Source organism: Hyalella azteca, unplaced genomic scaffold (genome assembly GCF_000764305.2).
Source record: "Hyalella azteca isolate HAZT.00-mixed unplaced genomic scaffold, Hazt_2.0.2 contig2748, whole genome shotgun sequence".
NCBI lineage: Eukaryota > Metazoa > Arthropoda > Malacostraca > Amphipoda > Hyalellidae > Hyalella > Hyalella azteca.
Window position 1 is genome coordinate 212,577 of NW_025933011.1, and position 72,089 is coordinate 284,665.

The following is a 72,089-nucleotide window of genomic DNA, read 5'->3' on the forward strand; positions in this document are numbered from 1 at the left end:
GCATTATCGGATGCCGCCACTCACTTATAAGTGCATCTCTTACTGAAGATGGACGACTTCATAACTTCTTTGTGGTTCAGTAAAGTCGATATCGTCCACTCATATAAGAGGCCATGTAGGGAAAACTCTTGATTTAAATAGTTTTTTATGATATGGGCTTTCGCTTATAAGGTGGCCTCGCTTATAAGGTGTAAAATTACTGTGAAGTGCCGTATAATGAAAAATAAGATGTAAAATTACATGTTTAAGGTGTAAAATTACTGTGGAGTGCCATTTAGCAAAAACTCATGCGCTTACTGGAAAAAAACGAGTAGGAGTTTGACTTACATTTTTTGGGTCATATTTCAAGGTAATATTTTTTAACTATTTATGTCCAATAGGGTAACATGGGGCAGCAAGCTCACTGCGGGTCATGGGCCCATAGAGGGTTTCTCGCCAAGTATGCGGTCGACAGTTTCACTGGGATGAAGTGTACGGATTTACGTTTTGCTAAGTGTTTGCGTTATTAAGTTATTTGTGAATAACTGTTTTAGCCCAGATAAAATTTTTTTTGCTGCTAAATAAAACTGTTTTCGATTACTTTAGATGAAGCTTTTGAAGTTACTGTGAATTATATTTTGAAAGTAATATATAAAGGGAAAATTTTGAGATAAATTTTAGACTAATAGCTTTTAAAATAAAATGTTGACACGATATAAATTGAAATGATACCTAGTGGGGCAACGGGCCCACGCGTGTCACGGGGCAAAGCACCCATGGTGAAGTCTTGTGTTATACATCATTAGATTTGTTTCCATGACATTTTCAAAACTATGACTAGCTTTTTGAATTACAAATTACACTTCATATTGCATGATTTTTTGATTTGTCGCCTTAAGGCAGCAGGTTTAGTTTCTAGATATAGGGATTTATGACCACTTATCGAGTTATTGACGCTTGCCTTGCCAAAAGTTGATTTCAGTCAACACCAATGAGCCAAAAGTTGATAAATTTTTATGGTGTTGGCTGAAATCACGATTAGGTACGAATTTTCTGCACATAATATCTGAATTATGGACGAAACTGGAACGAAGTTTTTTCTGATCAACTAAACATATTTTTTCTAGTCAAGGATACATTTTTTCATGTCAAGGACGAATGTTTTATAGCAAGGATATATTTTTCAAGTCAAGGATATATATTTTCATGTCAATGAAATATTTTTCTTCACGTCAGTGATAGATTTTTTAAGCCAAGAGTATATTTTTTTCAAGTTAATGATATGATTTTTTGAGTTGTTAATAAATGAATGCATGTCATATTTTTATTACATTTTTCTTATTTTTAACTGTAAAGTGTTGTTTTATCATTTTTAAACAAAAAATATACAATTGTGGTAAAGGGACCAAGGGTGGGCGCCTTGCCCCAAGCCCATGGGCCCATTGCCCCAGTGGTGGGGCAATGGGCCCATATTGACACTTTTTACAAAATAGTTTTTCATTAAAAATTGAATAACTCTATAGGCGTCTAATTCACATCATACATTCCTCATTAGTTTTTCCTTTAAACAAAACAAAGAACCACCTCGTATCAATTAAAACTTCATCAAAATTTTAGTTTAAAGAACGGGGGGCGCGCTGCCCCATGTTGCCCTACCGATTTGCTCGCTTTCCTAAGCTTACGAGAAGGAAACGAAAGAAAATAGCTAAAGGTAACTTCTTCAAATTGGTACTCAATTTTAAATTGCACATGCACCATAGCTGCTGTCACTAGATCCAAATTATTTCCGTGATCTAAAGTAATGCGAAAACACTAAATTATAAGCAATCGAGTCACACGATGAAGATTTTCATGACAAGTTACGGTCGCGGTCAATGTTCGGTCCCAGGCTTGCATATGCTTGACCTGCAGAGCTCCGACCCGAGCTGTTAGCACAACTGAACTGACTGCGATTTTTTAGAATGAATTCATCGATGTGACTCGAGTGTTTTCGGCGAAAGAACTGCAAGATAGGATGAGATTTTCGCTTTTTTTTCTGCACAAATTTGCTTATTTCAGTTGGTTCAATATTTGTGCTCAACTGTTACGTAAATAATTTCCAGATCATCTAAATTTGTATCGATATTCGTTTGAAAGGAGAATGTACGTCATATGACAGAATTTGGCACACACACTTAATTTTTTTTCGAAAATTAATTTACAATCCCTGGGAAGAATTTAGAATCGTTTAATAATTCGTTATTTTTCAGACACATTTTTTTGATACGTTCAACAGGGAAAAACACACTGGAAATGTCGGCAATCAGGTCCTGGTGAGTGGCTTCACTAAAACCTGAATTAATACTTCACATTTAACATTATTAGGCATTAATGTTTAATATTCATTCATTAACACTGTTCAAACATTAGAGCTGTTCAAGATTAAAAAAGGCTGTAGAATAGAAATACTAACATTATGGTTACATTCATGTCAGGTAAAATTCGATGCACTACGTTCAGATCAAAATTGAGTAACGGATTTTTGAAAACTTGTTCTAATTCGTTTAATATTGTAAGCACGATATACATTACCGATATACATTACTACATTACATGTACACGATATACAATACATTATAATATACGATATTCATTACGATGTATATTACCATTCTCTTATATATTTTAATGGAGAGAGAACAATTAAAAAAATACAGCCGGCGATGAAACTCGGGTCAATCTTGAATTTCCGAAAATGAAATTCATTCAAACATTTTGAACTATTTACTTCTTCCCAATTCGTTATTATTTTTCAATCAAATTTCAATTAACTTGTCTGAGAATTTCCTGTGAAATTATGTTTAACATATGTATGAATATTATTCTAGCGTAGGATTTTTTACCGTGGGATAACTTTTCCTTTCTCTTGAATTTACACCGCCTCAAAGCAATGGGGAATTCGATAGTTCACAGTTTTATTAAAGGCATAGAAAAACATGGCATTGATAAGTAAGAAATTTCTGTTATATAAAAATTTAGTTAACTTTATAACAGACAGCGTAGAGAACGTGCTAGGCAAAATAAGCCATTCTGCTGACACTGAACCCAAAATCTAAATCGAAACTCAACGTTGTGGTATAAGGGTATATTTTTTTATCTTTAATGAATCTCAAGCCTTTAATTGCAGCAATATTTTATTCTAAACATATTCAAAACTAACAAATTATTCAGGATAACGATGCAATTGCGCGAGGACCTTATGCGCTTGTGATGCCTTACCTCATATTATGCAAGCATTTAGGTGACGACGTCGTAATTTCTTTCTATCTATTAAATAAAAATCATAATATCACAGTGACTATTTGTATCAATGAATCAACATCATTTTGACTTGCATATACAGCATCGTTTTTTATTTGGTTCTGTTTATTTCTCATCATGAATTCTTCAGTTTTTGTGAAATTCGTCTTCAAATGATTCCACCCAGGAAAGATTAACTCAAGAATAAATTAAAAGATTTTTTGTTATCTATCGATTATTTAAGAATTTATTTATTGAAAAATGTTATTAATTATTTTTTAATTACCAGTTGAAATTATTTTAACTCTTTCTCTCATACCATGTCACTTCATTTCAAAATGTTCGTTATGGAGGCAGATTTCTAAAAATTTGGTGGGCATTGCTTACAGTAACTCTGCAAGATTAAATTTGCCAAATTATAATCGCTCATAAGTTCGCCTAATTTTGAAATTACCTTTTGTTGCAGCTATTGTTCTCTCGAATTCCCAATGACCATTTAGCTCGAGCTTGTTTCTTTAGGTACTCGCTTTTACTTCTTGAGAAGGCCTCTTAAACTTCCAAGTCTATTTGAACTAGACTGGCATTTTAACTAAGTCTTCCACTGCTCCCAGGTTCCTCTCCTCCATTTGAAGCTTTTTCTCTTTTTATATTTTAGTCGGTAAAAAAATCGCACTAAACTCTTTCCCTCAGTCTGCCAATTAACTTTTTGTCTTTCGTAGTTTTTCGCTCGTGTTGTTGCACTTGGTTTACGCTCTTGAACTTTGCACGCTGTTTTTAACTCGATAATATTTGAGGTTGATTTCAGGTTCTTTTGTAATATATGAAATAATTTCTAATAGTTAAATATTACATTTTATCGGAATTCTCACACTACGGTTGAATTTAAACAAGCATACAATAGTATTGGACCAACAGCTTTTGGCATTTTTTCACTACCTGACTAAAAAATCTTTTTTAGTCACTAAAATAATCGTTTTTATTCACTACATGACTAAGAAAATTTTAGTCAATTTAGTAACTAATATTTACGTCCTTCTCTGAGTGTAAGCAGCCAGAATAAGCCTATGATAAATTTCATCCAGAGTTTTACTGGATGACGAATATGCTCGTGGAAGTCATTTTTTGATTGTCTATCAGACTTCAGGAAATTTTATTAATATCCCAAATGATCGTATTTGTTGATTTTATTCTGTACATTTATTTTACTTAGAATGGTATAAGAATTATTAAAGTTTTGACAGGAACAAATCAGGGAAATTTACTCTTCCAAACTTTCCCAGTCTCAAGAAACTATGCCTAGAAGATAATCATCTAACATATCACGGAGGCTAAGGATAAGAATGGAATAAAGTGACTTCTTCACTGACTTTGGCAACTTTTTAACGCGCCGCTATAAAAGTAACTGCGATGAAGCTCCAAGTTTTTAGAATAACTCTCGCCCTACGCAATCGCCTTCTCATCCTCACTGAATTATTGCTCAACTAAAGGGGGCGGTCTGACCTCAGCACTTCTCTGGGAACAAAATTAATTGCTGGCTTCTTCACTGAATCTCATTCGTCTGTGATACTGCACGTCCGGAAAGAATTCTTCTAACCGTGAATATTAGCCAAATTAATTGCTAGCTTCTTCACTGAATCTCATTCGTCTGTGATACTGCACGTCCGGAAAAACTCTTTTGACCGTGAATATTGGCAAAATTAATTGCTAGGCTTCGTCACTGAATCTCATTCGTCTGTTATACTGCACGTCCGGAAAGAATTCTTCTGACCGTGAATATTAGCTAAAACAATAGAGTTTTCAGGGCCGAGCCAATTAAGCGACGCTGTAGTATTCCGATGCAAGCTGACCACTATATTTCTGTGCGTTTCAGGGTCTAGTGGACTTTCATAAAAAGTCTTTGGCTGAGCTTTCGGGACGGAACGAAAAAATGGTGTGTGCATATAAAATAAAAAAGAACAAGTAAATATATTTGTTAATAATAAAGTTTTGTTATTTAGGCAAAAGTTCTTGTGCAAAAGACTGATATAATTTCCCACATTGATATGAGAAGGATCAATCAATCATTCACTATAATTGAAGAGAAGATCGTAGACTTATGGGAAAAGAAAATTTATCACGAGAGTATCTTTGTATATTTGGTAACGAAGAATTATTTGAGCATGTAAATATTTGAAGAGTTTGATCCTAACATAACTACGTGTACATAATTTTGAGCTTTTACAAGGTACATCCCGTCACTTATGTGGAGGCAAGCGTGAAAAGGCCACTCGATCGTTTTATGAAGTCCGATATCAACGCCAGTAATGTGGCATACAATTTTATGGTTCACATGGCGACCATAACTAAATTTTATGACTGAATGTCCCAACATAAGAGAGCTTGAGTGGCAGAACTGATTTGCCAAGCTCTTTTTCTAGATCTTTTACTGGAATACAAAAGTTAGAACCAAATAGCTGCCAGAAAAATTCTCTACTTAACTAAATAAAACTAAACAAACAAGCCTAATAATATCAGGAAGTCAGTCCAAGAATTATTCTGCTATGCTCGAAACATCTTATTCAGCCAGTGCTCACATTTCTTCATAATATTGTTATCTCACCTGCTATGTTGTTATGGCTCGAACAAGCATAACAATTGTTTGGCCTGCAAACTTTGCGGGCTGCAAGATCGAATAGCCCCTGAGGAGCTGCCAAGTCAGACTGAACGATGCATCAGGAACATCGCGGTTGTCGACCAGCGCTACGGGGCTTTGAGTATAGAAATATTTAATTTCTGTGCATACATAAGAGCTCTCAAATGAACCACATCAAATGTGAAAAAAAAATTTGTACACTATTGCTGCGGTACCGGCGCAGTGCGCAGTATGCCTGTTCTGTGCATACATAAAAGCTCTCAAATGAACCACATCAAATATGAAAAAAAATTTGTACACTATTGCTGCGGTAGCGATTGGCGCAGTGCGCATTAATTGCTGCTATGCCTCGTTGCTGCCAAGTTACCACGGACGGACGAAATCAGCAGCTGAGCGTTGATGTGGATGTGAAATCGGGGTAATTATTTTTTTTGTACGTAAACATTTGAATTTTTATTTTATGTAAAATAAATTTACAATATTTATGAACAATGTATATCTTCTTGTGGGGTGAAATTATTTCTTCGATCCTATCCACACTGATTACAAGCATAGTAAACTATAATCCTGCGTTTATACACGACATATCGATGAAATATATTAATCTTTTTTGCTTCTATCGGAGCTAATATACTTGCAACTAAATTATGCAGAAAACAATCAACGTCGCTCCAAGTTTAACCCTAGCTAAAAAAATGAATAAATAAAGAAATGGTAAACGGAATACATTGAAATTTGACCTAAATTACCTCAGTAGATTTCAGTCAGCGTTGATTACAAACAGTAAATGAAAACTGAAAAGCTGCACGAATAAATTTGTCATCGCTGAAGGTCTACATGCATCCCCGAAAAAGCTCACTGATAGTATAGAAGTTTATGTCACAATAATTAAACATTAATCATTAATCAACATTAGTGCCAAGAATAGGTATTACCTCTTTAATTATTACATTAGCCTTACCTCGTCCTACTGCGTTTAATTACGGACACAGCAAATTCAACTCGCGCCCCCAGTCTATAACTCATCACATATATGCGCGTAATCAACATATGCACCTCTCCAGCTGTCGGCGTGATGATTCATGAAGATCGTATCTCGATCATGAATGCGTTAATTAAAATTGCGAGGACAATTTTTTGTGTCGTATTGGCATCAAAAAGTCAATTTCAATTGAAACAGTTCTGTACAATTATTTTTGTCCCCATAGAGTTGGGTCGCGTATAGGAATAAAATATTGTACAGGTACAGCAATGACGAATTTTTCTCAGCGGTAATCTTGTTTTTGGACTCACTAGGCCTTGTCTTATAAATGTTCGCTTCTAAGTACCTGGCTGAAATGGGCAACTTGTGGTAGCAATAATAAATTGTAAACAATAATCTTCATAATTTATAAATGTTAATCAAATTCATGTGCTAATATTTTTACGCTGGCTTGTATTTATAGGTACCATTCAGTCTGAAGGAATTTACTTTAAATTTATTCTCGCTTTGAGTCACCGACACGTGGAAGAGCTTCCCTGAAGACAGTGTTGACGATCTGACAATGAACGCGTTCGTGAACAAACTAGAAGAGGTTACAAAGTCCTATATATGTTCAATCATGTAATTGATTGAAATTTTGGAATTTCAAAGACTGTAAATTTTAAGTTTTTTTCTACATACCTATTGATAGGTATGGGCTTGTAAATAGTGAAGTTGGCATTGTGACCTGATGGTGAACGCACCGATTATCTTGGACGCACTCCGACAATCTGTATTTAACGTCATACCTTTTTTGTTTCATTTATTTTTGTTGGAGTGATCACTCTTACTCTTCGTTATGTTTATTTACGTTTAAATACATGCTCGCTCTTACTTTACTTAGGAGGCAGATACAGACTTAATCTTGAGCATTATTGCCCTTACATTTTTATAACTGTGGTAAAACATCTGGGCCTCAGGCTTATTAACCAAAATTGAATATTTTAATATATGTTCCTCCATTAATACGTTAATACTTATCTTTATCACTTGCTTCGAAGTTTGCCTTTTTGAAATTCTGATATTTTCCCTATATATGACCACGTAATTGCCTCTTAAAATTATAAACAGCGGGTCGCAAAAGATTTCAGGGTAGGTTTATGAAGGTTCAATTAATTGAAGTGACACAGTGAATTCAAATTTGCCACAGCCTTTACCTTTTGTTCCCTTAGAATAACCGTTTTCTTCTGGAAGGGACCGTATGGATCATTCAGGCTCGCGGATGGGACTACTTAATTATTTGTTAATATATGTTTGAGGTGTGTTTTCTGATTGATGACTAGTCTATACACGATTGTATTCTTATTGTTGAAGCTTGGAAGCTTACTATGCGTAACCAAATGATTGGTGCTTTCCCATTGCTGAATTTAGCTGTATTGATATAAGCTGCTTGTCTATTTATTTTTATAGTTTTCTTGAGCCGGATATTAGTCTGATACGACTAAGCTGTTTTGTTTCTGTATACGGGAATGCGTACTCGAACTCTTTTCTCAAGTCTACTTGATCTGAGACGTGGTACGCAAAAAAAGTTTAATTTGTACATCGCCTTTGTTTAAAGCCTAACAAAAGGATTCACATAGCAAGACTCGATGATGAATGTTGAATCATAAGCCAATACTTTATTCCCACAAAGAACGCGCCTGGTTTACTTTATAAATTATTCCAGACTAATTTCTGCGGTTAATTTCCAATAGCTTCACTGAACAGAGGAACCAATCTGAAAATTTGACAAAGCATGATTGCGTGTAATTTATTTTTGGCGACAGTCCTTAATGTATAACGACCTAGTTTCCTCATACTTCTTACTTTTTCGCAGTATTGGCTTCGCTGATTTAATGTAAAATTATTCACAAAATCATTTCTTCTTCTTTTCCTGCGCGACCTATTCAATATCATGCAATCAAGCTTCCCAATGGAGAACCCAGTCGAATAATTAAGCAAGGAATTGAATTGCAAGCCATGCTTTTTTTCAAATCACTTTCGTGTTATGTTTAAACATCTTTGAATTTCTGATTGAACACTGAACACTCAATCGAAAAAAAAAACAGAACACATTGAGGAGTAGGATTGAGTAACACGTGGCTTGTCAATCTATCGCTTGCGAGCGTATGAGTTGAATGCATCATAATGCATCATATTATAACAATTTAGCTCTCCGATCTGCACGAAACTCCTACAAACGAGATTTACAACCGAGGTAGTCGTAGCCCATAAGCATACGTTCAATAATTGTCGTCAATTAATGACAAACTATAATTATTAATTAATAATAATGCACTTAAATTGATGGCGTTTCGACGAGGGCTGCGTTATACGATGTTTCTGTATTGTAACTCTGCTCACAATACCTAATGGATACAAAAATAACATAATTGGCATATCTACAAAAACATTTAACTTTTTAACAAACTTGGGACATTAGCGGAATCGATGTGACTACGAGTTAACGCAATAAAGTGGATGCTTATCCAACACAGAATTGAGCAGATGATGTGCGTGAAAAGAGAGCTAAATTTCAAGCCCAAAATTGATTCTCGAAATAGACGTGCGTGGGTTACATGTACGACAATGCATTGGTCTTGTCTCCAGTCGGGCCAATCAATCACAAGAATTTGGCCACACAAGCTGATTTGGAGGAATTTTCGGGATCGCGTTCCTAGTTAGTGCCTTGCCAATTTATATAGCGTCGGGATCTACTGGGTTCCGTGAGTAGCTAGTAGGTAGGAAAGTAAGGATTGCACAAATTTATTTCTAATAATTCGTCTCCTACTACTATTTTTGACGTGATTTAGGGCGTCTGTTCCTGGAAATAATTCTAGGAACGTCGTGAGAAAGATGCAGAAGAAATAAGCTGCTGCAACAATCGGTAGTTTGATTGTTTGTCCACGGCAATTATTGCACTTACTCATGTCATAATTGTTGGAATCCACCGCGTCTCTAGAAAAACGCATCTAATTATTCAATGGAGACACTTCTGATGACATTAAAATACTTAGTTTTGTCTCTAGTAATACGATAATCTGAATTGCACATCAAAGACTTCGAAAAACAAGATCAGCGAGTATCAGAAAATGCTGCGGCTTTATAATAGTGAAAGGCGGAGCAGCAAGTTGAGAATCCGAGTCTTCGGAACACTATGGAAAACAGCAATAATTTTTAGCTTATTATGTATCTTAATTACCATCGTAAGCGTGTCGTTCAATTGAAATATGAAATTTTTAATAAACTATTTATGGAGAATAAAAGTAATTTAAGATGTATAAAATTCTTAAAAGATTGGATATGGACATAGAGATTACTCGAATATTCACATGAATGAAGGATAATTATTTGAAACCCGTTAAAAGTTTTGAAATATTGTCAAAGTGAATGAATATTCATGCGGAATGGTAACAGAATGATTAAACCTCTAAAAACTGTACGTGCCTATAAAGAATTTATGGAGACTGCAGGAAAAAGGAAACAGAATGAATAGGAAATTTGCGGCAAAAGGGAAAAAAAAAGAAATAGGTATGTGTGCAATTTAGAAAATGTTATTGAAGGAAAATTGGGCAGTCTTTTATATAATAAAAAATTCTTTAAAACACGTGAAAATTTTTGGGGAAATTAAAAAATAATGTAGGCTCTAATCAAACGAGCGAGTTCAAATGAAACGCCCATGTAGTTCGTCAACACCCAAGTAGTTTGTCAACGTGCTATAGTCATGCTAGAAGTCAAAAACTTCAGATCGATATGAAAAGTGCCACAAACAAAAAATAAATGAATATGTAAATAAATAAATAAAAATAAACAAAATTATCATTGATGAAATAAATGCTAGTAATTGATGTAAAAAAATACGCTATATACTGTAGGACAAAGCAAGTTTTCATTCCTCAAACATTGTCCATAGAGGCGATTTTTGGTGTCCATATACGGAGAAGGACTCGTGTTGAATATATCTGCAGGTATTTCTCTTGCTAACTCATTATTGTTCAGCCATATTTTCAACCTCGTGTCTCTAGTGTCTAGGCATGAGTGAACCATTCTGTGTTTACTACTACTAACTATCACAGAGAGTGACAGAGTTTTGTATAGACTGACCCAAACTACCCAGGTAAATGTCATAGTGAATGATCAGCTACCCACTCACTATATCACGATTCAAAAATTGCACACCAAATTCCGTCGACCAAGAAAACCTTCACGCTAGTGCGCAAGATTGAAAGCACTTAGAAAAATTACAACTACATATTGATACAACTTATAGAGGAAATTCATCCGGCATGGCAACAGCGGCCAATCTTCATTGGTCCGCAGCGCCCCGTCAGCAGTTACGTAGCCATTAAGTACACGTAGATAGCCTTATTCATTAGCTCGTTGAAACTCGTGGGAGGTGGAACGTGCACTTCTCGTTTCCACTCTCGGGTAAGTTGTAATTATGCTTAGCTCTACCGCCGTTCTTAATTTACTTAGGCCAGATTAGTGTTCGTGATAGTATTTTCCGACCAATCAAACTAGGGTCACTTGTCTGTTCAGCAAAGTATGCTAACCTTGGCTTCTTATCACGTGCTTGCCATTTGAATGCAAATAACCGTAAACCTGTGATTGTTGACCCCCGTGTTCCTTGCTACAGATAGACCTCCTGACTGGCCACCAAGGGGCTACTCATCCACGGAGTGAGACGTACGGCTCCTTCTCCCTATCCAGATCTAGATCCCTATACCTACATCCTCGTCCTCATCTTCCTGCCTTGGCGCTTTAAGCTTAGGAATCAGCCGCTCCACTTGCATCCTGGTGGAACCTTGCATCCTGGTGGAACCTTGCATCCTGGCGGGACAGTGATACCCCGGCGATCTTACGCTGTTCAAGGGCACCAGTAATGCCTTACTTTTTCTGCTTGATTTCTATTGTTTATTAAATGTTAAGTAAGTTAATCGTGTTTCGATTTGCATCCCGTGACGAGGTCTGGTTACGGTAGATTCCTTGGCTGAGCTAACCCTGGACCGTAATTGGAATTTTCCAGCTTCTCTGGACTACGGTTGTAGTAGTGCCTCAGAATTCCTTTACACAACTCATCCTGAACAATTCTGCATTACAGTGAGCAATTCTGATGACAGTCCCATCACAAACAACTCACGTAAGAGTCGTCTGTCTTAAGTTAGGAATCGTAAGGTTAAGTTTGTGATACGTTAAGGCTTCCAGTTTTACCCAAGGCCTATATATATTAGCTGAGGATCTGAGCCACGTGAAGTTATAACAGATATGAGTAACAATCTTAGTGGCTTCGGCGAAACCGTTATTAAAGCTCCTTATTTAATTTTTTATCAGCATGTCTACTTCGTAAAATTCAACTGATATTCACCGAAAAAAAATCATATTAGGAAGCCTTTCAATTCATTATGATTGAAGACCTTACTTATTCGGCCATCTGCTTGATTCTTATCCGAGGAGCTCAATTTGACTCTTTTCTAATTGTTACTTTGTCACAAGACTGCAATTAAAAAACACAAAACTGAATTTATTCCTTGATAAATATTTATCTAAAAATAAACTAAGACCCATCGATGAACTTATCTGTATTTATATAAGCTGAGAGGAGCATTTGTTCAACTAAATCGTTCATGATTGATCACAAAACAATCTGCTTAAGTTACAAATCATTCTGATATGACATATATTTTTCTGACATGACACATTATTCTGACAGGACAAAAATTATAGGACAGAATTGCGGTATTGCTTCCGGCCATCCAAATCGGCGCCTATCATCTTGTAAGAAAAAAAAGTGAAAGTTTCGCCAGCTTTTCTAAATGTCTGTTATTAGGTAAATAATGATTGCAGTGAAAATTCTTTATAAGTAGAGGCACTTACGCTTAGAGCTTATATTTCGTTCCCCGAGTCATATTCTTGTTCCATATAATACTCAGCGTAATTTTAAAAATTTGCGCTTCAGTTTTCTTGGTAATTCCGTCAGCGACGAGGCCCTCCTGTACTTTGTTCATTCACACAACATGAGAAGAGTCATTTACCGGCAAACTCATACAGATGTGTTAGCTAGATTCCACCCGCTGAAAATGCCAACAGTAGGCGTAAGAAAATCTAATATTCCATGTTAAATTAGAATGAAGTGAAAGTAAAATTATTCTAGCTATATTTTTGGAAAACACTCGCAGGCGTGAGATAGGGTTGGCTTTCGCCGTAGGCTTAGACAAATTTACGTGTGACGTGAGCTGGGCAAGGAAATGCGTGGGACTTCTTTGTTCCGTGTAACTTAATTACAAGGACGAGTGTACTCGTGAATACGCGAGAGCGAATAAAAGTTTTTACTTTCTGCCATTCCGACCATCGAAAAATAAATTTTGCTAAATAATTAAAAGATTTACCGTAGCAAGTAACATTCTACACTAACAAGCACTAATATAATATTGTAAAAATTACCAAATCTGTAATAAACTCGAAAATATAACTCTGTGCTGTGCCATTTGGAAAAGATTTTCTTCGTAAACTAACATCAGCGTGCAAATGTACACGCGTTTCAAAAAATTACGAAATACAAGTGGGCGAATTATTGGACCCTCGCAAACTGTAATAACATAATCAACGCTGCACTAACTCATTTTACATACAAATGCAGCCACTAAGACGTCGCCTACAATTATGCGTTGAAATGAGGCAGTGAGTTCTTTCAGACATCCGTTACGATTCTCCGTTTTAAATGCTGCTCGTAAATTGAGTTTCGACCTCGTGGAGTGACTTGAATACATCAAAAGCTTAGATGGATTCAACAGAATCTGAATATAATTGTGATGTTCAATATTAACATACAATATTGGATCGCCTAAATAAGGTTCATTTGTTTATTTATTTGGGCTTCGTTTTAATGACTCCTGGTGATCTCCATTCTTGTACCGTTGTCACTGTATTGGTGATGTATGTACACGCGAGCAGTAATTCTCTTTATTCCATCCCAACTTTATTTTACAACATTCAATATTGTTATTTACACAGACATAATATACTTACTATATATTTGTCCTTCTTTTCCAGTTCCATCGCTTCACTACTCTTCCAGTTCCATCCCTGCATTCCTCTTCCAGTTCCATCCCTTCACTTCTCTTCCAGTTCCATCCCTGCACCAATCTTACAGTTCCATCCCTTCACTTCTCTTCCAGTTCCATCCCTGCACTAATCTTCCAGTTCCATCCCTTCACTTCTCTTCCAGTTCCATCCCTTCACTTCTCTTCCAGTTCCATCCCTGCACTCCTCTTCCAGTTCCATCCCTTAACTTCTCTTCCAGTTCCATCCCTACACTCCTCTTCCAGTTCCATCCCTTCACTTCTCTTCCAGTTTCATCCCTGCACTTCTCTTCCAGTTCCATCCCTGCACTCCTCTTCCAGTTCCATCCCTGTACTTCTCCTCCAGTTCCATCCCTTCACTCCTCTTCCAGTTCCATCCCTTCACTCCTCCTGCAGTTCCATCCCTTCACTCTTTTTCCAGTTCCATCCCTTCACTCTTCCAGTTCCATCCCTTCACTCTTTTTCCAGTTCCATCCCTTCACTCTTCCAGTTCCGTCCCTTCACTCCTCCTCTAGTTCCATCCCTTCACTTCTCTTCCAGTTTCATCCCTTCACTCCGCTTCCAGTTCCATCCCTCCACTCCTCTTCCAGTTCCATCCCTTCACTCCGCTTCCAGTTCCATCCCTTCACTCCGCTTCCAGTTCCATCCCTTCACTCCTCTTCCAGTTCCATCCCTTCACTCCTCTTCCAGTTCCATCCCTTCACTCCTCTTCCAGTTCCATCCCTTCACTTCTCCCTCCGTGTCTCTCTCGAACATTGGGCAAGCAGCGTCCCTGAATTTAATCATTAGCGAAGGGATCGAATTTTGCGTTGCGCCGGTGCATGCTATTGGATCTTGCCCGATATTGGCTTTCATTTTACTTGCTCTCTAATCATAGACTTCAAACAAAACCGAAGAAGGCTCCGGAGGAACAAATTATGCGAGATTACGGCTTACATCAAAGTGAATTACGTTGATTGTCTTATTTTACATTTGACAGATTGTCTATATCGCGTCTCAGTTGCAAAGCCTATGCAAATTAATGGTTTTCTCCAACATTGTTCTGGCAGGCGTAAATAATTTCTCTACTTTTTTAGATATTTTAATCAAACAAATTTCTGGTATTATAAATTTGAGAAATATTGATCACTTGCTCCGTACATATGACTTTATTATTTATATTAAAACTATTTACATTATAATAATTTCATGCGATAAAGAAATGTACGTAAGAACGTTATAAAGAAAATACGCTGGTAAATCGAACGACATCGTTGCTGATCAAATGGAAGGATTTGAATTTTCGTGCTGCGACATACGTTTAGACTCTGAGTTCGAAAATATACTAATAGAAGAGATAATATAAACACAGCAAAATAATTTAAACTTCGAAAGTCGAATTTAAAAAAATATATTGTAGGCCGAATTTCTACGACCCACAAGGATTTTCAAATTCTGTAACGATTGAAACTGAATGAGCTCACCAAACAAGATTACCTTTCAAATTGATAAAACCTATTTATTAAATTAGCGTAAATTTATATTCAATATTTAATACTGATATTAGGGGTTAAGAATTTTTAGCCGAAGAAAATGGAAACATCACGTGAATAAAAAGGAGAAATTCATTCCGTGGCTTCAGATCTAATCAGATAACAATTAGTTCAATCAACTTCCCCGGATTTACTGTCTTCGTGGAAGGTAAAGTTTTGTTTTCAGTTGTTTGTCGCAGATACGCAACTCGTCGCACGCGCTAAAAGCAGTCTCGGTATATTTGCTCTCGTAAGGGAAGCTATAACTCGCTCGCGTCGAGAGCTAATGCATCTTCTTAGCGGAGTCCTCAACTTTGTTCGGTTAAGCAGAGCGCCGTGAACTGAGTGAGCAAATAAAGCCAGCAACGTCTGATGATGTGAGGGATGGGGCGGTGAATCTACTGCGTTACGTGCCAACGTGACGGGAATTAGCGGTAAATCTATAACTATTCGTTGGAGAGTGTAAATAGATTTTTTTGGAGTACAACCATCATGATTTATGCCTCACAACCAGGTACATGGAAGTGAAGCACCATAAAAGGTTCCATACCTGTTTGTTTAATTCACGCATAAGTGAATGAAATGCACTAATGCATTACAGGATGGAAAGAGATGATGGATTCGTGACGTAAAAAAGTGACGTTGTAAATGTGACTCTTGCTTTTAAAAATCTTGAGAAGGCTTGATGGTTGAGGAAACCACCAGTTTAGTTTTTGAACCCATCACTTTAATATTATTTATAATGTAGCAGTTTTTTTTAAATGAAACATTGCACGCATTTCATGCCGGACTATTGAACAGTATCGTTCAAATTGATGTAACTTCTCATCAATTTATCAATCAAGCTTAATCGTATATTAATTTTTAAGATTGAATAGTTTAAATCCGGGCAGAAAGAATAATGAATCAACCCACAATTTTTTGCCACACTGTAATGAAATTAAATAAAAATTCTCGTACACATGACTACTGACAAGTATTTCTATTTTGACTTTTAGCATAGAAAGGATTCGAACAGAAAGGACTCATTTTCATCACAGAAAGGATTCGAATTTCAAAGACTTCATAAGGAAAGTTTTCATAAAACTGGAATGAAATAAAAAACAAAGAAATTCCACGATGCCAGGATCTATTTATATGTACTTTGCTGTTTATCCCCAGGCCTTGTCAAGATTACAAAAAAGAATTGTCATGCGTGCTATAAAATATAACAGAAAGCATATTCCTGACTTGTGTAATTCGCCATCATCCTGCAGAGAATTAAGCTCGAGAATAAACTGAATAAGAATATTTTCAGTTGTGCTGTGAATAAACTGAATAAGAATATTTTCAGTTGTGCTGTGAATAAACTGAATAAGAATATTTTCAGATGTGCTTTGGGCCGCAGCGCTGCGTCTTTGTTGTGTCGTCTGAGTGGAACACAAGGAGTCGCTTAGCCTGCATCAGCTCATGGCTGACATCGCAGCAATTACCCAATCTGAATCATCATAATATTCTCGAATATTTTTTATATTTTAAGCATTATTAGGAAAAATATTACTCAGTACTCACCGCAGGGAGTGACAGAGAGCGCATTTTCTCGTCCGTCCGTGAAGTCACGGACAGACAGACGGACGGACGGACATGACGAGCACAATAGCGCCTTTTTTCTTTAATGAGAAAATGCGCTAGAATCGATCTGAATGATTGGCGATGTTCGAGGGTGCGGTCAAATTACATTTTTAATACATACTATCGTTATTCGTAATTTAATGCTTAGGCGATTTGGAAATATTTTCACTATTTTCACTGGAATAGAATTATTAATCATATCAGAAATTTACTTTGGCGGCCACTCAAGGAGTATTACCGTATTTTGAAATGTATTAGTATATACTGCAGTTTTTTACGCAATAATGCTATAGGTAATACCTCCATATCACCTTCAAGCCAGTATAATATGTTTAGGTAGGCGGAATATTTTCCTAAAATGCAAATTATAGAGTTATCCTTGAGTCCCAACACAAGTTTTTGTTTACAGAGGCCATCAGTGCAGAATAATGTTCTTTGCCGCCAAGCGCCTATACAATAAAGTTTGACCACATCTGTATGGAGGTTCTCTGCGGCTGACTATTCTTTTCTGCATAGAATTTGGTTTACAAGGAATTCTTTTTCGCTGAGAAATTGGGCCGCATTTACAGGCATCCAGAGTTTGAATACGCTCACACGATCGCGATTTTGCAGCATTTATTCTATGGGGCAAAGTTTGATCATTGCAACAAATAGAGAAGTTTATGCACATAGTCGATAGCTGGTCTTTGTGAGCTTAAACAACTTCGGTACCGACTCAGACTTATGAATTTTGGTTGGAATCCGTATTTACATAGACTGATGTTTCAACAAACCGCATGATCATCAACCAGATAATGCAAATGAAACAAAGGAAATGAGAATATACGGGGTTAACTATTATGAGATAATTTAGAGAGCTTATGCAGAATTTCTTACGGTCAATCAACGCTTAATCTAAATGCATTCTATAATTTAAACTCGGGAAATGAGCGCCGACATGTATATCTTAAATTTATCGATTGTTGTAATTTAACTAAAGCATTTTAAACAATAATATATATGTTATTTATCGCACGAACGATAATGACTTTGAAATTTGTAGACATTTTGTTAAGTTGTTGTTAAATTTTTAACAGTCTTATTTCACAATTAAAGTCGCAGCAAGTAAAACTTCCTCTGCATGCGCAATAATTCTAAATTAACCATTAGCATTTCAAGCAGGCTAAAAAAATGCTTAAAGATTTTCTATACCGAAAAATCCCACCTTTCATGAAAATGTTGAGAAAAATGAGTTTGTGAAATTTTGTTGTGAAATCAAAACATTGAGTTTGTGAAATTTTACGGCAATTCGCAAGAAAGAAGTGCATTTAAAATATGCGATTATTTCGATCATTGTTTTGAAAAATAGTGATTTAAATTTTAGGTCATATGACCGAAATTACTAAATCTCAATTAGGCTTCTACTCTAATGCTTAGAAAAGAACAAAAATCTCTTCATCAATAAGGCCTTTCTATTTTAGTCAATTATTTCTATTATATATAATAATTCATGTGCTATCAGGAATTACTGCTACGGCTGTCTTTATGAAACGTGGTCTTGAGAAACACAAATTTATAAAATCAATCTTGAACATTGATCACTTTGATTGTTCTTAGAATGTTCTGCTTTCAGCTCATTTCAAACCATATTTATTATTTGTTTTTAAACATAACAAATATGCGTTTGAAAATTTTTGTAGGTTGTCTCTTGAGTATAATTCTCTCAAAATTGATAAGCACGACTGAATTTTCATCTTTGAAATTCAATTTAAAAGAAGGTACATGTATTCTCGGTGGAGCTTGGATGATATCAAGGATAGAACGAGAAATTCAATTACACACGACGCCAGTGCCTGTTCTTTTGTTTGCTCCGAATAATGCGGAGAAGCTTCGTATGTAGCGAGAGGAATGTAATTCGAATGCAATTCATTTAGCCTAAAATTGAAATTCGAAATGAAAATTCTTATTTAGTCTCTCACGTAATGCCACGAATTTTAAACGTATTCAAAGATTTCTATTAAGGAAGGATTGCAGCTAATTGAAATGGCCTATTGTATATTCGTTTACAATAGGTTAATGGAAGAGATAACGTAGGATTATTTCATTTCACTATACGACTAGCTACATTCTATTAAGCACTTGTGGAATTCCAAATATGTTTCTGATTTATTCTAAAATTTATTGCTATCAAAACTTTTCATTTTATTTTCATCATTCTTCATTTCGCCTTACATCATTAGAGCTTGAAATCAGCATATGTATGGTTTCAAATGGAATAAGCAATGTTTACTGAATTTTTCATTCAATTAAAACCATATTCTTAGAATCTATTCAGCGTCAATTAATAATATAATGACTTGCGTTCATAAATGAAGCCAAACGACCTACCTGGTATGCAATACTGCAGGTGAGCGCTACTACGTTACTAGAGCTGCAATTAAAGCTGCCGACTCTACGGTTAACATAGCCTGCAATTCGTTGAAAAATACATAATAATAAATGGAATTTGTATCATTAATTTCCTGAAATGTTTCCTGAACGGCATTTAAATCTTCATTTAGTTACAAAAAAAAATAAATAGAGAACTTCGCTTTAAATCCGACGCCATGGGTTCATTAAAACAAAGCTTGAATTATTCCGGGCGTGCAAAACGTGCACAGGCTCTCAATTAAGGCCATTGATAATTTAACATGCGCTTCTATAGGCGCCAGGTAATTTTCTTGTCTTTGATTATTTGTTTTGAAGTGAGACGGAAGCAGGAATACTAACTTTTAAATTTTACAATCTCGTTACTCAGTCGAGCAATATATCGGTGAACGATAGGCAACAGAGAGTATATGACTTGCTTGAGTAATCGGTGATAGGTTAATTTCTTCAGATAATGGGAAAAAATACAATCTCAACTAGTTAGACCGTATCAATTTTTAAAGCATTCGAGCCTAATACTAACATTAAAACGTAAAATATCCCGGATTCTTATTTATTCTTTTTGTGCTCAAGCGCAAAATTTTGATTGCCAAAAAGATATAACACTTTATCTACGAACATATATTGGCTGTCGTCCATGCTTTTCGAGTCGGAAGGAAACAGTGCATTGACAAAGAGTTCAGACATTCCAACAGTGTCTGAACTGTATGACTTCAGACATTCTAGTCGTAAATGTAGAAATTCGGAAACATTGAATTTGTCTCACAAAATTTTCGCACGCCGACGTTTGTATGCGATTACAGATCTTATATCAAACCCAACTCATGGCACTGAAAATTCAATTTGTTCAATCCCCAGTTTTGGACTTCATACACTTTTATAGCTCAATCTGAATTATTGTTTGTCTCAAGATGAAAAAATATAAATGTTTGGTGTAAATCATACTTCTCTCAAATAAACTGAAACTCTTTCCCAAGTCTCCGTAATCAAAAAGTTCAAAGGTATAGATTTCGATGCGAAGTATTGCCGCTGCACAAGCATGGAATCTTGTTAAAAACTGAAACTGGATTCAATGGAGGAGAAGAATTTTGATTGGGCGTAAAGTCAAGAGTCACTCGTGCGGATTTTTTTGCCCATACATAGACGTCTCGTTCGAGAAATAAATGGTGCAAGATTTTTTGATGAAAATTTCCCTCATGGATTAGCAAACGTTCGATAGCATGCCTCTTAATAGAGTGCGAAGCGAGAAAGAAGTTGAATAGATGCAAGAAAATCTGCAGTGATTGTGAAAATGTGAAATTTATAGCGTAAAATAGCACAATTTAATTTCATTGAAATTATTACTAAATTGAATTACTGGTAAGCTATCAAATTAACAAAAATATTCGTCGATAAAAGTTTTGACTTGATCTTAGAGCCAGTCATAGCCTTATAGAGGCTTAGACCAATAGCATTACGGTGTACACTCATCTGCAGCAGGAAGGTAGAGGGCTTAGACTAAATTTCGACTTAATCGAAAACCTTTGAGGCTGAACCTACAGCAAACAAGAAAATAAACTAACTCTTGAAGCCTTGTGAAATTCCTCTCCTTAGTAACAATTAATACAACAGCAAGTTTAGTGGTCTAAGGAAACTAACCTTATCCTGTTGGAAAATGAAGCCACATATCGGTGGTTCATGTCAACCGCCATTGTGGCTGCTATGATTTTGAATAGGGTTATCTATACGCATGGCAGGGGAAGGCCAATAATTGGCAACTTAGTCTCCTTTGATGGTTCCAGAAGACAAGAAAGCCACTGCGTGAAGCAATTCTGCGCAGCTGCTGTGGGCAGACGAGCGTTTCTTAGACAGGTCTTGTATATCGGGCCCTGACCTTAGCTTTGATCTGGCCCGGGCAGCCAGATTTAATCAGAAGGCCTCCACTGCGGCTGCGGGCCTCTCTTGAGAAACACACGACAAAACGGCAACGCAAAATTGCGTGCCCAGATTAACGTTGTAAATTTAACTCAGACCATAACTGGAGAATTAGGTCTCGCCAGAAGATTAAGCCCAGCAAAGCAGCTTTCAAAGCAAGCTCCTGTTCATTCTCGATTCTGGGCGCGGAGAAATTTGAGAAGCTCTTACCTGGCGAATGTGATATTATGTCCAGTTAAATTTTTGCTATAATATTTGATTCGGTAACGTAAAAATTTAACTACATTCCAGCGTCTTAAATATCAAGAAATAATCATGAAATCGGAAAAATAGGTGGTCTATTTCTTTCAGTTTGTCTATTTATTCTCAATGATAGATATTAGTCTATTGTGATACCAGCAGCCAATACAAATCAAGAATTGCATGGTGTGAAACGAAGTGCGCGTAGCGAGATTAATGGCATCAAGTTTACCTGAGACCAGCCATTAGTCATTGCAGCTGCAGTGAAACACGTCATACGTCCGCTAGCGCCCCGTATGTCATCTTTATGACGGAGCTTGTTCAGGAACAGAGTTTATTCAATGATGCACGGCTTTCTAGCTCCCGTACATAAAAAGTAGCCATTTTCTACTCGAGTTAACATAAGCATAACAGTACTGATATGGGTGCGTGTGACATTTGTCTTTCGATCTATTTTAAGTTGAAAAGAATTACCAATTTTGTTATCTCATGTTTCAGTGTACTTTTTAACAGTTCATAATTTAATTTGTGACCATAATTTAATTTAATTTCACAGTCGCCAAGTCTAATTTTGATATTTTCCATTATAATGTTTCCAGATTATTCAGAAGATTCTAGAAAGAGGATTAAGTTGATCAAATATATCGCCATAATATTAGAAATCCATCAGCTATTCATTACGAAAATTTAGTCTATACATTTGCTCATTGCTGAATGGGAAATTTTCACATGACGATGCAAAAAGATTTTTTTAATTTTCTCACGCGGCTTATTTACTCTTTAAATAAATAGTTTAGTTTTTTAGTTTTTAGTTATCAATATTTTTTAAATATCAATAGTTTCTATCAATAGTTTTTAAATATCAATAGTTTCTTATTGAAATGTCTAAAGTAATTATGATGGATTCGGCATTTCATACCGTAATCTTAAACTGAATATTTTTATGCCAGTATCCCTTATACATTATTAGCATCGTTAGTGACGGTCGTTCGGTGTAGACAAGGAGTCAAACAAGGAACTCGTTTCTGAAACTCGGATCTGACCGTGCCACATTGTAAGAAAACGGAAAGATCTTCGACCTGAATACAAATCTGCAGTTTGCTTCCATTGACGCCCGGCAGTCGCAGCCGTGCCATGTCGGTCGCCGGAGACGGCAGCGGCAAAAATAAAGACCTCGGTTTGAAGACACTCTGGGAAAGATTGCAATGGCGACAGAAGTTTAAAGAATCGAACATCGCAATTTTCGTGAAGGTTATCGTGTAAATAATAGTGGAATGATACCATTTAGCCGGATGAAAGCGGATAGACTATTAGAATCTACAAAGCAGTGTATTTATATCGCATGAAATGGGAGCGCAGTGTATGCGGTGTTACTTCAACTTGGTTTTGCCCCCTTGCTTTGTTGAAAAAAAAAACACAACAAACGAATTATTTCGACAAAAAATTATGGTTGAATGATGAAATTATCTCAAAAAAGAAATTCTAAATTTTAAAAGTGAAGCTCGAATTTCGTTCAAGCGTGATTATGTAAGGCAAATTAATAGAACAAAATTTATTTTATCGCAAAATTAAATGGGATTATAAGACATCAATATTTGCTTGATGAATAATCATGGTAATTTTCGGCTCATTTTCTGAGTTAAATTTTTATAGTAATTTTTGAATGTATTATTATATTCTTACTAACATTTGATCTGGCAAAATTATCCACAAACTATCAATCGATTATATTCGACATCTAGAATAGATTTGATTGTAGATATACTCTATCATATAGTCCTTACCAGATATATTATACGATTCCATTAAAATATTAGTGTTATGTACATTTTGTAAAATATAGAGGTTATGGAAATTGAATAGAAATCTACGAAAACTATTAAAATGTACATGAACTAATCCTGTTGCATCCTGAAGTAGAATGGATGTTGAAAATCGTGACATGGAAGTGCGTAAATAATGTTTTATTTGTTTTCACTCTGTTTTTCTCACTATCTTTTACTTTAAAATTTTTGCAGATCGAGAATTTTTTCATCATAATTTCAGAAGTCTACGGTCTTGGCAACCAGTATTTAAGTATTACCCCATTCATGTGGTTTGAAAGGGTAATAAAATTCAGGAAAAGTTTGCTAAGAAGCATTTACCCTAAAAATTTTAATTGTATTTGTCTTAAACCCTATGGACTAGCTTAATGGACTGGAGGTCTTCAAAATGTTCTCCACTTAAGAGGTCGACTAAACGTGTATCCAGGAAAATTTCCTGGTGACAATCACAATTAGAGGCAAAAAATATCTTGAATTTTTAAGAGATTATTTGGCGAGAAACATTTTAAAATTACAGGGGTTGCATATCTAATTCCGTATATGGCAGTAAAACTTAAAATTTCATCACAAATTTCTATTTTGCTCAAGTAACTTTTTGTATTATTGCGGATTGGAAATGAGTCATATAAATAGATAAGCTACAACACTTTTCGAACTGCTTTAAATATTTGCTTATCTAATGTAATCGTGACAGTAATAATTTGCTTCCTCTCCACGCTTTTCATTGTCTTTCCACACAGAGTCTATTCAAAGTGATCAATTCATTACATGAGCTTATAAATTCTTTTATTACGGGAGCTAAAAGGATAATTCCTCTTAAGTGACTGTTGCGGGAGGGTAGTTGAAAGGACGAAATTAGAAGAATCTTGGCGTTTAAATATTATTGCGATCAGAACATGAATAAATTTAGACTATTCATAGATTTGCGCGCAATATGCCTCACCAAAGTTGAATAATAATAACAGTAATTATTCACGTATTGATGATGCGACAAAAATTAATTTACTAATTTTCAACATTGACCGGAAGCATCAAATGTTCGAAGTAAGCTCAAATGCGGAAGACAAATATCAGACTAATCGTTGCGCTGGTTGATGCCATCAGGCAGGGAATGACCACCAGAGGCTATTCACCAATGGCCACCAGCGAATTAATGGCCTCTGTGACTGGTGGACCACCGGGAAGATACATAACAATTCAACAGAGTCAATTCCAGGAGCTGGTAATCTGATGCCATCCCACCCACATGATGATCGATAATTAAAAATATACATCATAGTTACAAATTAACGCGTGAATAAATACTATGGCAAAGGAACCTTGTCCCAGTCAAGAGGCTAAAGAGCACGTTCGATAGAGCCTTACCTCTGCAAACGAATATATGTCTAAACAATTGACGAATCATGAAGTCATGGGCACTGGAGAGGCTAGAAATGTAGACAGAGGACCCGATGTCATCCGAAAGTAACACAGTTGTAATGTACCGCATGTATCAAATATTCTCCTTTACTGGCGCCAAAAAATTAAGAACAAGTAATTATTGACAGTAAGTCAATAATTAGGTTTAAGTTAATATCAATTATCATAAAAATAATTACAATTGAAAGTCATTGCTGATTATTAAAATGACGAAATGGAGGTACAAGTAACTCTCATGGAATTAAAAATGGTGAGAGTTTAAGTGATACACAACAGAGATCAAAGAACCGCGACGAGACTATCACCCGACATAACTTTTGTTTCCGCTGTTGCCAACGCGAGGCGCGAAAACTCCAAATTCTTTGAGAAAACTCTCGAGGAAAACTCTGCAAGGTCGCTAAATATTTCTTCATACAATGAAAACGAAGTTCTCCGCTGTATATTTCCATCCAAAATTTGAAGATGACAGCGAGTATGATTTCCATCCATTCTGAACGAAATGATTTTAAGCGTCTTCCTCTTAAGGCGCCGCGTGAAGGGCCCTCAGTGCCCCTCACGAACATTCCACACTTCCCTGGCACACATCCGAGGGCCGTTGACGAGCCTAATGTCACCGTAAGAGTTCCTCTTAATGGCCATAGTTCTAGCTGTGAATAATTGTTTAAACAGTGTACATTTTATACATATTTAGGAGATGGAAAATCAACTCTAAATTACCATTTCGTTTTTCGTTCAGTTATTTAACAGATACATGCATAGCATAACGTGCAAAGCTTTCTGTTATTTAAACCAAAGTGGAGGAGTGGCACGTCAAGGCTGTACTATAAACTCGTGATGACGGATGTGAATGGCTATTCTGTGCCCCCTGATATATTATTTCGAAGTCGTCCATAAATTCGGGGGGTGCAGAGGCAGAAAAGGCGTCCCCTGCAACTCCATAAAATAGGACCAAGGTTGAGATATATACTGTATTGGACCCAATTGCCTGAAATTATTGTGTCTCGCGCTGTGTTCCAACGTCCAATTTATGTTGAGGAATACCGTCCGCTTTTCGGTGTTCGACTGCCGTTTATTTGGTGGCCCTCGATAAGCCGGACATTATTTTAAATGAGACAGTTGTGCACCTGCAGATGAAATACTTTGCTGGCGGCTGGTCCTATATAAATACCATGCGAGGTTCCTCGCAACAACTCACTATTGTTCGGGTCCGAGAAAATTGTTCATTCTTATTTTCCGGTATGTTTCCCTCTTACAAGACTTGAACTTCAATGACGGAAAACTGCCCAAAACCATGGCTGGGAAATCATTTCCCATATGGCTGGGAAAAATAAGAGTAATTTTACAAAGCGTATGCAGAAGACATGTACGCGAAAATCTAAGGACTTTGGAGAGAAGGAATATTCAAAGGAAGGAATGTTTTCGTGTGGGGTTAATTATCTGCCATTCGTTACTCAATTATGGTCAATGTTATTATGCAAGCTTACTATTCTGTATTATATCAAAGTTGAAGTTAATCTAGGATCAAATTGGAGATGAACATTTAGAACTCTACGACAAGAACGTACGAAGAAACATACTCGTACGCATTGTTTACCAACCTAACAAATTGCTCGTTAAATTCCAACCAAAATTATCATCGAAAAATTATTTTTTAAAATATAATGCGAAATTAATATAATTATATGTCAGCAGCTAATGGATATAACCGTAAATATCTGTTGAAATTCCGCATTCAGCGCGTGAGAGGAACAAATTAATTGATGGAGACTAATTTGTAGAGGAAACTTACTAAAATTTTCGTAGAGAAATATCTCGTTCTTGCAGATGATTTCGAAAATGCAATACACCGCATTTTGAACTTAATTAAGGGAGCAGGTCATTTTAAGTGTTGGTAAACAGGTTACAGCTCAAATTAAATAATATTTTGTTTAAGTTTACTCAAGTTATGTAATGTTGTTGTTTATTGCGACCGTCACGCTCGCCGGGGGAGGCTCTGGTGGTGGGCGGGAGATCGGCACCGGAAGAGGGGGGAGATGGGCGAAGGCAGGGAGGGTGGCCAGGAAAGCCGCTGCCTCCACGGGGTTGTCCCACAGTGAGGAAACGCTGAGAGACGTGGGGAAGGCGGGGCTGACGAAGAGATGCTGGACCGACTGGAGGGGATCCCCGCACTCCGGGCAGGCGGAGCTAGGGGAGCGTCCGATCCTGGCGGAATAGGACGCCAGGGAGCTGCAGTATCCCGAGCGGAGATGAATTATCTGCAGGCTGGCAACTGCTGTGCGTGAGGCAACAGGGTACCAGATGGGGGCCGCGTAGTTGAGGATTGGGCGCGTGATGGCTCGGTAGGTGGCAATAATGTCCTCATTGGAGAAGCCCCAGTTGGTACCAGCTAGGGCTTTTAGGATGGGAAGAGAGCCCGTCGCTTTCGTGGCGATGGCTCTTGCATGGGGGGAGAATGTGAAGTGCGTATCCCAGGTGACGCCCAGGATTTTAGGGGTTTTATCCAGGGGGATGACGCCGTTGCAGATAATGGCAGCAGGGTGGAATCAAGATTGGTGGGTGTCTGGTGTGAATAGCGTGACCAAGGATTTGCCAGGGGCCACGCTCAGTTTCTTGGCCGCCGACCAACGTTCCGAAGGAGCGCAGCGAGCTCAGCCTCAGCAGCGTCGAGCCTCGGGGACGACACAAAGATGATCAGATCGTCCGCATATGAGGCAATGTTGGGGGTCGGAACTGGGATATCGGAGATGAAGTGGTTAAAGAGGGCCGGCGAGATGACCGAGCCCTGGGGCACTCCGGAGTGAACAGCCCTGAAAGGCGACTGTGTTCTGAGATAGAGGCAGGACGCCAGCCTACCTCTAAGGTAGCAGCAGCACAGCCATCAGACCAGGTTATGATGTAGGTCCGAGGCCGCGATCATGCTCAGAAGGAGGGGGTGGTCGACGAGGTCGAAGGCCTTCGAGAGGTCGACGGCAGCGGCGATTGTGCGGGCTGGAGGGCGCCGGGAGTTGAAACCCGTCGCGATCTGGTGTGCGAGCGGAAGGAGGGCGGTGACAGTGGAATGTCCCGGCTTGAAACCGTGTTGCGAGGGGACGGTGGTGAGAGATCCCAAGATGTATGGTAGAACCAGGCGCTCAAGAATCTTGGCAGCCGGGCAGAGGAGGGAGATAGGGCGGTATGAGGAGCCCTGGTTTCCGGGTTTGCCCGGTTTGAGAATTGGAATAATTATTGAATTTTTCCAAATGGATGGGATTGAGGCTGTGGAAACAGAGATGTTGAAAATTTGAGTGAGGAACTGGAGGCCACGCGGGCCGAGGTGCTTTAGATGAAGCACCGTGAAGCCATCAGGACCCGAGCGGAAGAGTTGTTGGCAGCTGCAATGGCAAGCTTCATCATGTCTGGGGTAAAAGGGGAGAAGTCCCTGTCGCGGGGATGTTGAGCTCGTATTCGACGAATGAGGCGGCGGGAAAACGAGGCAGTTATGTAATCGAGGCAGTATTTTCGTTGAATGGAAAACTTTACCAACAGTGAATGTCCTAGGAATAATTCATTTTGGTGCGCCAAAATTAAGTGTACGCTCTGTTTTGCATTCTTTTTCGAAGTGGTTAATTCTTATAAATTATTTTCTTTTAACTTTTCATCACCTTCCATTCAATTGTAAATGAAATATCTTGTAGAAACACTGCATTCCTTTTTGATAGTAAATGAAGCATTCAATACATACTGAAAAATGAGGATGCCCAGATGTCAAACTTACATTTCCTCCGTTAGGATTTAAAAAAAGGCAAAATGTATTTAATAACTTCTATCTATGTCGTTCGTGCTAATTGCATTACTATTTCCCAAAATTTCGCATATAAAAAACCGAATTCTGCATTTTTATGCATCCTGATTTGCAATACAATACTTTAGCTTACAGCAACACCATGTTTTTCAGATTTAGAATGTTCCTCAATTAAGCTTTTGTAGGCGCGATATTGAAAACGCGTTTCGTAACTTGAAACGACAGAATCTGCAAATTATTGCACAAGTCTAAAAAGGAAAGAATGTTAAGAAACCAATCGGCAGGAAATTTTCGGAAAGCCAAGCGTTCGAGAGGCTCATTAGTTTTTAGTCGAGTGCAGCCTAAAGGCTGAAGCTGAAAAGAATCGCGCTGGTGAAAGCAAGTTTATCTCCTTTTATGTCAGTGTATTTGCATGCCCCAGCGGCCTATAATTGCCGCTCATTGCATCAATTGTTTTATTTGTTTAAAGTAATGGATATTGGATGGTGTATCCTCAAACAATATAATTGTACTCGTTGTGCTGAATCATGCTTAGTCTCGTTCCTGTCAAAGTAAGATGTCAAAAGTTGCTTATTTGAAATTTGATGGTTGGATTTGCATTAGTATTGCCACTTGCTGCAATTTTATTGTAGACGATAGTTTTCTGTGACTATGATTATGATTATCATCATTATGATTATAATAATCATCCAGATTATGATTTTCATCATAATCTGGAACAGAATCACGATTGCTATCTTTCAAAGTTTAAAAGTTGTTACAAAAAATCCAATATTCTTTTAATTTCAATTGAAGAATCATCTCTACAATGCAGTTTACAGGGTGATCTCGTTTTAGCCTAATATGAATGGGTCAGATCCACAAATAGACAAAATAAATTTGTGTTCACTCTTTTTCTGAATAGGCTAAGCTATGGAATTTTCATTAATGCAAGAAACTATTTCAAAATGCGCCAGACTCATGATATTATCTCAATTAAAACACACTTCTTCTGTCAACAAATATAACGCTTACTACCTACTGCAGAAACACTTCTTCATTGATTAATTATGGTATCAAAATTTCGTATTATGCCTCTCTACGAAATGATCTTAGAGCAAACAGTTAATCAACTCTTGATTAGAAATCCCTTCTTACTACTTACTACTAATATCCTGCGTCACCCACTGACAGTAATTATCAACAGGAAGACACATGAGAACTCGGCAAATCTGAAACTTTTTGTTCGGACTGAGGAGGTGAAGAAATACCACTGATAGCAACGTAAACGAATATACTGAAATCATGTTGGACGAAATTAACGGTTCCTGAAAAACTGAGGGTGTGTTTTTCATTGCATTATTTTGAAAACTTTCATCAGTGAGCCATCGAAGGGATTAATACTATGTAGCCGTCTAAGTCGATGTCGAAAGCAGCAGAGAATATAATAATAATAATAATAATGATAATAATAATAATAATAATAAAAATAATAATAATAATAATAATAATAATAATAATAATGATAATGATAATAATAATAAAATAATCAGAATATCATTTACCAGAGAATGGGATACCTACATTTCCCATGAGATAACTTCGATACCATCGACTCCATAGCACCGATTTGTATTTTTCTGTCAAGCGGTATATTTCTGATGAATTATTAGGAAGTGTTGCATTTGGTGTCTGCGTGCAAAGGCTATGACTTTGGCGATATGAGGCCGAGATGTGGCAATAAACCGTTTGCCGGCGGATGATAATTGTTAGGCCCCAAAGTTTTAGAACAACAGGATTCAATGGCAATACAACGCGTTCAGAAGTGGCAATGTGGCAAGCCGAGGAGGATTGAACCATCAGGCCTGCGTTTCTCAGCTGCGAATTGCGGCTGAGATCGAGGACTGCATCGGAGTGAACAAGTCTTGTATCTACAACCGTCACCGCTACAACCGGATCATCAGTTTAATTTTCGCAGTTTAATTTTTTTGTAAATGAAGCATTTATAAATAGTATGAATGATGAACTACCTGCTCGTATGAATATTGTATGCAGCTATTCATTTTGTCAACACCAATTTTACAATTTGTATTGTGAATGAAAAGAATGTGAATATATGCATGAGTAAAATACGCTGATACTCTGAAAAACTTGCTTCACCCCCGAAAAACTTTCACTTTCGTGGTGAATTTAATTGTTGCAGTCTGCCTCCACCATACGAAATGGAACCAATTGGAACCAATGGAACCAAACAGCCAATTATTATGCTTTGACCGAAATCACCAGCTTCGGCAAGACCAACTGAAGTGGTCCTTGCTCTTACGAGGTACGAAGGACTCGGTGTGTCTCCGTAAAGAGAGGTGTGATCCGTTGACCGCAGTGTTCATAATTCCCGGTATTTTGGACCATGCATTATAAAGTTTGCAGGAAATACTGTGGGGGTCATTGGAGGAAGTTAGGTAAACCTGGATATTGTTTAATCATGTTTCTAAGTGATATTTCAACTACCTTACCAACCACCTAGGCCAGATTAAGCTTAAGCTGTGTTGTCACTCAAACTATTTAAATTTTATGTAAAGCACTATTTGTAGTTCTCTATATGAATGAATGTTCATGATGTGAGGTTATACCAGTTCCAGATAATTATATTTCATATAATTTACAAAAATTCAATTTAGCCACATTACAAATTTGTCATTATATAGTGATTTCGAGAATTTATTTTTCTATGACTATACCTTTTACCCCTAAAATAACGTACGTAGTACCTGAAAAATCTGGTTTAGCTCTGTCATGACGACAGTAAATTCACTGCTACTTATAATACATAAGAGGTTAAAACATAAGTGATGAGAAATAAAAAGTTAATTTTAACGCCAATAAAACTAATTTAGCTTTATTGATTATTCGGACTTGGCACGAATGCACGGAAAATATGACTTATTGATTCGCACCTTCAGTAGGTTTTCACACGACATCAGCTGGTTGAACACTGCTGGCAACGAATTCTTCCTCGCGTAGACTATTTCACTTCTCAGAGCATATCCCGAGTCGTATGTTTAAGAATTTTCATCAGGTAATTATGATGATTAGTTTAAATTATTCACTCAATAAATTTACCGGCCACTTCTGATCATTGATTGACCTCTTCTATACTCATGTTAAATTCGATGCAAGCCTGTCCGGGCCACTTTGTAACTGCGGTGTTGGCGCTGGACGTCCTAGGCCGCGGCAAATGTTTACAAGGATCAGCTAGAGGGAGTTCAGCGCGAGAGATTTACGGCTTACGCTTACAACTCATGGATTAGCACCTCAAGTGGTACGCCAGAGGTGCGACCTATAAGGCCGGGTCCTGTCGAAGAACTTGTTTCAAATGCTGTTCTTCATGGTCTTCCTAAAATTAATGTGCATTCAGTAATGTGGGGTCAATTACAGCAATAAACCTCGTGGACCATCTTGGGTCCTAAATCAAATATAGTCTTTAGTTCTCTTTCGCATTTTGCTTCTCTCTTTGCTTTCGCTCGTCTATACAACCGAATTTCCTCTTCACGCACAGTCATCGCGTCACAGTCGTTATCATTATCAGTTAATCCCTCATGACGGCCATGATGTACAGTATTCATACAAACTTACATGGTATTGAAGCAGCTGCACCATGATTATAATCACAAACCCGGCGGGTGTTATCCACAGGTCAGGAAATATTGAGCACTCTTTGAATTATATATGTTGTCGGGGAGGAAGCCATGACTAGCGTACCCATTGTTTGGGTTAGGGTGGTGTATAATTTACCAGCATCATGCGATTACGTTCCTTGTATTGGCGATACACAATTTAAAATTCCAGTTGATCTATCTAAAAAAATATAACTTAGTACCCACAGCAGTGAGTGACAGAGAGCGCATTTTCTCGTCGACGAAAACTTGAGGTCACGGACAGACGGACGGACAGACAGACGGACATGGCGAGCACAATAGTGAATTTTTTCCATAAATGAGAAAATGCGCTAAAAAGCCGATTTGTTTATGGCGGTGTCCGGTTAAAATGGGTAGCCAAAACCAAATCACGTTGTCTTATAGTTTATTATGAACAAAGCAATGTTACAGCAATCAAGTAGAGGCAAATATACTACAGGGACCAGCACGCAGTCAATGGATAAAAAAAATCGAGATTACCATTTGATGAGAGGGAACGTCTTCAAATTTTACAACATTTTTTTTAGAAAGAAGTACATTAATATTTTCTCAGCCGTCTAATAAATTAAGATGTTGGCCGCTCATTTCTTGAAAAAAGTTATTTTATACAATATTTGCATTATTTTTTTTAGAAATTTCAAAACAGCGTAGAATCTATTGTTAGATTCCCTGATTTTCCGGAAATTACTGAATTGCCAAGTCCCCAACACACATCTTCATCTTTGATACAAGTGGAGTCTATGTACAGAAGTCTTTTGAGGTCGATTATTGATAGGGTATAAAACATATACTATGCTAAATTACAACTACTGCAGAACTGACATATGAAACCTGAGTGATAATTTTAAATAAATATTTTTGGTCTCTCATCGCTTCAAGTTGAAAGTCGATACATCGAAATCGTTCAAGTGACTCCTTCAAAACATCTATATACATGATTGAAAATAATTTCGCAGCTCATTTGATATAATGATGTAGATATTTACAATATAATTTGTAGCTAATCTCAGGGATTTGTACATGTGGGGTTAATTCAGATCCAATGATAATGGAATACCTTTAAAATACAGTTGTTTTCTCATATTTACAATTTTTCATTGATACAAATCGATCTGACTATGTCGATAATTCGATAATTTAAAAATTGTCGATAATACGATAATTCAAAAATTGTCGATAATTCATTTCCTCGTTCCTCAAAACTAGACCCGACTGCGCTTGAGTCGTGGTGTACGGGAACAGTCATGTACGCGCAGGACTTATTAATTGTTCATAGTCAATTCCTGAAAGATTACGTTAGTACATAAATGTACGGGGATAAGCTGGAGACAATTCAAAATAGCCTTTCGGGTGTGCGTATTGAATGAACCTTTGATTATTTTTCGTGAGATAACACAATACGATATGAAAAAAAATTATGAAATTATCCTCAATTTAGATTTATTCAGGTCTACTGGTACTGAGTCAATGATCGACATTACCTCTCACGGTTCAAGAACAAAATGAGACATCATTCAGTATATCGATAATATTCCACAAAGTCTTAATGTTGCTGATCATCACCTTACAGTGCGCTGTTTTCTGCCCAATAATGGTGGCTTAGTTGTTATCGCAGAATTCCATTCCAAACCTTGATGAATAAATTTTTGTTGCAAAATGTATTTCTTGCGTAATAAATTCAAAAAATCGTCTAATTTATCCACTAGTACTGTTATGAATATTATGAGTACTCATACTTCACTTATGACCGATCTTATTCTTACCATGTATGACGCTTGCCCGATGAAAGGTTAACCATTACGTGTTAACATTAACCATTGCGTAGTTACGATGGTGCTCATTATTGAGGTAAAGTTTCTCTGCTTAACGAAGCCTACGCGGCAGTCTGGCCTACGGTTGATTATGAGTGTTCCTATGCCGACATTTGCTCCTGCACTGTTAATCAAGTGAGAGCTGCCGCACAACAGATGTAATCTCAAGCTTCGCTCCCAACGAGCGGTGGCACAGCGTCGGGCACTCCCTTGTGCAGTGTCGGAGGACCAACGAGTGATTCAAATGAGTACATAAACTAAATGTGTTTTAAAGTGAGAACTGATGTACGAACGCATTAAGAACGTGTAAAGTGAGAGTTTGTTAGTTCATACGTTGCCATCACTAGTCTCATTATAATTGTAATTGTTCCTACTGAGTGATTATTTACCGTGGTCAAACGTTGCGCCAATTAGTAGTAAATAGTAATTTATTTTCAAACGTTACGCCATCGTCTCCTTCGACTCCCATCACGTTCCTTCTTCGTGATGCTAAGTAAAGCATCGGGTCAGGTGTCTATGTTGCTGCATGAGAAGGCTGTGGCTTGTGAGGCTGATCGTTATCAAGATATGCCAAAAGAGAGGGAAAAATTAAAGAGTTAGCGAATGTCTTTGCTTACTCTAGCTAAATGCCTTGTCCCCCGCACAAATTGTGTTGTGTTTGTGCTGGAAATTAAAGTTGCTAAAGAAGCAGGTTCTAAGTTTCCCGTTATTATGATCTGGAGAAAGAAAATTAGAGAAAAACAAACAAGAATACACTCAGAACAATGCGAAACATTGTCCTAATGGTGATGCGCCATTAGCGCTGTTGTGAGACACCCAGACCCAGCTTCGCCCGACAAAAGGACATATCGGTGCAACATCCGCTGTCTGCTCATGCTGTGAGTTGGAAAGTGTGTTTGACAATACAGTATGTGCCAATTGACAATATGTGCATTGTGTGTGTGCCAATAGTGAAACAATGTTTGATGGACAATATAACCTAGTCACTTTGCTGAGTGTAATCGTAGAACCATTTGAGTTTTCGATATCTATGTATGTGTATTCACACACATCGGAAAATAAGACTCATTGGAATTAACTCTTAAGGAATGGGCAATTGGCCTTCATCCGAACAAATTAAATTGCAATTACTCGAGGACGTGTAAGACCAATATGATGTAGGTTCTAATTCGGTAGGAAAAAACACATAAAGTTCCTTGTTAATGGGGATTCACCGTTAATTTTTAACATGCTCACAATTATTATTCTTGCACCATATTGATCAGTGAGTAAAAATAGAAATACATTTTTTTAAGATCAATAACTCGGTCAGCCCGATGCTTATATGCTAGGTATTTGCATATCACTTCTCTTGCAACAACGTTTTATCGAAATCTTCACCTGAAATTCGATTGAAAATAGGCTTCAAAAATTCCTATCTATATTTTAATTATGATCAACGATATAAGCTTTAACAGTTTTCCCATCAGATCCTTGGCGAAATAAATAAGTGCCAACATCATTTGTTTTATTGTAGTGCGTAAATTATTTTCGAAAGAAAATCATTCCAGCTGTGCAGACAGGTACGATTTTGTACATTAGACAATTACTTAACAATGGTGCACATCAGGTGATAATAACTTTGATGCACTTAGAATCAGCCACTCTTTCTTCAAAAAGCCAAATCTCGAAATAATGTGCAAAAATTTAAAAAGCAAATTTTGGTTTAAAATTTCATAGGTGATCAAATCTTCATTTGATTGATGAAATAACGTACAGGCAGAATAAATACTCAGGTCTTAGTCCTCCTGGGGCGGGGAAATACCATATCCACCAAGACGAAACCTCGTTTCCAAGAGTCCGTCGTTTTCTGCAGAATTCGTCCTTGTGCAATGCTCTCTATACGCATTACGCAGTCCCATTTAGCTCGTTTATAAAAGTGCTAAAAAAACGGCGAGGTGTCGCTTCGCGAGGACTCTCACTCCCCGAATTTGAGGAGCCGTTGATGAGCCGCCAGGAAAAAAAGAAGTGACAAAAGCGTTTTGCAGGAAGAACTTCTGTAGTTCGCCTGGCCGCCATGTTGGATAGCCGCCGGCTGTTCTGTAACAGAAAATTAGAGAAATATGTTAAAAATACAGGTGTGTAAGATGAAATATAAATTGAAAATTATTTTATGCATCAGTAACTAATGTAGCCTCAACCAATCCATTTGTTTCACAAACGAGCATTGTGAAATTCTTGTATCTGAATTTACAGAATTCATTCAATGTAGGTGGAAAATGGTAGCGATCAAAGTTTAACATTAATTGTGATCTCTTCCTCCAAAATGGTTTATAATAATTCTACCCTACCTAATGTACTTTCCACCTACGATTAGAAAAACCTCGATAAGCCTAGCTTGCACCGCATTCGCCGAGTCAGAACAATATGTGTGCTTCGTATAAACAGACATGAAAGCAGGCAGCACAGACACGCAGTCGGGCTCGTCACCAATCGCTCAGACCAGACAGCGCGGCCATGAATCTTGTAGCACAGAGAAGCCGAGTGAGAGACAAGCATCCAGCAGAGCCCTGCACGCTGCATTGGCAGTGGAAGCGAACTTGCAGCGATTCCTTATCTCCGAATCAAGCAGAACACCGCGGGCTGGTGCGCTAGTCGCCGCAATCGACATGTCTAATGGAGCAGTTTGGTCAGAAATGAAGCCTGGGAGTGCTGTCGCTGTTCTCATTATTCCAGACGAAGCTCTAACTGCCCGTCCGCACGCAACGAAGCTCTGCTTGAAATTAAGAGCTGGTCATCGGCGGCCAACTTGCGACCATATAACAGCATGGGATCCCGTGTGTATGATTTTTAAAGATATTCCCTCGTGACGGGCGAATAATATACAAGTTTCATAACACCCTACGGATATTGTAACCTGGTCATCTGTTATCCAGCAGCTATTTGATTAACTCATGCGATTTTCAGTAGAGGGAGAACTGGAACAAAGCTACGCTATCTGGCAATGGTATTTCGCGCTGTGGTAATGAGAATAATGGGACGATGGTCGCTTTACCCGGGCATTGTCCGCAAAAAGTTCTATTGTTTGAGATGGAGCAACAGCGTAAATGAAGTTCCTGCAGTTCTTTGCATGGTTCTTAATTTTCCTGCTCTTTTGCGTTCGGGTTTTTCGAAGGGTTTCTTGAGAGTAGACGAGAGATGTACTCTATAATGTTTGTACGATATCTCGGTTATATTCTTTGATGATCATTAGTAAATAATATTAATTATTGCTATTAATAATGATGAATTATATTATTATTCTTTATTGCCACTTAAACGACAATATGTCATATCATATAGTGTTTATCACTAATTGCATTAATTTCAAAAATGTTTCGCATGTGTCCGACCGAAAATATAAATTAAGGATCGTTTTTATTCAATGTCCCTTATTTTAACTATGATCCTAATTACTCTGAATGATGTTATCATCAAAGGTATCCCAAGATTTCACACTGGTAGTTATAAAGTCATTTGTAGAGTGGCTGAGGAATTGAGGTCAAAAAGATTTGATCAATGAGTTATTGTTTCGATACTCTCAGTTGGTTGTTAAAATATTTAGGCGTTTACAATCCGACGGCAAGCCAAACATAGACTAAGCTTCAACATTAACGCTGATATTTTATATTAAATAGCTTCTTTATTATTTTGGGTAAATTTCACAGAAAATGTCATCTGCAGAAACTATCTCATTTAATTTTTCGGTAACTGTTCAAATTGAAGATTAATTTCTGCCAATTATTAATGTATGACTCCCCATATATTTTATTTAACATAATTAATAAATTTAAATTCCAAACTGTGTCTAGAGATGGTAAGCGCATCATGAGCTCCAGAAAGAGGATTGCTCGAAGTCGCTAGGAATTTTTTTTTAAATGACAGCAAGTGTAATCAGCTTCAATAGGTTCACAGGAGTACGTTTAATAGCCTCCAAGTTGGAGTGAAGTCACATTGATAAATTCTAGAAAGTCGAATCACACAGAAATTGTTACGATTATAATTTAAAGTCTTCAAATAATTCTCGTAATAATTATTTAGGACAAAATTCAGGGACAACAAAAAACTTCATTTCTATGACTGAAAGTTGGTCGAATAATTTAATTTTGGATCATGATCACTCCACCTTTAGAAACCCATTGTTGAGCGCCATTGACAAAAATGAAAATATTAATTACAGTTTTTATCCAGAATAAATGGCACATCTACGCTTGACTTGATTCACTGAAAAACAGAACTAATCTAGTTTTAGAGAAACATTTTCTTCCTCTACACGTAATCATTTTAGGCGCGCGTTGTCTAAGTTAGGCGTAATCGTACTTGATCATTGCAATGTAAAACGAATACCCTCAATTTGTCATAAGTTCAACAACTAAACAAGCAAAGCCATTGTATGGGCAAATGTCAAATTTCGACATAGAATAAGTGCCGAAATGCTTTATTTATGATCATCGCTGTGGCGAAAATCGCCTGCGAACGAGGCGAAAAAAGAATTAAAGGCCTTCTATTCTAAAACTGCTTCTTATAAGTTGCATAAACATTCACCCTAAAGCTTGGCCAGTTTGATGCGTAACCATTTAACCACCTCTTAAAAGTATAATGTTGAGCTGCTGATAAAGACGTTCACTAATCAGATTATGGTATATACAGTAGCATATAACATGCATGGGAGTATATATTGAGGACGTATCTTACAATTTGATGTCAACTATACCGTTATTACCATTTGGGATCGATGATTTGGAAGTCAATGTACTGTATTTATTTTACAAAACGCGTTTTTATGACTTAATGGACGTCTCTTCATCAAAACCTGTGTGAAGCACAGAGGCATTGTTCGTAAAAAAATTGCTATAATATATTAAGCAACCTGCGCATTTTTTATCTCCAACCTTAGAAATCTCAGTAAACTGGAGAGAGAGGATAGCATTTTTTTACATGAGTTAAGCTTTTCGTAATATACGAGTATTCAACTCAACAAATGATCCTCGTGTTTTGACTCACTCTACTTCAAATTCATCCAATAGTCAGTTATATTTTAGAAATGACATGAAAGAATTGGTCTTTCATTAATTAAGACTTTCACTTTCTTCTCATGTTGTTGTTAGCGAGTCCTAATCCATTCTTAATATACGTCAAGAGTGAGAACTGTCGTTCGCGGGATTGAAGAACTGCATGTAACACCATGCATGCCCCAGCAGTCCTATAGTGAAACACTGGCAGCAGAGGGCTCGCCAGTTATTAAGCTGCAGCAAATAGGCATTGAATACAAACTGGAAGCAATCCTCCTTATCGAGTTAGCCCAGGTCTGCATGGGTCACCAGTGGGTTATCCAAAATTCTCACTCTACTCAACTTCTTCTCATTCTCTACTATTAAATTTTCTGAAGAACTCAATGCTCATTCATGCCCGCTGTGGCAATACCGAAGTACATTTCGTATTTCGCCGATAAATAACCAGAAAAAATATTCGCTCTAAATACTGTGCCCGATTAAAATAATAAGAGGTCTCAGAACATCATGATGGAATCAGGAAATAGATTCGAGCTGATAGGGTGAATGAGTGGAATTGAGAGGCATCTACCTCAATGTGCCTTTCTTATATTCAAACGATATGCCTCGACCCAATTGACCAACAACTGAGGAATTTATACCACAGGCATCCAATTGTCACTACGCTTTTGCTGCTGAAAATTTAAGGTGAACAAATAAACTAAGATGTTCCATTAAAAGGTCATACACCGTGTTTTTTTTAAGGTTTGAACATTTGGCATCTGGAAGGTCGTGTTTCTTGGAAACAGTACATTAGAAACGTATGAGTTTCTGTTAAACTTTTAATTGCAAAGTTCCCCAAGTATTTTCTTCAAAGACAAAAATAGCTTCTAATTGTACGCTAATGAGTCTTATATGTAGACCGTATCGCGTGGCCAGAGATCATATATTTGGTGAAGCACAGAAAATGTTATTATTAATTGCACTGTCGCGTGCAGACGTAGAGGTGATTACTGCTCTTTCACTACGAGGTATGTTAATTAACGAGGTGGGCTGTAGCAACGCCGTTGCCGTGACTTATCAAGTCCTCTAAGTAGAAGAGCACGAATTTAATGGGTTGTTGGTCGAGCCAAGATGAAGGTTCTTGATAAGGTTACTCTTATTCAGACAAAACATGACTTTGTGGTGCATTGCATTCGGTACTGCAAATTTTCGAGCGCGGTTACTACAAAAAATAACGTGATTCGCACGATTGTTTTATGTTGGTACTGCATTATACCTACAAGGAGCAGGATCACTGATAAATTTGTAGCAATTTTCAATGTTTAAATCCAACAACCTCAATTTTATCAATATCTACGATTTCAATTTTAATTTCAGGCACAAAGCATCACAGTAATTGCTTCTGCATCACAATTTCTGTTTATTGATAACCCATATAAACCTAAAGGTGATGCTCACCATATTCAATCACTTTATAGGAACAATCTGGCGGAAAAACAAAACGGAAATGTTGGTGAATGAGATTCAAGGTCCCTCTGAGACATGCATGCCATTTCGAGATAAGCAAAACCCCTTGTAAATATGATAGTTGATACACAAACATATCAATTTGACCGTTTAGGACATGCACGGTAGTCCAAAACTCTTGTAAATATGATAGTTGATACGCAAACATATCAATCTGACCGTTTAGGACATGCACGGTAGTCCAAAACCCTTGTAAATATGATAGTTGATACGCAAACATATCAATCTGACCGTTTGGACATGCACGTTAGTCCAAAACCCTTGTAAATATGATAGTTGATATACAAACATATTAATCTGACCGTTTAGGACATGCACGGTAGTCCAAAACCCTTGTAAATATGATAGTTGATACACAAACATATCAATCTGACCGTTTAGGACATGCACGGTAGTCCAAAACTCTTGTAAATATGATAGTTGATACACAAACATATCAATCTGACCGTTTAGGACATGCACGGTAGTCCAAAACTCTTGTAAATATTATAGTTGATACGCAAACATATCAATCTGACCGTTTAGGACATGTACGGTTGTCTTGGCAGGCGCAGCGTTGGAAGGCTGACAGTCATATCGACCAGAGTCGGTGTCTCGCGCTCGCTGGATGAGCAGAGTGCAAACAGTCTCGTCTCCCTTCTCTATGATGACTGTCACGCCTCCTCGCGGCGAGTCGTAACCGATGATCTGTGCATATGAGAGGAAATACTTACAGTCACGGAGATGTGCTACAGAAATCGGAATTTTGCTATAAAATGTATTATTATATGAGTTTGAAGAAATAGGCCGAAACCCGTTGAGAACGTCAAGGCACTTTTATCGCGTTGTGTTATAGTGGGTGCAAAAAGTATCCGACACAGAGGAAAAACTTCATTTAATAAAGCTTATTTAACAAAATAACATAAAGAAACACTATTTTATTGTAAACTTACAAGGGAAATACAAATATCATATAAAAACAACAATATCATTAGATGTTGACTTGATAATAAAATTATGTAAGCTTGTAGAAGTTAAGGTTTAAAAAGTATGAAGTTTTTCCTTTGTGTCGGATACTTTTCGCACCTACCGTATATTTCGCCTCTCAGGAAAACTAAAGACATTATCCGAGCCAAAAAGAAATCCAACATCGACAGGTGAGAGAAGATTTATTCAAGAAAATGCAATTACTATTTCTCTTAGATTGACAAAAACAGGTAAGAGATCGAGTAGGTGTCATTAATCTTTCAGGGAATGCATTGTTATTGACACACATTTTCTCTCTGGGACAGAAACGGCAAAAAATAACCTTCAGAAATAGTCGTTGATAGACGAGGAAGAAGTTAAAGATTTTGTCTTGCTAATGACGTATTGATAAAATAAACATTAGGATGTTGCACGGATGCCGTATGAATGGAGGATGATGATGAAAAGCTATTATAATGAAGTTCTTCCAGCACACGTGCTGTTTTTTCATATAGATCGTTCACTTTATTCAGAATATTACGATCGTAAGCGGGCTTTAATTATGAACTTATTATTCGCGTTTGGATAAAATCTAGCTAACAGGCTTAGGAAGTGCAAGTTAGAGAAGTGAATTAACTCGAATGGAATTTGAGCGACGGCTATTATAGCTCATGTTCTGTGTATGAAAACATGCATATTTTTATGGATTTACATTAAATGAAATGAGAAATACAATAATTCATGAGCTATGACTAATCTCAGACGTTGCTCTACTGTCGGAACAAACTCGGGTCATGAACAAACTCAAAATATTTGTCAATGTTACCGTCATTATGTAGATTTCAGGAAACTAAAATAAAATGAATTATTATCGTACACTTCAAAATTGTTGCAAACATTGAAGTTAATTGTTTTTATTTCTGGAGGCAGAACCACAGGTATAAAATGCAAATCTGGTTATTAATTGAATGACTGAATAAACTCGCATAAATTAGCATTCATTTCGCAAAGCGTCAAATGATTCCAAATGTCTGCTACAGATGGCAATTATAATATGTTAACCGCTCAAGAGGACACATGTCGTAATAGATTAATTCGAAATTTAAATGTTTGAAATGATAAAAGCCCAATATTTCAGTTTCATTCCACATAAAAAATATTTTCTCTCATAACAAAATTGTGACCTTTACAGCATTAATAATGTCATATTTCTGGCTGCGTGCTATTGTTTCACGCGCGAAATAAATGGCCATTATATTGTGAACAAATTTCAGTGAGCTTCACCTTGCCATTGTGGTTCCAGATGATGAAGTCAGGCGGCTCTGGAGAGAACTGAATCACGCACGTTAGGTTGATGGTTGATCCTTTGTTGATATGCAGGTCCGGGCCTCCCAAAATTTTTGTCTGTGGCTCTGAACGACAAAAGATTCACGGTCAAGAACTAGTTTTCAATGGCAAACAATGAATGCATAGCTAACCAACAATGTTTTAATGTGAAAGACTAATATACAATGGACAATAAAGAAGCTCCTAGAAACATTCAACGATCAAATGTGACGATTCAAGTCATTGAGGAAGAACCCATAACAAAGGAGGCTGTCTTGGTTAGTTTAACCATTGTTCATCTAAATTTCACGATGACTCCGTTTGGTATCGAAAGGGGAGTTTGGTGCAAAAAAGGTGACACTCGTGTGCTGATGATTCTTAATTTACATGATTCTCCCAATCACTGACACGGGTTTGATGGATATATGGTGATTCTTAGACGATAAATAAATTTGAATAAGTAAATTTATCTAAATTAGAGATTGAAAACTCTTAGATTCGTAGAAGATAAATAAAAATAAAACCCCATGATTTACTATGGATAATTTAGAGAGGCGCAAGTATTGGAAAGTCTCTTATTGGAAGCCAAAATCATAGAAAAAAATCGCAAGAAAATCAGCCATTAAAGCAATGATGCAGTCATTAGACGATGGAAAATAGGAAGAAAATAAATCTTTATTTCCTATTCTCTCAACATACTATGCAGCATCGAAGGAAGCTCGCTTATATTAATTCTGAAAAATATCTAAAAGGAAGGCTTATAAATCCCAGAAAATAAGGAAGACGGAATCGACGAGTTCTCAGGATTTAATAAATAATTTTTCGAACAATAATTCATGCATTTATAATAGCGGTCAGTTCAGTGCAGTACCATTAGAGTTGAATGTCACTCTAATTGATAATATTTTCACAGGCAACTAAGGAAAAGTCATAGGCCAAGGTTTACTAGAACATAAGATTAGGTACGGATCTGTCTGATTATTCAGAAAAAATTCTCCACAAATAAAAAAGCCACACCAATCATGCAACTCAAACTAAAATATTAGCAAGCCTTAACAAAGATGATCATATGATTAATCGTGGTTGCTAAAGGGTATATTGGTCAGTAAACTTCAAATACCTACACAGACTTATGACCCAAAAATAATTTAACGCATAAATAATTAGGATTGCATTGCAATGGCTAGATTTCAGAGAGTTCCTCAAATGTTAAGATGAAATGAAAGGTTCTGGAACTGTTATCTCACCGACAACGTTGAGTCCAATGAAGTGCGACGTAGGCGGAGTGGTGGAGACTTGGCACTCATACACGCCTGAATCTCGGGGCTGAAATTAAGGTAAATACAGAAATTAGCCTTCAATGAGAAATTATTTAAGCTCGCTTGAAAAACTTAAATTTTTATATCAACCAGACAATGTCTCTCGAAAGTACTGACCCCGCGTTGCAGACACTCAGAGCAATTCAAGGTTATTTTTAATTTTAATTTTTTAATTCAGTGTTGAGTTTTTAATTAACCCCCGGACTATCTAATTCACCTTAGAGAATAATAAGATTGAATTTTTCAATGTCCACAAAATAAATGAGGGTAAAGGTTACCATTCTTAGAGTAATTATTTACAATAATTATTTATTGATTAAAAATTAGCCTAGCGGTGGATTTTAATGAAAAGAAAATATTTTTGAGAAATTTAAAATAACAGATTTTTTGTTTTGATTCAACTGTAAGATTGACTCCCACTGCCACTGGTTATTTCGTGGCATTACCGAATTGAGACGAAAATCGAGTTCTCTTTTCATTGGTAGTTTTGAGCAAAAATTGGCTGAACTTGACCGTAGCGTGCCTGCACTCCTGCATTTGTGTGGCGTCTGGACTACGTGAAGATACTTGGATCTAAACTTATGACTTATTTCAAAGTCGAGATACGCCAAATTCCTGTTTTTCTTTGAGATTTATTCTGATACATCTATGAAATGTATTCACGCTAGTCTTTCTGACCACCACTGTTGGGCCGGACTAATTCTCGACGACCACAAAGCACAGCTCGTGCGCAGGCCGACATCTGCTGCCTTATATATAGGCACAGTTCCCGCTAGGCATGCCGACTCAATCGTGGGCGGCAGATGCAGTGTGCTTCATCGCCGGGCACCAGCATCGCTGTGCAGTGTGCATCTTGTGTCGCGTACCGCATCGTTGATCGCTTTCCTGGCTGTGCACTTCCCTAGCTGTGCGCCTACATAGATATGCGCGTCTCTAGCGCAATCCACACATGTGGATTTCTAGCGCAATCCACACATTAAAATACAATAATATAAAACCGAATAGAGTAATTAAATTGATAGTAAACGTGCAAAGTGTACTTCCCTAGCTGTGTGCCTACGTCGATGCGCACCGCCAGCGCGATAGACACATGATATTCTGAACTATGTGCACTGAGGGCAATACATTTGATAATCAAATTTTTTTTCATGGTTGAAGTTCGTTGAATAGATAATATTAGCCTAAAATATTGCGGACTCTTAGAAGCGATTATGCAATCAAATGAAATTCATACATTCAAATACAATAATATTCAACCGAATAGAATAATTAAATTGATAGTAATAGTGCCAAGTATCTCATGAGATAGGAATAGATTTCTATGCAAAAATTAGTCTGCCAGCCTAAATTCAATTCGGAGTGAGTTTGGTGCGGAAAGTCGTGGTACATGCCGACGAATCTCAACCGAGGTGCGAGCAATTCCAATGTTCAATTTTTAATATAGAACACAAACATTTGAAATATACATCCACATGCATTAGAGGTTCCCCCAATTCTGCTTATTTGTCTGCTGGAAAAACAAGCACAATTCCGGAACTCGAAAGTTCGCTTTCCAGTTCTGAACAGCTAGCCAGCTAAGCATCCTTGCAGATGCGGACAAAGTTCCTGTTCCGGAGCATTTGAAGTCGTAACCATCTAACTAATTTTTATTTTATGTAACTCTGGGAATGGGAATTTCTGAACCTAAAAGGTAGATGTACTGCTTGTTTACATTACTGCCGCAACAAAAAAAAACAAATGTAATTAAATAAATTATGAATTCCAACAATAAATTTTACTGTCACTTTTAGCTTAATGAACGTTAGCCATGGAACATTAACTTAAGTTGCAATATATCAATTTGAAAATCAAAGTTTCAGATACTATGACTCGTTTATATTGTTTGACATTTATAATTTTTTTCAGCAATTGCAAACGCCTCTCCCCATATGCAGGAGGAACAGCTTGATGAAACGATTTAAAGGTGGCCTTATTTTGGGACGATCCTTTAATCACCTACGGATCGTCCTCAGATATCCGATAAAATTTCAGTAACACTTTGACCTCTTGGCAAAATTTTGACTGCACGGAACATCGCCCTCTCATCACTCTTCAAAGTCTTCCGTCATTACTCCACCAGTGCCCTGATTAATTATTTCAATAATCGAATTAGTTCATTTACGCAGGAGAAATTATAATCGTGCCTGCAATCACCGAGTCCGAATTTCAAATTCTCGATAGTATAAGCGGCTCAAATGAGAACTTCAATGGGATGGGATGACTTGACCAAAATTATGTGTACTCACTTCAGGGTAATTAGCTCGTCAGCGTTCTAGTGAACTCGAGTAACAATTTTATGTCTCTGACATTTCCATGAACATTTTTAGGAGTGCTGGTTTATGGAAAAACAAAGGAATTTACATGAATCCTAATCATGAAAAGGGTACTTGGATGGGGGATATATACATATCATAGGCTTACTTATATACAAATGGATTTCTTGAGAAATTATTTGTAGAACGGACATTCACTGCGATGAAATACTCTTGCTATGAACTACTTCTGCTATGAAATTTAAATATAGTAATCTAAACTGATCCAAGTCCCGTTTATGTGCCACGCACGTGGCTATCCAACTACCTGAACGTAGGAGATTTTGAGGATCCAGTCGTCGGAGTCGCGCTCATGCACAACGCGGAAGCGCTGGTCAGAGGTGTAGGTGTACTGTCCTACCGTGAGCAGGTGGATGTCTCTATGCCGTATCCAAGATACCTGCGCAAATCCAATCACATGATCGTATTTAAAATAAATTAATAAATTCATTCCAAATTTTTTCAAGATGGGAGAAAATTGCCGATGCATTCCTAGACACTGTGCCTTACTGAATGGTTTTTCAATTTTTTTAATGCGAACACTTTTCTGAGAATTTGTGCCTCAAATTATGATGGGTTTAGTGCAAAATATATTCAAGTCCAGAGTTTCACAAATGACGATGACTTGCTGTGTAGTAAATTGTGTAGATTTTCTGAAATTATTACAATATTTCAGTCAAGTTACATTTGGGAGTAAATTAATCGGTGAATCTAAAACTTCTCTCGATCAACAAATGCCTTGCCACTAGAACAAATGACGAGACTACTTTAAAAATATTGTCTAATGACTGGAAGAGAAAGGATGAATTAATTAGAGTTTTCAATGATTCTTCACTAATGCGCTTTTCACGTTGCGTCATCAAAATTTGTATAATTTTGTGGAACCATTTAAATCGCTAGCCTCCACCTCTAAAAATGATTATCGCAGGCTGCTTGAAGCAAACATTTTCCAGTCGCTGTGCGCATTCTCAGCTCGTTGTAGCCAGAGTTATTATTCACGCAGCTGTCGAGCGAAGGCTGTAAAGAACACTTTTGCCTCCCAATGGAGTTGCTCTCATGCGCGCGTTTCAAAAGCGTTTAGTTTGGGCCTAAAATCAACTGGACTTATTCGCAGACCATTGCCACGCAGACGTCTTGACGGCACAACTCAGTTGAGTTTCTCTCTCGAAACCTCTTTTCAATTCCCAAGTGTCGGCTCGGCCGCCGCTGTGGAATACATTGAAATCATTTTCGTCACTTGAGGCTGGGGTAAAATTTAAAAAATGTGCTTGGTTCTGAGCATAAATAGATCTTTGCCTCACAATACCGGAGCCTTTAGGGTTTCATGAACAGGAACGCCGAGCTCGAGTGCATCGCTACTGCAAAAATCTCTCCCTTTCTCAGAAATTTCTTTTCTACTTTAGATTATTTTCTGAAGTTCATAGCCGGAAAATTTCAATTGTAAGGGGATGTCTTGAAAGTCGCATGAATTTTTAAATTTTGTAGCACTTTTACAATTCACCAAGTAATTCATACTGAGTATTTCCGAGTTTTGGGATTAATGCTTAACTCACGGGGAAGTAATCTGTTGGCGTATGTTCTGTTCCGTCCATAATGTGATAACAGGCTGTTTACTAGCAGGATTTGAATAATGTATTCAATATTTTATAGTTAATTATATTGGATCAATTATGTTAGGCGTGAATATTGAATGAAGTAGCGAATTATATGTAGAATTGAGAACAAATTACATCCTACTTAATAAATTGTAAAATATGCAACTTTAGCTCACAGAGTTACAGTTACATGTATTGTGGAGATTCATTTATAGCGGCTCATTCAAAATAATTATTTAATGCATTCTTTATTATGCGATTTTACTCATTGACCAGATGTAAACTTTAGGAACAACACATCTAAATGTAACCCGATGATTCATCTCTATCTGGCTTCTGCTTAATAAACAGAACATATATCAGCCGTGCATTATTCAATTCGACATACCGACAGATTTTCTGCATTGTGAACTCGGCAGTTAAGCAGCGCAGTTTTGTCTGCCAGGGCCGTGACGTTGCCGGAGCTCGAAGCGTCGAACTGCGGCGCGAGCGCAGGCTGTGGCGGCGATAGCGCCCGGTGTCGCTCCTTATAGATGCGCGTGTCGCCCTCGTGGATGTAGCAGGCACCTGTCATGAAGGGCTTATTATGTCACTAGCTGTGAATGTGCAAAAAATGTTTATAAGAAAAGTGAATGGAGTATTACAATAGAATAAAAAACGATGAAAATAGAATAGAAATTGGCGGATGTAGCAGGCACCTGTAATGAAAAGCTTATTTTGTCACTAGCTGTGACTGCGGAAATAAATGTCTATAAGAAAAGTGAATAGGGTATTTAAAATAGAGTAAAAACGATGAAAATAGAATATAAATTAGCAGTACCGTGTAAGAATTTCTTATTGATGAGTCATGTGTAAAAAATTAATCATGAGCTTAATCAGAAATATAGATTTGCGCACCGAAATTTAGATTTTTTACTCCATTCGTGATCGACGCTAAGCAACTTTTAGACTTTGGAATGATTATAAGCACTTCAGCATTTATGCTGAAATTGTATTCAATTTTGTTGATTTGTGGCTCGTTGAAAGGTTTAGATTTTTTTTTTGTAATAAAGAAAATACGAGAATCATAATAATTTTATAAAATTGCTTGTAGAAAATTGTATAAAAACGATAGTTTTAAATGTGTTATTTAGCATGCAAATTTTAAATTTTATGGATTTTAGAGTGAATTCTCTGAATTTAGTATTGTTTTAACACAATTATCGGTATTTATATTCGGAATTTGTGTCTGAAAAAATACCACATTCAACCGAAAAAAAATTTTTTGACTGGCCAAGAATTTCGTGGATATTTTTCTATACACTATCCTCTTTCCCACATATGACTCGAATGGAATCTACTATAATATTACATATGCTTTTAGCGGGATCCACTATAATTGTCCATATAAAATAACTGGCCGTGACCACGATCCATTTCCTCTCCAGAAACAGGATTCGTAGGAAATCAACTGCTGTGTCATTTTTTTGCAAAGTCGCCAACGAGAAAATGATCCTCGGAAAATTTTTGTGGCCGTGTTGCCAGGTTGAACTAATTAAACCTAGCGGGGCTGGAGTCAGGAACGATCTTGTTTTGCAGGAGTTGTGTGCTTATCCAAGTTCAATTCCGAGTTGGTAACGATATTGAGTCTATTTTATTTGTGCATTTCGAAATGATACTTGGGCCTTGAAATGGATTACCATGCGGACGCATCGCAAACAAAAGTGTAAATTTTGAAGCCTTATCACTATTTAATATTTACGAGCCTTGTTCAACATTTTTCAATCTTACAAAGCTCTGCGACCATCTTTTATAAATTAGCTTTCAACTATTAATTAGTTTCACGGCGGAGATTGGACTGCAATGCGCAGATTCCAAGTTTCTACTTTTCCAGAAGAGATGAATATCTGTCATCTTGCATGACCTCTGCACGAAATTAGAAGTCAGAGATTAAAATCTATTGAATTTAGTTATAAGCCAGTACTGATAATGTATGATGAAATAATAATTATTTTCCTGTAATTTGCGATAGTCAAAAATAAATGAGATAAGGCAATCAGAAAAAAGCATGAGTATTTAAATTTATAAGAAATATTTTATAACATTTTTTCAATCGTTATTTTTATTCAATAATTTGGGGAAAATGTTCAATAATTTTATTAATTCAATAACTTAAATGATAATATTGCATTTTTCAGTTTAATTAATAATAATCAATAATTCTGCAATAAATTATAATAATAATGTCAATAAATATTTTTCTAATAATTTCAATAATAATAATAATAACAATAATAATAATAATAATAAAAAATAATAATTATATTCATAAAAATTAATAATTTGAGTGGCAAATTTGGAAACTGATTCGGGCGGCACTTCATTCATGATCACACTTCATTTAAGAAAGAAACAGTACAGTTTGAAACAGGACAGTTTTTGAAAGAAACAGTACAGTTTTTAATTGTGTAAAATATTTTAATGAATTGCCTGATGAGTTTAAAATATATTGTTCTAAAATCGTTTTAAAGACTAAATTCCGCGATTTTATTCTTACCCAGTAATAATTTGACTTTGATTATCATGTAAGATGTTAGCAATTGCCTTTCTTAATGAGATTTTTAATAAATATTATGGTGTAAGTCAACATGGTTTTGACTTTTCGTTGACTTGAAAGGCAATAACAACCCTATCTGTCTTTTAGATAGGGTTTTTATTTCCTTTGTTATATTCATTTTTTAGTCGCCATGCTGCTTATTATATATCAGTTTTATAAAAGGTTAGTTTATCAGGATGTTTTCAATTTAGGCACTTCCTGTTCCCTATTGACTATCTCATTATCATTACATGTTATTGTTCTATTGAGAGTATTGAGAGTAATATCGCCTGAGTCACCTGTGAAGCCTTTTAGCTTATATAGACATTCACAAGGAAGCATTTTGTATTTTTTTCTCCGAATTTTCGATGGTCTCTTGCATGTTGTGTATTACTTTTTTGTGTGCTCCTGTGTGAATAAAGAATGAAGAATAAGAGCAGTATCTGTTCCAAAAGTTATTTTGCTTTATATTAATTCAACTTAAAACAAATTGGTTTCATAAGATTGAGAAAATCGAGATAAATAAAGATAACAAATATAAGATACAGTTTAAACCTATACAATTTTTATTTAATGTGATAGAACTACATCAAGACAGTGAGCATATTGCAGAGACATATCCTAATACATTTCTTATGTTCTCTTCATCATCTTGGGCTTCTTGACAATGACAGAACGACAGCAAGGCTGATTAGCTAGCTGTACCTCTGCGAGATCTTCGATATCAACAAACTCTCGAGCATCGACAGCATCGAAAACCAATCCTAGGCTCCACAGAACTTCTGCATCTCAGTCCAGCTGCAAGGTTTTGCAGGCTGCATTTGCAAGAGAAAATGACTTTTTGGATCACGAGAAACTCCTTTTCCTAGACAAGCTCCAATTTTTCGATGCTTCTTTATTTTTTGGTATTGTCAGAATCTGATAATCAATACAAGCAACGCTAATCATGATTATTCTCGCTATGCCCTAATTATCCACGGCGACTCCATTTTCTATATCATCCGACGTCAGAATATAAGTTTAGCTCATCAGCTCATCGTAGCATGTTTGTACTTGTATTCTTACAACCTGAGCATTACATTAAATGGAGCCATCCTGCTCCATCCTGGAACCACGATATTATTTAGGAACATGCACAATTGATTTCTAAATTACATACAAAAACTTCACCTGCGTCCCGAATGAACTTCAGTGTGACATAACAAATGATGAGGAAGTCTCAATTTGCGCCCTTCAAATTGTACTTAATTTGCGGCTTTTACATGTTTTGCCATCTCTCTGTTCGACTGTTATGTTTTGGGTTCGAGGTTTGATTCAATTGATTGCTGAACTTCGACTCTAAATTAAACCACTCGTCCGGTTCCAGCCGCTCCGCGTTTCTGAGAGGTTTCTTAGGATACTTTTATTGTCACTGAGAGCTCGAAAAATATCCAATTTATTCCAAGCTTTAGATCATTCAAGGATTATTTTACAAGCCATGTCTGCCATCTTAAACCGTCGACGTCAAAATCAAACCACATGCATGTTGAATATGGTTAGGCTAAGTGGGGAATTTACTGCCAGAAAAACAACAAAAACTTATTTTACTAACATTTAGCTGTTTGTTCTTCTTAATTGTTTAACTTTATAGAAAAAATTGTTTACAAATCATCATTCAAAAGGGAAAAGTAATTAATTTTAATTTCTAAATAGTTACTGATTGAAAAATTCAATATAGACCAAATATTATGTGTGTGTCTCAGTTGGATATCTAAGCATGTTCTTGGTGACTCAAGATATCTTCATTTATGCGGTCCAATTCACTCGATGAAACAAGCTCAAATTTACGGAAAATAGCGAGCGGTGAAACGCTGAGCTCGTTCTAAGCTGACGGGCAATCTTTTTCCGCAATTTTTTCCGTGACGCCCGGAGGCTACGAAAGTTGAGATCGAGCGAGAGTGTTGGGGGAAGCTGCACCAAAAGTCTGTATAATGTTCTTGGTTCGATGAAAGGCAGCCACGACCGCACTAACTTTAAAAAGCAAAAACTTCTATATGTCAGATAAGTTAGATAAACCACCGGGCAACAACTCACTCAAAGTGACCGCAGTGTCGTTATAATACTATTTTTTTCGCTATTTAAAAAGATTTTTTCTTCATTTCAGTAACTGTTAATTCATCAACAGAAAAACGCAATATAATTCAAAAAATATTTTTGAAAATATGGAATCTTGAAATTATTACAGTGGGGGGAAATAAATATTCGTACACTTGAAAAATCGTATTTTAATGTATGTAAGTACACAAACTGAACAGGAGAAGTGATTTATATTATGTATAGAGGCGCATTGTATTCAAAAATAGCATCAATAGAAATTAAATCTCAATGCAACAAAAATTAATGCAACATGTTAATTTCTTCGGGTCAAAAAAGTATTCGTACAAAACAACTTTTGACTAATATTTCACACCAGAACATTCCAGAATGTACTAGAAACATGTAGCACGTTCCAGTAATGTAATCAGTAACCATAGTTAACGCATTTTTCAACTACCAGATCATTCTGCAACTGCCCGTAGTACAAGAAGGTCTCAAAAATGGCTAAAGGTAAAGAACTAACAATATACATTAAAATACGATTTTTCAAGTGTACGAATATTTATTTCCCCCCACTGTATCTACAAATTTCGGTAATGTGGCGTTTTTCCTAGGAATTTACATAAAGAAAAGAAAACACGTAATGTATGTTACTCACCAAAATCCGTGAAGTGCAGGAACAGAAGTAACGATGTAAATAGAAGAAACTTCGTTTTACTATAATTGAAAGGCGATGACGCTTGACTGTATTTTTTTAGGGATAGTCTGACAGGCTCACTTCCCAGACACTTTCTTCTGCACCGGCCGCTGTGATATCGTCCATCGCACAAGAGACACCCATCATTAAGATCCAGCCTCGTGCTCATGAGATTCATTTTTCTTGCACTACTGAAACTCATTTTGCAGTGCGCTTCAATAAAGCTCTCTTTGCTTGCATTAGTGAAGCTCATTTAGTCAGTTCTAATTTTCTGCACACACAAAAGGAGATTTACCTCCTCTGTGCCAGGAGTCCAAGTATATTATTCTGTGCACGAGTTTTCAATTTGTTATCTCTAAACTTCCAACTCAGTTTTCCTTGTTCAACGTCACTCGAAAGCTTTTACCAATCCACATATCCAAGGATGTTATTGTTAGATCGCAGTTTGTTGACAAGGTCCTCGATCAGTCGAGTTTTCTAGAAAACGTTGTTGAAGCCGTTAGCAATCCAGACTCGGCTACCTAAGTCTAAATTCCGCTTCAAAGCGCACAAAAATATTTATAATTTCGATGGAGTTTTGATGGCTGAGGTTTTCACTTTTTTTATTATCTTAGTTATCAGAAAGTGTGGAAATGTAGGCATTGGAACTTTGAATGCAAAGATATATATTTTGTCTCCGAATAACTGGAAAAAATACTAAATTTTATGAGAAGAATATTCCAAAAACGCAGACAAATTTAACGCAGCCTTTGATCAATCATTTGCTATTTCTAATATCAATCGGTTGACGTGTTAGAATGAGATGGAACATGGCAACTTTTGAATTATTAATAATCGAAACTATAATTTCTGGAATTAAGTTTTTCCTGACTTATTGCATTTATATTCAGAGAGGAGCCTGCCAGGATGACTTTACTTTGGCGGCAAATCTTTTACGCGAAGCTGCAGTAGAAGACTTTGTTTTAAAATTTAAAATTTGTTTCAACTGTCAACATTTCCATTTATTTATAACAAAATTTGGCAGAATTTGAGTCTTAGGTTCCTCGGAAAATCCTTATCCAATTTGAAATATATCAAAAAATTTTGTGGCTGCAGTTTTTTTTCGATTTTCTCCATTTTGATAGATCCCAACTGATCTAAGATTTGTGCAGTTGCTCGCAGGCTTTTCGGTATCTCGTGCATATTTTTACGAAGAATAAAACAATGCACCCGTAGCAAGTCTCTTCGTACGTATGAATTCGTAAATTGTTGGAATAGCAATTTTCGAAACTGAATTTTAAACTCAGGAACAAAAATTTTAGGCGGCATGCAAAATCAAGAAATTTCTGGGAGACTTAATGCCTGATGAACTCTTCGATGTTAACAGATAACAGATTTCATAATTGAAAGGGGCGATTCATTCATTAAACAAATTTATAGTATGTTGATGTCCCTTTTTTACTAAAAATTCATAAAATAGATTGATTTGGAAGCATGTATCCAACGCACATATTTTGCCCTGAACGTTGGCATAAACCTCCTTTCTTGCGATTATTGAGACTCGCAACAACTCTCAAGTTTGCCAAGCGTTCCCAACCCTCAGGGACGATCAGACGCGAGCAGTTTTGCAATCACTCACGCGATGTGCGTGTCGGACGGCGGCTCTTACTGAGGTCAAACATTAGCGTGATTGCCTTCAATTCTAAGTTAAAGCGCCCCGCGTGATGCAACTACGTTAAAGGCTTAGGAATTACATCGAGTAAAAATTGACGGAAATTGTTCTGATTTTTAGCGCACAGTAATGGTAGGAGTTTCAGATTGCGTTGAAACGTGGTTAGTAGCAAGTTTGCATATTTCCGAATGAAAAAAAACGTTTTTAGGGTTATCCAGAGTTTGTCTGGGGTTCAAATACTCAAGGCAATTTGCGGCAGTAACGAGTTGCGGCTCATCATGGACATCATCGATTCGATTGGATATTCACGAGCGATGACTGAAAGGACGTAACACCCGGAAATCTTTCAGTAAGTGGAGGTGAAATGTCTTCCTTCGTCGTTCATCCCTATTTAGTCGTTTCATGTCTGCCTATTGGCTGCAATAAATAACTTTATGCTGGTGCATAGTGCGTTTTGATTTGCTGCCTTGACGATACATATAGGGCAACGTGGGGCAGCGCGCCCCCCACTTTTTTTAAAGTAAATTTTTGATGAAGTTTTAATTGATACGAGGTGGTTCTTTGTTTTGTTTAAAGATACAACTAAGAAGTAATGTATGATGTGAATTAGACGCCTATTTGTTTATGCAATTTTTAATGAAACACTATTTTGTAAAAAGTGTAAAAATGGGCCCATTGCCCCACCCCTGGGGCAATGGGCCCATGGGCTTGGGGCAAGGCGCCCACCCTTGGTCCCTTGACCACAAATGTATACTTTTTGTTTAAAAATGAAAAAGCAACACTTTACAGTTAAAAATAAGAAAATGTAATTAAAAATATGACATTCACTCATTTATTAACAACTCAAAAAAATCATATACTTAACTTGAAAAAAATATACTCTTGGCTTGAAAAATCTATCACTGACGTGAAGAAAAATAATTCATTGACATAAAAATATATATCCTTGACTTAAAAAATATATCCTTGCGATAAAAAATTTGTCCTTGACATGAAAAAATGTATCCTTGACTAGAAAAAATATATTTAGTTGATCAGAAAAAACTTCGTTCCACTTTCGTCCATAATCCAGATATTATTTGCAGAGAATTCGTACCTAATCGTGATTTCAGCCAACACCATAAAAACTCATCAACTTTTGGCTCATTGTTGTTGGCTGAAATCAACTTTTGGCAAGGCAAGTGTCAATAACTCGATAAGGGGTCATAAATACGCATAACTAGAAACTAAACCTGCTGCCTAGAGGCGGCAAATAAAAAAATCATGCAATATGAAGTATAATTTGTAATTCAAAAAGCTAGTCATGTTTGAAAAGGTCATTGAGACAAATCTAATGATGTATAACACAAGACTTCACCATGGGCGCTTTGCCAAGTGATGCGCGGGGGCCCGTTGCCCCACTAGGTATCATTTCTATTTATATCGTGTCAACATTTTATTTTAAAAGCTAATAGTCTAAACTTGATCTCAAAATTATCCCTATAAATATTACTTTGAAAATATAATTCACAGTAATTTCAAAAGCTTCATCTACAGTAATCGAAAAAAAAATTTATGTAGCAGCAAAAAATTTTTATCTGGACTAAAACAATTATTCACAAATAACTTAATAACGCAAACACTTAGCAAAAAGTAAATCCGTACACTTAATCCCAGTGAAACTGTCGACCGGCGGTAGAGAACACGGACCAATATCTGCCATACTTAGCGAGAAACCCGCTATGGGCCCGTGACCCGCAGTGGGCTCGCTGCCCCATGTTACCCTACAATATTTCTACTTGTCAGGGAATTCTTACTCTGGAAACGTTGCATAGTATTGAATGTACGATAATCTCAGTATATGTATCATAATGCTCTTTATGGTAGGTCACTGACCAGAACCGCTATCTGTTACATATAATGGGCATCAGCACACCGTCGTAGAGCTTATATCGCCTGCACGTAAATTCGTGGTTGCCGTGCGAACGGATCAATTTTAAGAGACAACCGCTAAATCAGGCGAGACGGCACGTTGCTCTTCTCCGCGTTTCCTACTGCCTTTAACACCAGCAAATTGCCTCAACCTTGGATGGCAATCGGGAAGTAACATTGGAATTAAGTTTTCAGCGATGAAATTCATACTTAATGTACGAGCTGAAAAGTAATCTCGGATGTTCTCAGTAAGCGTTGACACATATCAAGAGATGGTAACAAATTTTGAGTTGTGTATGCCAGTTTCGACGGCTTAAATGGAAAAGATATACATGTATTGATTGATTAAGAAGTGAATTTGCCCTATGGGGTGAGACCATCCAAACGCAATTTTGTTCACGTCTCGGACAATTCGCAGGCAAAATCTGCATTCAACTGGTTTGCCTAGCATTAGGAGGTAAAAAGGCTTCCAAATTCGGAAATTTTAGTGGTTATAGATTCAAATAATGCTAAAACAAATAAAAAATACCTGGAGCGATGACTATACTGGATGCTTCCGCTTCATAATTATTCACGTTTTACTATCCCATGCGACACAAATCCTGAAAAAAAGGATAAATACGTCGAAGTGAGAAAATCCTCGTAACAAATTTGAACCAAACAAATCGGCAGGAAAAATTCCTGTGGGGGACTTCGTTGCTGGAAACATCAGGTCCATTTCCTGGCAGCATATTTCCAGTCGATTGCTCCGTCTTCTTAATATTCATATCAACATAGAGAAGCACAGAACAAAGTTGCTGCGACGGTCCCACATCCTCTAGGAACAAACTTTCGGAGTGGTTCCTTGAGGATGCAGTTTTTTGTCGCTATATGTCGTCTTTCCTGACGTCTGCTGCTGGATCCTCCAAAGTTATTGCACCACTGCAAAGTTATTCTAATTGAGTCTCCCATAACTATGATGATTAATCGAAAAGTTTATGAAGCTCAACATTTCCCTACTGATATTTGTGATTTATCATCCTTCCCAACTGAAGACTGAACATCGTCACGATGAATTTAACTTAAAAGATCAACACCATAGAGAGTGGTCTTTACACCACCTATTTATATTGAGATTATTCATTTGGCTGGGGTAAACATCCATGTTAGCAGAACAACTGTCAGTTTAAATTTACTCAAATTCATTTGGAAATTATAATTTAATAATTTGCAGCGCGTATTCCACTAATTTTTATAATAGTCTTTTATTTCCGCCATATTCTAGGAATAGAAGCAACCGAATGCAACCGATTGCTTTTATTCCAATTGATTGATTGGAATAAAAGCAACAGTACTGATCCATTGACATCAAATGAACCTCGGTCAAATAAGCTCGTCATATGGACCTCGGTCAAATAAGCTTGTCATATGGTCCTCGGTCATGTCATATGGACCTCGGTCAAATAAGCTTGTCATATGGACCTCGGTCAAATAAGTTTGCCATATGGACCTCGGTCTAATAAGCTTGTCATATGAACCTCGGTCAAATAAGCTTGTCACATCAGGTTCGCATGACCAGCGATGTCACAGCAGCAAGCTCAGGTAGAGGCGCGGTTGCACTACGTGAGCCATGGCTGGACAGAGGCTACTACGCGAACAAAATTCCAGGGCGTATAATTTAACAGCAATCTTTCCCTCCTAGTCTACAATCATGCAGGATGAAGGAACTCCATGGTAGGACAATTACCATCATTCCTCGACTATGGACTGAGTTTTTAACCCTCAGCTGCCGCTGGTAATCATTCGTAAAACTTACATTTTATGAAATTATTGGTATTCCATGGAGCTGTTTGAATTATGAATGGTCACTGAGGACTTCAAAAAGAGTAACTAAACATAAATTTTATAGAAATATAGAAATTCTCGGCGCCATGCAAGTTCTTTACATTTTTGCAAATGATAAACTTTCCAAACTCTCTTGAGTTTGGAAAGTTTATTATTGGCAATTAGTAAAATAACTCGTTTCCTTATTGCATAAAATTTTTACGCCAAATTTTTCAAAAGAACTGATTGCTGGTATCAATTTTTTAGTAACAGTGATTGAACGAAAATAATATCTATTTAACGAAGGCCGAAATCATGAGGATTGCTTTTGTTTTCAAATAATTGTTAGCCTCTTTTAAACTCATGTCTACCTATAATAGTCACGACGTCCTCTTCTATTTTTGTACAGCACGTAGTTAGCCATCTGGACATTTTTCCGTGACACTCTTAGCACAGTTGGCACTACCGTAAAATTCAACGATTAATTAAAATTGCCCTCCACATGCGCTTCCAAATATTACTGTCATAATAAAAGCCGGCGCCAATATCGAAGCTTCGGTGGAGACTGGGTGAGTTTAATTAGAGCAGAAACGAAAGATGAAATTTATTTCGAAGTTATAACGATGAATGTCCAACGATACTTAATTCTTTTCATGTCATGGCAACGCTGGGCTAATTGAATCAGTTCACACAGACCAACGTTTCTGTTCCTGAATATGTATAATAGAGCTTTATCCATAAAAACAATTCAATGCAGCGAGTATAACCTCATTAATGACGTTAAAAAACAGAACTGGAATTCAATAGGGTTAAACGCTTTATGAAAATATATCAATATTTTTTCACGATACGACTGTGTTTGAAGCTTTCGATACTTTAGAAATAAGTTTTCCATTTTTCAACCAAACTCTAAACGGTCATTTGAACTTACTGAAATATTATTCCACAATTTTTTTTTGTTGAAATTTATTCTAAAATATTTTTCTCTTCAACTCTCTCTCATCCAATGATATACTCAATGTTTTTACTCGATTTCAGATTACGTTACCCCCGAGATATATGTTCAAATGAGTTGAAAGTGAACGATGAAAAAATAATGATTTTGTATTTAGTCTTTAGTTGAAGTCCCGTAACTTTTCTATCAAAATTATGAAAATCATCACAGGCTAGTTTCTATGAAGTTAGCTCCTAAACTCTTCACGCTCGGTATTCTGGAGATGGTTCAGGATGGAAGCTGTCACTAGTCTCAGTCGACTTTTTCTCCGTTGAAAATTGGATGCTAAATGTCCTCAATTACCTCCCTATGATCCAAAGGAGATAGGCTACAGTGCGTTGAATTGTGAAGGCATGAGCCATTTTTCAAATTAATCCCATTTGAAAATTTTGCAAAATTTTTATTTTTATTTTGAAGTGCAGGAATTTAAGTCATGGTTTCTGCCCATTTTGAGGAGTTAATGTTTATTGTGGAACGTTTGCAAAACATGGAGCCAAGTAACGTGAGTATTGATATGCATATTCATATTTTCCTCAATACATATACTTCAATTTTATTCTGATAGTAACCGCTCCGTTTGAGGGACAAAAACGACTAATATAGTGTAGGAAAAAGGTTCGAATTCTCATTACATTTCGGCTTGAAACTGATATTCAGAAAAATGACTTTATTAAGTTAGATTCAAATCGATGCGACTGTTGGTCCTCCAGAAAAAGAAATAATAATATGGTCTCGACCTTAACTGAACATTACGCTTAACTTCGAAATCTAGAGCAACGAATCAGCATGATAAGTAATATTTCAACTGCAATATCACTACCGAGCTACGTAGACATTTAAATAATTATTATTGATGTCTCAGGATAAATTTCATCTATATTTATCATGATTCTATCCCATCACGCTCACGGATTATTGCATGAATGAACTCCATTATTTACGTTTATTTATAATTATTATCATTACATCGTCGAAGGAGCATTTTCAGCGGTTGATATTTATATTTTCAAACTTTAATATGTGCCATGTTGTGTTTTTGTCAAATACGAGGATTGAATTAAATTTCGGAACAGGACTGAATCAACAATCAAATCAATAGTTTCAGGGTTGAAGCCATTCACAGTGGCCTATAAGTTTTGAGAAGCCATTTCTAACGGCAAAAAGGGTTTTGAGAAGCTATTTATAATGGCTTATATAGGTTTGTAGAAGCAAATTAAGAAGATTCCTGAATTATGCCAGCGAATAAAAATTTGATTGGGAACATGTACAATCAACTATACTAACAATAACACAGCATTGAATTTATAGGGAATAATATTCCCAACATTAGCATGCACAACATTCAAGAAAACAATAGTCCTAATAAAAGTTCGTCTTGAATGTTTCGACAGACGAGGTTCAGTGCTTCGTTTAGTTCTTTACGGCACTTGCCAAGTTCATTGAAGAGAAGAAAAGAGAACTTTATTCCAAGGTAGCCTAGGGCTTGCAGGAGATTCAATGAGTACTCAAGAAAATGAAGCTCTGTTTTATCGTGGCGCGAAAGCACTCTATTTGTCCCGAAACCCTCACGGATTTACCCCTCGCGTCCAGCCAGTGGCCTCGATTACGGATTTCCATGTCTGCAGTATTTGTAGTCCCAGTTGGATGAGTTTTCCGAAAAAAGTATCATTTTTTTGATCCAATTGAATCTGTTTGTATCCCTAGACGAATTTCGAGATGGGCCACCCGGTCAGTGTTTTATCTTGGGCAGAAGGGGAGATACGAACTGAATCCTCCCGATGGTGCATCTGTTGAATTCAAGGAAAATGGATCCAATATTTTACAATGCGAATGTTCGTATGAAGTATTTGGATTACCACCATAACGAAAAAGGGACTTGAATGAAAATTAATTAACAGGCTAAATATCCAGATTGATTTGCACTTCACGAAAATTTAAATTTTCAGGAAACAAATTTGTCAATAAAAGACATGTGCTTTTAGATGATGAAAGGTACCACGTAGAACAAATTCGTTGCACATAGAAGCAGCTATCGAGTTTCTCAGATATCTGATATGCATATGCAGCTTCTCTATTATTTTTAAATTGAGCATATTATCAATTCATTTATGAAGCTTTCTTTGTGGTTGAGCTCATTCTTCAGCTCATTTGTGGTTGAGTATTTCAATGTGCAGGTAAATGCAGCTCAAATACGCTCAAACTCACATTATCGCGGAGCGATCTTGCTCTATCGTGATAATATTAAACTGAGATTGTCAAAAACGGTTAGATCGAATCTCACGAATCCTTCGACGCAGGTTAATTATTGTCGTTGGTCAATAAAGTTTTAAGATTTCATCGTCTCTGATATCCTTCAACATTGATGCCATGCTGATATAGAAGTAGGTACTGCATGCAGCTCATTACTTGATTTTATACGAGATATTTCAATAGCATGAATTATTTAATTCATCGGTAATGTGGTATAGATGGTTAATCTTTAATGCACCTGCATATGATGGATAAAAATCAATATTTGTTATTTTCTGTATTTACTTTGCCTTCAGATGCTTTACGTAGGGCTTCAAAGTTGAAGCGCCCGTTTCTCTTGAATAAAGAAATGGTATCAGAATTAGACTTCTTTCTTCAACCCTTTGACACCTGAATTGAGCATTTATGCCACTCCGATTTTAGCAGCCATCGGCAATAATTTATAAGGCCTGTAATTATTGAACCATTAAGTACCAGCATTATATGAAAAATTGAAGGTTATTAACTTTGGATAACAACTTTATCTGAACAGATATCTACAAATCGTATAATACTTGTTGAATGATGACTATAGTGAGCAGTTTTTGCTTAAATTCACGGTATAAAATCCAGCAAAAGCAGACTTCTGCTAGGCAGCGGCAAGGACATCATCACGGACAGACCGCCAACTTCATTTTGTATTTCATGGTTAGCGTTAGAGGTTACCCTGAAGAAGGCAATTTGATTTGGAATCATACATACACCGCTTGATTTGAAATGTTGAACATTTGCCTTATTGACAATATAATAGAATATCTATAGTTTCATCTGTTAGCTGGCTCTTATTTTCCAGCTCGCGTTCTGAGAGTCATCTTCGGTTAAATTCCCGTTGGCAGTTATCGGGGGAGCTTCTGTAATCTCATAATATATTGATCAACGGCTATATTTATTTCAATGTTCCTTGCAATTTAACCATAAATTATTACGTGCGAGCAAGTTTAAGGAATTCGACATTAATTCAGATAAGCGGTTTTTTAATTTCCAACTAATACAAGCTTTATTCAATTAGAATAGTTTTTAAGCTTGGGAATGCATTAGCAGATTGCTAGGTCAACAAGCTCATCAAGCGACCCGGCCTTAGCTCGCGTCGACTAATCTCGCGGGGGAAACTTTAGTCACCGAAAATTTGTTGGTCCTGATGAGCCAAAACCACAAGCTGCACCAGCTGAATGATAAGGCTGTGTTCGTCAATTTAAATTCATTTCGAAATGTGTATTAATGCGCAATATAGCTAATCTAGAAATTTAGATATATTTTTTTAATTATTCTAGTAAGGGCTCGCATTGCCCCAATAAATAAATTTAATTTAGCGTAAAAATGAAATTACAATATTTTGCGTCACAACAAAAACGCTCGTTCATATGCCTCATATCCAAACTCGCCCAGCAGATGGGACGCAGATAAGTTCAAAGCGATTTAGAATATGTGAGAATTTAATAATTTTGAGGAATTAGATCGTTACTCCACCATCTGCCAGCCGTCGATTTGTGTGTTGTAATTGAGATATTTGTACTCACAAGTCGTGTAAAATGTTAATTATTTAATAACATATTCCAATTCAGGTCATTTGCGAGAACCTTTTATGAAGTGAGATTCGGTACTAATAGGCCCACAATTTGTTAGCCGTCTCATTTTAGCGACTTTCTCATGCCAGTGAAACGCGGAAGAAAGCTTGTAATAGACGAGCATCTCCCACGTCTACTTTAAGCGTTTATTTGCAATTTATTTAACTTCTCTGATTCTTACCGATCCCAAATTTACACAGATTTATACTTTTTATGTGACGTACTGATGAGAAAATTTTCCATCTTTAAATCGCTTAAAATAAAATGAATTATTTTATTAGCGATATAGAAGTCAGAAATATTTTTCCATCAGTATGAATACACATGTATCATGCGTAATGATGCATAGTAAAGTTAAACAGTAGACTACCGACAGAAGGAAACTTAATTGGATAAAATACAAGAATTAAAAATTACCAGGCACTGTGAAAATTGGTTTAACTCTAATCGGCGGATAGCGTGCAAGTCTTCCTGCACTTGCGAGCAAAGAAAGCGTCAGCCCAGATGCATCACTTCTCAATAACACCGTCGGCTAGGAAATATTTACGAATGGCTCGATAATTTCATTCCGGGAACAATACGTTAGCCTCGTGTACGTTAATAGACAGCGAGCACACCAGTATGAATGATATGTACACCAATATGAATAGTGTGCTTATAAGCACACCAGCGAGCACAGAAATATGAATGATAAGCACAGCAATATGAATGGTGTGCTTATAAGCACACCAGTGAGCACACCAATTTGAATGATAAGCACACCAATGTGAATAGTGTGCTTATAAGCACACCAGCGAGCACACCAATATGAATGATAAGCACACCATTATGACTAGTGTGCTTATAAGCACACCAGCGAGCACACCAATATGAATGATAAGCACACCAATATGAATAGTGTGCTTATAAGCACACCAGCGAGCACACCAATATGAATGATAAGTACACCAATATGAATAGTGTGCTTATAATTACACCAGCGAGCACACCAACATGAATGATCGACTTATAGTGGACGCTCAGCGTCGACTAAGTGCGTTCTTCATAATCAACTCATTCTTAAGAGCTCTTATTTAGATACAAGGTAGATCATTATCTTGGTTATCAGAGCCCGCGGCCTTTTTGTAGCTGCAAATTTTCTTGAGTATCAAGGAGTTAGGGGAGCAGATTAAAGGGTGTGGTCCAGGCTGAGATAAATTAAAGACTTGCTAGAGATTACCAGCTCTGCCACAGAGACTTATGGCTCTGCCACTCACGATTAAAGATCAAGCGTTCTTACTCGAACTTGCACGACTGAACACTCTTTGATTGAAATATCGTGTTACTTTTAACCTCATGAACCGACATTGATGATGACAAGGAATACAAAGAGTTTATTTTTATGTAAGTTTTCATTCATATACTGTTATTTGCATTGATATCTCATACTCCTGTCCCAGCAATGGCACGCTCTGTAATAATTGGTTGTATCAAAATTAAGGAAGTTAGGCAAAATATTTCAGATTTCAATATAGCCATTAGGTAATGGCATATAGAATAGTATTGAGGCTTGGACTTCGCGTATTTTTTTGGGCGATTTGTTTCAAATATTTTTCTGAGAATAGGAAATACCGAATAGTAAAAAAATATGTAACTAAAAACACGTCGGCACTTATTTCTCGTATTGCAAGATCTAAAATTATAATAATTTATTTATTTTTTACAGTCGCTATGACTTACCGTTGTGAAATAATGCATGAGTGAAATAATGCTTTTGATCGACTAAAGGAATTATTGGAGCTTAAGAAAAACCTTCGTCTCAACTCTGAAGGCAATCGGTTTCTTCGGCGGCGTTCTCATCCACCATTCGATCGCAGCTCCCTACCTCCATCCCATTATCAGAGGTGGGCAGTAGCGCGCTACATGTAGCAGCTGCTACATTTTCAGTAGCGGTAGCGGCGCTACATTTAAGACAATGTACATATTTAAGTAGCGATACGAGGTTTTGCCGCTACAGCGCTACCGCTACATTTATAGATAAAGCCTTTAGATTTAGAGCATGTTGCTACATTTAGAGCATGTAGCGGTAGCGGTAGCGCCGCTACATTTCAAAGTAGCGCTGCCCAGCTCTGCCCATTATCCACTTCCTTAGCTCGACTGGAATATCATCGCGTTACCAAATACCTACAGTCATCGTTACAGTCGCCGTCCCACAATATGTCCTAATTAGAATTTATTATGATGGATGATACTTCAGTGACCCTCCGACATTCAATTGCTCGTTCTAATAACGGAATTTTCAATTCCTATATTAACCATCGCACTTTAACAAGGGTTTTTTTCTCAGTATCTGTAATTTCTAATGTGTTGCTATATGTAACTGTAAACTTCTCACATTTTCCTAAACATTATTTCTAATAAATGTAGCTCCAGATACAGACATCAAACTCCCAAACCTTTGTGAAATCGTGCTCATAAACTCATAATTTTTTAAGTTGTTATTAATAATTTCTTCACTCTAATATAATATTAATGCATTCACGAAGTCCGCGTTTGAATTTTATATACGTAAGCTTCAATTTAACATCACCGGGTGTTGAAGGGGTCATACCTTGTTAATGAGCCACAGAAAAATCGTGCAGGAAAATAATTATTGTTGAAGGCCAGATGACGCATGCGATCGATGAAGTCTCGAGACTATCAAAGCGACATGATTAGCAAACTTTTAAATTCAACGTGACATAATTTGCAGATTTAATTATAGACATAAAACGAAAACTAATGGGCTAAAAACTTCTATTTGGTTGTGTCGTGAAAATTTTTCCAAAACTAATCTTTCAACTGCTATGTTGGTACAGAATAGGTTTCTCACATTAGTGAGAAACCGAAAAAGATTAAGGGAAACTTTTTTGAACAGATAAAAAGAGTACTAGCTTCCTTTCTGGAGTAGTAGCGTCCACCCAAAACTTAAGTTCAACGTTATATGTAAGACAACCAACGACTTCAAACATTGTCAATTCTTAAAAAAGTTTTTGTTCTAAAGCATTGAAAATGACCTCATTTCAATGAAATAAGCAAGCATGCCAATTTATTCCTTCATTATAAGTAAAAACAAGCCTGCTATTCCACATTAAAGTTAATGCAAGCGTGCAGTCAATCTCAGAAGTTAATTAAACTGAGTGCTTGCCAGACGTGGACTGCAGAACACTAACTTAGGATCTGCCGTGAATAATCATGAGAACATCATAAGCAAGTGTCAAAAGATTCTATTATGGTGGTCAAGTGTCAAAAGAATCATGAGAACATCATAATCAAGTGCCAAAAGAATCATGAGAACATCATAATCAAGTGCCAAAAGAATTATGAGAGCATCATAATCAAGTGTCAAAAGAATCATGAGAGTATCATAATCAGGTGTCAAAAGAATTATGAGAGTATCATAATCAGGTGTCAAAAGAATCATGAGAGTATCATAATCAGATGTCAAAAGTACCGTTAGTGTATCATAATAAAGTGTCAAAATAATGTTCAAGGAGCAAAGCACGAAAAACTTTATCGCTGTTGGTCAGTATATAATTGAGTTTAATGTTTAGGCAGTGAGCCTCATACCTAATCCAAAATAATGCAAAATTATGCGTGTGATGTTCACGTAGGCTTGAAGTTATCATTGACATCAACCTAAATCTGAAAAATTGTCATTTACCAGCACGCTGCACACAGTTCAAAAAATAAGACAAACTCAGTTCCGCATGAATAACAATGTAAGCTTGAAATGCAAGAAACATTCAAATGAAATGCAATTGAAAGAAGTTTCAAATGAAATACAATTGTGGATAAATTGATTATGCCGATGAAACATATAACTTCTAATTAGCCAAGGGAGTAGGAAGAGAAATCCATATGCAAACTTCAGATGATACATGATTTCAAATCAGTCTTTTATCTCGTGAATATCTTGTCAAGAATGTATGAAAAATTCACGTGGACTTTGTCGACGGAATTCAATGAATTTACCGACGGAATGCAATAAATGAACTCCATTGATACGAACCAAGTCCAGAGGAACAAAGTTGTCTAAGGAGACATACCAACCATTGATGTTGCTCAAGTTCAGTTAGACTTTATTCTTTTTCAAAGTTCGAACAAGTTTGTGCCGTGTTCATTATTCAACAAGCCAAACAAGAATTTATGGCACAATGAATTAAGTTTAATCACTTTTATATAAAGTCAGTTGTTTCAATAGTGCTGGATAAAGCATGTAAAACAGCGTAGTGATTTATTTGCCTGAGAAATTGAGTAAAATTTAAACCAGGATAATAATGCAAGGTAGTACAATATAATGTTGCAACAGTCACTTAATTATATTAATTCTAATAAATCACATCATATCGGTATATCTCTGTTCGCCTAACAAGTTAGGTAGCAGCTTGGTTCAGTTTCGACTGACCGGCCTTTGAGAAGTTCTGAAGTCCTAGCGATGCAACGCTGACACCTGGGGATGATCTATCCCAGTAAAATAGAATCTCCAATGGCGAATAATACAGCCACTTTTGATAAAATTTTATACCTTTTCAAAGTTTGAATGAAGAATTTATATAGTAAAATAAACTTTTCCCATACAAGTCATACATCAAAATGTTAGCCATTAATTAAATGATAGTGAAATAATAAAATACCGAAACCACGTGACCTTGTTAGTTTGAACGCTCCTACACCTCCAAGAACATACGTATTATTTTATCGTTCTCATCTTAATATCAAGTCTATGTCTTCGCACAGAGTCTGTACTAACTTGACGAGATGGAAATTAAAGTTGTAACATCTCATCTCATCTCCGCTGCATTAACCAACGAGGATCGGTGCACTGCCTCTCGCACTTAATGAAATTCGTCTGAAATCTAATTTACCTTTACATAATCACTCAAGCTTAAGCACTTGGAACTTACGAGGAATAATTTAGATTTAAAAACATAGGAAACATTGTCCCAGCAAGCATACGTATCACGGACTGACTTGACAATGCCTAACACATGCTCCAGACACCATGCATGCGGTGGCGCTGGAATTACGCTGAAAAACAGCAAAAGAATTTCATTGGATTTTTAGTTTTTTGTTACCAAAAACCTTGTCGTATTGATTTTCAATACTAAAAACGGTAAATAACATCGATCAGTCGTGTATTTCTGCCCTGATATTAACTGAAACTTAATAAGGTCATGAAAAATATAAACAAAGTATTTCTTAAGAAATCCGCCTTACGAGAAAAAAATATACTAATTATGAGAATAACAAAAAAACGATTCAGCATATCACTGCATACGATATCACGGCATACGGTATCACGGCATACGATATCACGGCATACGGTATCACGGCATACCATATCACGGCATACGATATCACGGCATACGATATCACGGCATCCAATACACGGCATCCGATATCACGGCATACGTTATCACCGCAAACGATTAATTTATTTCTACCCAATTGTTAGATTTGCAGCATTAGCAAATTGTTCTCCAGGTATGGATGTTCTCCAGGTGCAACGGACGAAGCTAACACTAAAGTGCGTCAACATAGCAGAGACTGGCGTAATGCATGTCACGGAATATCGCGGCAAGACAGCAACCGTGTCCACTAACGACCGCTCTTAGGATAATGATCGAGAGACAAAGTGCAACACGCTCACGCTCTGCCTCGTTATGTCAGTTTTGCTGGCATCAAACTTCCTGTGGATATAAAGCAACTCATTCTCCAACACGCTGGCGTCGTGCCTTGATTAACGTCGTCAGGGTATTCATTTTCTGCTCATATTAAGCTTCACGTCTAACAATAGGCTAGGCCTATGACGTTGTAATAATTTCACGCTTTAATATTCAAGTTCTCAGTTTTGCGCCCAAGCTTAAAACGCAAATTTTTGTACGTATATTGATTTGCGGTACATTAATTCTGTGGATGTATTTGTGTAGGTTTAGGGAGTGAATCAAGAAGTCTCCGTAATAGTTTCAGGGGCTCCCTGTTTGAAATACATTGTTCTCATCATCCTATTCATGCCATATATTATATAAAATTTACATTCATATCTTACTTGATGCTAGGAACATGAACATGATTTGTTTCAAACAAAAAACTTGAATGAATGCGGTTCTGAACTTATCACTGATGCCTGCGAATAATTTTTGCCATAAAAAATCGCTGAAATTCGGCATCGAACCCGGCCCGAGTGTAATTTGCCTTCCGCGAATAAATCTCAATTAGTGCTCAACTCTTCACTCCACCTACAATTTGTAAACAATAGCCATCTCTAAATAGTGCTCAAACATCGCTTTCTGTACATCAGACACCAAATGATACAAGCGTTTAGAACTCGCTGCAAATGATCAGCCCGTATTATTACCGGCATTATTCAAGACCCATGGCAGACGACGCCATGTTGCTCATTGGACTCGTAAGTATGCACAGCTCTGTGGACTTAGTCGATTTATTGTGCGGTCATGAAGCTCTGTCATTAGGGTATAGCAAAATGTTTTAAAAGTAACCCACTGCGCCATTTGGAGTCAATGGTTCGAAAGGTGAAAAACTAAGTTAAGGGATTACTTTTGGGCGTGCAATACATTTACACGACTAATGTCTGTCTTAAAATAGTGTGCTGTTTAAATCGGACAGCCAATAGAATTTGAATCTGTACTGTACGCGAGAGAAATATATGCACGGAAATTGTACTTACGCTTTTACACAAAATTAATATTGTAAGTAATTTTGAGATTGATAAACACAGACATCAAACCAAGGCAAATGCTCATTAATTGATAAAAAGTTCATTTATAAAAAAAGAGTAAAAAAACGAAAAAGTTTGTTTCAAATTTATTATGAGCACAAGAAACCATTGAATCATGTGATAATAAAAACCTCCAACTCAAAACTGGACACACAGATTACACGCTTTTCTTACTACGGCGAACGATTTTTTTCCACGACGGATCATGAAGCAAAGTTTGTCAGGTGTCCGGGGGTTGTTGCACTATCACTTTCTAGACAACGACCCAGTCGAGCCCGCGGCCTTTGGCCTTATAGTTGCGCACGTTGAACAATGCACATAACATGCATCGCGAAAGAGTCAAGAGCTATGATGTTTAACTGTTAAAAAATAATATTTATTCCTTCCCAGTTCCTCATCCAAAATTTAATCGTTCCTCACCCAATAAATTTTCAAAATTGGAAATAATAAATTTTAAACAAGAACAGGAAAAATTGTTCAAAATGCTCGTATCAAGACTTCGATTGTATAATGCAAATAAAAAATATTCATGTGGGTAATAATCAGTCCCTGTCAGGTCTCGTTAAGTCCTTCTCGTAGCGTAGCATAATAAGTCGTCCTCTGGCTGCAGCGATGTATATTTCCCAGGAAAAAAAACCTACTGTAATAATCTTAACTTAGGGAATGAAATCTCCATTGAATGAACCCTCCATAAAACTAGCGACACTTTTTTCACAGCGCCGATGACAGAAAGTTTTTTAAATTCTGAAACTCACAGAACGGGAGAGAATACATTTAAAAAATCCCTTGTAATTTTCCGTGTTGGTTTAGAGGAACATCAGTGAATATAAACACGCTGAGAGCTTGTGCTTAGAACATTTTTGGATCTGAACCAATAAGTTGTTTCTTATTTATATTTTTAGAACGAAGTAACTAAATTCCTAATTATATGTTGAAAGCACAATAATCGACGAATATCATGAAGGGCGAAAAATCTAATCATAAAATGAAGTCATTACCTAATTTGATGTATTACTATGACGTTTCTCTTCGATTTCATACATCTTTACAGAGTGCGGCGTAAAAGCAAATCTGAATTTTTATATGTACGTTGAATGTTACGAGATAATCCCGATTACAGTGAAGAAAGTCCTTAAAATAAACAAATAAAAAGACAATTTGGAAGCAGAGGCTACTCTTCACTGCGACAGAGACCAGCAAGGAATATAAAACTTCTTCTACAACATAGCAAATTCCGGCCTAATTTACATAAATAGAAACTAAAATGAAAACACGTCTTCGAATATGTGTTGAATTTATTATAACCTATAATTTCATTTACTAGTCATACCTCACCCATTAATGTCACAAAAAATCAAATAGCCACTTGACGACAATAAACTCCAGTTTGTATAAAGTACAAATTCATGAAAAATTAACGTTTCTTTTATAGGTTCCATAAAATAGTTTGAAGAATTTGTCATAATTATCACTCGAGCAATGATGAAGATTGCTTTAATGGTTTCATTGGGAACTTGCGGCCACGAATGCTATG

General features: G+C 36.8%; 1 protein-coding gene across 1 annotated transcript; it reads right to left on the bottom strand.

Moving 5' to 3' along the window:
* Positions 1 to 32,719: 32,719 nt before the first annotated feature.
* On the bottom strand, positions 32,720 to 54,322 carry LOC108681280. Its single transcript, XM_018170302.2, has 7 exons — positions 53,544 to 54,322; positions 48,623 to 48,801; positions 46,908 to 47,039; positions 44,217 to 44,295; positions 42,928 to 43,055; positions 41,217 to 41,385; positions 32,720 to 36,238 (listed from the first exon to the last, which is right to left on the bottom strand). The coding sequence occupies exons 1-7, from the start codon at positions 53,833 to 53,835 to the stop codon at positions 36,117 to 36,119; spliced, it is 1,101 nt and encodes a 366-aa protein (XP_018025791.1). The 5' UTR covers positions 53,836 to 54,322; the 3' UTR covers positions 32,720 to 36,116.
* Positions 54,323 to 72,089: the final 17,767 nt, after the last annotated feature.

What these genes read in the sequence shown, in the direction of transcription:
- LOC108681280 (XM_018170302.2), bottom strand. Translation starts at nt 53,835, where the DNA reads ATGAGCTTCACTAATGCAAGCAAAGAGAGCTTTATTGAAGCGCACTGC. An exon ending in CCTGCACTTCACGGATTTTG is followed by an intron (nt 48,802 to 53,543) that starts GTGAGTAACATA and finishes CCTTCATGACAG; the next exon opens with GTGCCTGCTACATCCACGAG. An exon ending in TCTGGAACCACAATGGCAAG is followed by an intron (nt 41,386 to 42,927) that starts GTGAAGCTCACT and finishes TCATATGCACAG; the next exon opens with ATCATCGGTTACGACTCGCC.